At 43.8% G+C, this 72,089-nt stretch overlaps 1 protein-coding gene across 1 annotated transcript; it reads right to left on the bottom strand.

Annotated features, from left to right (window-relative positions):
• Positions 1 to 49,296: 49,296 nt before the first annotated feature.
• AP1S3 (adaptor related protein complex 1 subunit sigma 3) lies at positions 49,297 to 71,702 on the bottom strand. The gene is made up of 5 exons (XM_056850408.1): positions 71,628 to 71,702; positions 58,524 to 58,702; positions 56,916 to 57,024; positions 52,706 to 52,843; positions 49,297 to 49,472 (listed from the first exon to the last, which is right to left on the bottom strand). The coding sequence occupies exons 1-5, from the start codon at positions 71,700 to 71,702 to the stop codon at positions 49,437 to 49,439; spliced, it is 537 nt and encodes a 178-aa protein (XP_056706386.1). The 3' UTR covers positions 49,297 to 49,436.
• Positions 71,703 to 72,089: the final 387 nt, after the last annotated feature.

The following is a 72,089-nucleotide window of genomic DNA, read 5'->3' as shown; positions in this document are numbered from 1 at the left end:
TATTTCTTTGATATCCTTCTTTGAATTAAATAGGAGTTAAATGGGCAGAGCAATCCTAAGGGGATAGTTGAGGCATGCCCAGGGACAGCACTAGGGTTGCCAGGTCCCCCTCCTGATCGGCAGGAGGTTTTAGGGGGTGAGGCTGAAGCGGCCATGCGCGCCGATGACAGCACTTCCGGTTTTACTTCCGGAAGCGCCACATCACCAATGTGGCACACCCAGAAGTCAAACCGGAAGTGCCATCATTGTATGCGTGCGCCCGCAAGGGCACACAGCTGTGGCCCCGGAGCGGCTGGGTGGATTGGCGGGCAATTGCCCACCAATACCACCCACCTAGCAACCCTAGACAGCACAGCTGCGCCATCTCCTGAGAGGCTTGCTGGCCCGGTGCAGCAAGCCAGAAATGGAATTTCCCCCAAGGCCCAGCAAACTGTTCACAGAGTTTCATGTGGCCGCACCACCATTTTTGCTGACTTCTTGCAGGCAAAAGTGGGCATTCCTGGGGCCAAAGAGCTTAGGGAGCCGACCAAAGCCAGTCCCACCCTAGGAATGCCTCCTATGGCACCAGTGTGAACCCCTGACACCAAGGCAGTGCCCACCCTTGCTTCACACTTCTGCACCGCTCCCCAGCAACAGTGTAAGTGGCCCACCACCAGTGTACGTGCTCATGTGGATTGTGCCAGGGCAAGGGTCAAACTACCTCCAAAGGCCTTTGGGGCTCCCCCCTCCAGGATTGTACCGTAACTCTGATGCACCAAAACATCAGTATCTTCTTTACATAACTGCTCTGAGTGAGTGATACGTACCAGCTAGCAAAGATCAAGTGTCCTCTGGGAACTTGGCTGGATCAAGCTGTCATGGTTTCAGTGCAGCTTTGCGTCAGACATCTGAATTTAAAGCCAAAACCGGAGAGGGGGAGGAGGGAAAGACAATGAGAAATTCTGAGTCATGCTGTACAGAAGATGTAAGGAACAGAGAAATAGACAGCAAACATGAATGAGGGGAAATGGCTCAGTGCAGTCGTTTTCCAGATCAAAATAGCATTTATTTTTAGTTCTTCAGAGCGGGGAAAGAAAATTCCTAATGTTTTAATTGCTCATTTAATTGCTTTTTTGATCTTTTTGGGTGATAATCTGAGATACACTGTAGATGAGCCCTAGTTAGGAAGCTGATTCCCTTTTTGCCCGTGCCAGATCTTGCCACAGTGATTCACACTTCTGTGACCTCAAGGTTGGATTACTGTAACATCCCCTATATGGGGCTGTCCATGAAGACCATCTGGAAACCATAGCTAGTGCAAATCACTGTCTGCTTATACGTTTCCAGGTCCAATTCAATTATGCTAGTGCTTACCTTTAAAGATCCTTATGACCTGGAGCCCACCTACGTGAAGGATGGCCTGTAGTTTTGTTCTTCACAGCAGGGTCTATCATCACACACACACCCTTGTCCAAGGTATAGTAAGCAACAGTCCAGGCTCAGGCCTTTCAGTGACTTCCCATAGGCTTGCCAATCTCCGGGTAGAGCCTGGAGATCTTCCAGAACTACAACTAATCTCCAAATTACAGAGATCAACCCCTTGGTGAAAATGGCTGCTTTGGAGGGCAGACTCTATGGCATTATACCCCACTGTGGTCTCTCCCCTCCACAAACCCTTCCCTCTCTAAACTCGACCCCCAAATCTCCAGGAATCTCCCAACCCAGAGTTAACAACTCTATAGCCAATGCCTCTGAAACAGCCTTTTGGAAGAGGTCAGGGGGGGGGCTGCTAGCCTCCTGGCTTTCTGGCAAGGCTGCAAACAGCTATTTCAGAGAGTTTGGGGAGAAGTCTAAGCCTGAGCAGTGGGGGAATATCCAGAGACAAGGTTTTTAGACTGGTTTTAGTGTTTTTATATCTGTTGCTTTTAATGTTTGTTTAATCCTTTTTTTTTTCATTGTTGTTTCCCACCTGGTACTCCAAGATGCTCAGGAGAAAGGTGGGCATCAATTGTTTTTTAAAATAAATATTTTAAATAGATAAATGGGGTTCTTTCTGATCTTTTAAAATGGTTGAGTTTGTACTTTATCATTCTGATCCAACTGTGTACATTTGATAAAGCCTGTCGGAAGAGCAGCAACTGCAATGATCCTCTGTCAAAATGAAGCAAAAGACCAGCGGCACCTCAAAGACGTAATGTTTATTTCAATATGACCTCATATTGAAATGAACGGTGTTAGTCTTTAAGGTGCCATTGGACTTTTGTTTTATGTTGCTACAACAGACTAATAGGGTTACCTCTCTGCAGTTGTGGTAAGCCAGTTTGTAAAAATTGTAATGAATGAAGTCCAGAATGGCATTTTCTATGAAACATACAGATCAGAAAGGCAGAAGCTGTTTTTGCTCCTTAGCACAAAAACAAAACAGAAGGGGGGAGAAAAAAACTTCAACCCAGAAAAATCAGGTAACCAAGAAGGTTTGACACACACACACACACACACTATTAACAGAATGAACACCAATGGGTTACATAGGCTAAATTAACAAAACTTAAATCACAGATTTTAGAGTTGGAAGGTACCACCAGGGTCATCTAGTCCAACTCCCTGCACAATGCAGGAAATTCCCAACTACCTCCCCTACACACCCCCAGTGACCCCTACTCCATGCCCAGAAGATGGCCAAGATGCCCTCCCTCTCATGAACTGCCTAAGGTCATAATATCAGCATTGCTGAAAAATGGCCATCTAGCTTCTGCTTAGAAAGGAAGGACAGCTCACCACCTCCCGAGGAAGCCTCTTCCACTGAGGAACCATGCTAACTGTTAGAATGTTCTTCCTAATGTTTAGACAGAAACTTTTTTGATTTAATTTCAACCCGCTGGTTCTGGTCTGACCTTCTGGAACAACAGAAAGCAACTGTGCACCATCCTCTATATGACAGTCCTTCAAGTACTTGAAGATGGTTATCATATCACCTCTCAGTCTTCTCCTCTCCAGGCTAAACATACCCAGCTCCTTCAACCTTTCCTCATAGGACTTGGTCTCCAGACTCCTCACCATCTCTGTTGCCCTCCCCTGGACACATTCCAGCTTGTCTACATCCTTCTTAAACTGTGGTGCCCAAAACTGAACACAACACTCTAGGTGAGGTCTTACCAGAGCAGAGTAAAGTAATACCATCACTTCGTGTGATCTGGATACTATACTACTGTTGATACAGCCCAAGATCACATTTACCTTTTTAGCTACTGCATCACACTGCTGACTCATGTTCACTGTTTGGTCTACTAAGACCCCAAGATCCTTTTCGCACACACTACTGCTAAGACAAGACTCCCCCATCCTAACTGCATCACTTTTTCCCTTTCAACATTGTTCATGATAGCAACACACCAAAGACATCTAAAATTGTTCAGTAGCAAAGTCGTTGCCCACTTTATGCCATTTAAGTATCTTTCCAAACATGACCACTTTGTAGTTTACAACAATATGTTCCCTTTGGAAGACACCTCTGGATTTTGCACTGTTTGCTTTTATGCTGTTTCTGCTGATGTGGAGATGATTGGATGTAATATAACATCAGCAACTGACATACAATGTTTTATCATGCAATGTAGTTTTTAGCCTGTATATGTCACTTTTGAGACCCTACAGGGAGAAAAGTGGGAGAAAGGTTACTAAATCAACAAGAAAATAAATGTCAGAGAAACCAGTAGAATGCATTCAGCAATAAATTGGTGCAACTTTTTATCTACCACAATGTTATTCACTATGTCCTTAGTAGTGGAGGAGCGCACATATACAATGGGTATTCCCCCATTTCCTATTCTTGTAACAGCCCTTTGTACCCCCCACTCCCCAAAAGCTCCTACTGGAGGCCAGGTGGCCTTCTAGGATGGTGCAAGGTATGGAACAGAAGGGCTGCAGTAGCAAGCTCGACTTAGTAGAAATTGGGGACCCTCTGCCTTGAACAAGTAGAAGTGCCCTTCCACTTGCACTACAAGCTCTTTGAATCCAGGTTAGTGTATTGGCTATAAGTATCCAATGTGTCTTTGAAAACGATTCCTTGACCGATTTCTCAAATTAAAATAGTCGTAGTCACAAAGGGGGAAAATAATAGGCAGCTCATCTGCAAGATGAGCAGTAACTTCTCACGGATGTTCCTTCCAAAGGGGGGGGGGTGGTTGTGTCAGTGCTCAGCTGTGACATTGATTGGTTGAGATAACAGGATCTTCCTGTTGTTCTTCAAATAGTTCTGTGAAAATGGGTAATCATGATAATAGCAAGAATCCACAGTCCCAAAATATATCTATCAGACGCTAGATCCGGAATTGTAGGTACAGTGCATATAATTTTGGGGGGAAAGAATACTATCATTTTCTTATACATAACAATTGGAAACTCTCTGTAGTGGCTTCTCTCACTTGCAGCACAAATACTTTGTAGTGATACTGATAGGAGAAAAAATATCAATGTGTTATTTTAATGGGCGTCAGGTACAAGGAGCTCTAGGGTGACATGAAGCAAAAGTTGGCAGGAATTCTATAGCTCTGTGTGTGTGTGTGTGTGTGTGTGTGTGTGTGTGTGTGTGTGTGTGTGTGTGTGTGAGAGAGAGAGAGAGAGAGAGAGAGAGAAAGAAAGAAAGAAAGAAAGAAAGAAAGAAAGAAAGAAAGAAAGAAAGAAAGAAAGAAAGAAAGAAAGAAAGAAAGAAAGAAATGCTGTCAAGTCACAGCTGACTTATGGTAACCCCCTAAGGTTTTCAAGGCAAGAGACATTCAGAGCTGGTTTAACATTTTCCATGATAATCATGTTTGCTAAAGCTACTTCTGAGTTAATGTTTCCTTCAGAAAACATGCAAACTGTGAAAGGCAGACACATGGTTCTAAGTAATGTGAGAATACACACACCAGAGAGTCATGATTGTCTGTGGCTCTCTGGCACAGGTCCACAACATGTTTCAGCTGACATGTCTGCTCTTTACACATTTATTATGTGAAGCATTGGCAAAACATTAACATACATATAGCAGACACAATGACTGCATAATATGGGGAGTAGAGATTTGGACTCCGATCTTAGTCCAAAGTTATCCATCAAGTCAATATCTTGGGACCTTTTCTCTTGCCTTTATTTATTTCATTTATTTATTTAATTGGTTTTGCATTCCACCCTCACTCTTCAGCCAAGGCCGGGCTCAGGGTAGCTCACATCATGTAGAGATACAATAAAAAATACAATAAAATCTCAACAGACTAATAATAAATAAATAATAATTCAACAATTAAAATACAGTTAAAACCACAGATGGCTCTCATAGAAAAAAATATAGGTGTCACGGCAGAGCCTGCAAGCAACCAGAGCCCCCATGAATTTAATACTATAGGGGGAAGAGTAGGAGGCCAGCATAGATGACAAAACAGTAGCTGTCCTCAACCATAGGCCTGGTGGAATAATTCCATCTTACAGGCCTTGCAGAATTGTTTCAGAATTGTTTACACACACATCGCTCAACCATCCTTGACTCACTTATGCTCTCTTCCCCATCCCATTTACCACCTGCATTGGACAGTGTCTTTGGCTGCATCTGCACACCTAGGGTTGCCAACATACAGGTGGTGTCTGGGATTACAACTGATCTCAATGTGACAGAATTCACCTGGAGAAAATGGCCACTTTGGAAAGTGGACTCTCTGCATTATAACCCATTGAAGTCCCTCCACTCCCCAAACCCCACCCTCCTCAGCCTCCACCCCCAAAATCTCCTGGTATTTCCCAACATGAAGCTGGCAACCCTATGCACACCAGTGGATATTGCACTGTGGTTACAGTACAGCAATCATTCACAACTGGAATGACTGGTCCACACAAGATAATCCAGTTGTGAATGAATGCCATAGCCCTATGACAGCACACTAGCCAATGATGTATGAATACAGCCTTTGAATTCTACGTAGTTCCCAAGAAACCAGTAAGAACATGAGAACATAAGAAAGGTCATGCTGGATCAGATCAAGGTCCATCAAGTCCAGCAGTCTGTTCACACAGTGGTTAACCAGGTGTCTCTAGGAAGCCCACAAACAAGACAACTGCAGAAGCATTATGAACAATATGAACCCTGCTTCTGGGAAAGTGGTTGTAACATGAACTACGGTAAGTGTACCATCTTGATTCAAACTAAATAGATTTGGGTCTGGTAATTGTTTGGAACCCTAGATATTTCATCAGAAGAAAGGAAATGTATAAATGTAATAAATAATCAGTGACACCACTGGAAATATCTTTAGGACCTTCTTCGGTGTGGATGCAATTTTATATTTTGCTTCTTAAAAAGACTTAAGGTTAGATTCTGCAAACTGGAAGGCAGTTATAGAAGTGGGTCCCTCCCACCTTCTCTTTCCAGCACTTCACCCATGAACTTCAAAAAGCTGCTGATGAGGGTCAGGGAAGTCTTGAGACAAAATGCCATGTGGCATGAGGAGCTGAAGAAAGATAGGGAAGAGAGGCAAAATTGCTCCAAATTTCCTCTCCATCCAACAGAGAAAGTTCAAAAGTTGCCATTTTTAATTGAAATAAATTAATCAGAAAGTATTTCTTCAAATCAAGACTGCATTCTATACTTTGGAGTAATTTCTACCCTCTCTAGCTAATCAACAAGTCATACCTCTTCCCCCTTCATAAGTTTGCCTGCTGTGGAAGAATCATTCAGGGACACACACACCATGCTTGAAATAGCCGCTGCTGCTAGGGTTGCCAGGTCCCTTTTCACCACTAGCAGGAGGTTTTTGGGGTGGAGCCTGAGGAAGTCAGGGTTTGGGGAGGGGAGGGACTTCAATGTCATAGAGTCCAATTGCCAAAGCAGCCATTTTCTCCAGGTGAATTGTTCTCTGTTGGAGGGAGATCAGTTGTAATAGCAGATCTCCTGCCACCACCTGGAGGTTGGCAACCCTAGCTGCTGCCCAAAACAGCTACAGGCCACCCTCCTCCCCTTGTCCTTTGGAAAAGGTGCTGTTTGCACCTGCCTGGTTGGTTTGGTTGTTTGTTTTGCTAGAGGAGGCAAACAGCAACTACAAACACTTCAGCCCCCCAATCCCAGCTGGCTGTCAGCACAGAATAATCCCAGTTGTCTCTTCCGAAAAAGGTTTTGAGCAAACCTACTGAGGTTTCCCTCTCCCTCTGTGATTGGGACAACACCACACCTTCCAGGCCAATTTCAAGTAGCACCTCCTCCAAACAGGGTGAGCTGAACCCGCTGCATCCGATTGTCAGTTGATTTGCTGGCTGTGATCCTCCCCATTGGCAAGCAGGCTGCCTGATGCCCACGCCAGAAGGCAATCGTGGCACTTGCCATGACAACACAGCAGGCAGCAACAGTGTTCTTCATCAGCTTTTGCCTAAGCAACACAAACAGTGTTGCAGGCGGAGAGGGCCATCCATGTAGCTGCTGCCAGTGCTTGGCAGCGTGCAAAGTGGGAAAGCTCTTTGGCAGGAAGCAGCTTTCCCTGACACAGAACTCCAATCAACACATCTCCAGTCTCACTGGAAACGGACTTCGAGGTATGTTGTAATTATTGACACCCACTACCAAAATTTAGGGTTGCCAGGCTGCAAAGTGGATATCACATCTTGAACTACAATAAAGTATATATAACAGAAGAAGAGGAACATCTCGCATCCTGTTCCAACCTGGATCCTATCACTTACTTTTCTACCAGTCTGTTAGAAGGCAAAATTTAAGTTCTGATATGCATCAGCAAATGAAGGTGAACCAGGAGCAACGGGGACCTAGAATGAGCAGGGCAGGAAGCAGAACAGAAGTAACTTTTCCATCACCATATGATTTCTTAAGGGTGTAGACCTCCAAGGAATATCAGGTCATGATGCGGAGGCAAGCAATGGCAAACCACCTCTGTACATCTCTTGCCTTGAAAACCCTATGGGGTTGTCATAAGTCAGTGTGACTTGACGCCACTTTCCACCACCAGTGTCCTCCTATAATTCAAGGGGAAGATTCGGTCAGCCTCTCCTCCAGGAAGCACTACTTCCCTTCCCTTATTTTTCTCAGGGGATTCCTCAGGATCTTCCATGAATATTGGAAGGAAGTTTTCTGCCTTGTGCTTCCCCTTCCTCCTCCTCCTCCTTCTCCTCCATATAACACTGACAGCATAACAAAACAGTTCTAATATTCTAATTCATCTTTGAGAGCAATTTAGGTTGGAGATGCTCAGATGCCGAACTGGGTGACATGCCGTGACTCTCGCTAATTAAACAAAGCTGAAATGAAACCAGCCATTCAGTGAAGCTAATTTTGCATTGTGGGCACATCACTGTCACTGTCTAGAGCAGCATTCATACCTAAATATCAGGGGGGAGTGAAAAGCACGTCTGGCTTTATTTCGAACCAAAAAAATCCCCTCTCATTTGTGAAGTTTCTGCTCGCAGATGTGCTGGACACAAAAACTGGCACACAGAGCATATTCAAATATGCAGAGGAAATGTATGTGGATGGACAGATGGATATAAAGGAGCCTAATTTCCCTCCCCCATACAAAATATTTTAAGAAGTCCAATCACAGCAGAGAGGGAAATAGGTTAATACCTTTATTGCAGCAAAGCAAAGCAGTGAATTTCTTCATAGAATGCAGCACACCTACACGGAAATGTTTTCGCACTTCATGGTGAGACCCAGGTGAGCGCCTGAGCTGCCTCCTTAGATTTGGAGAGACTCACCTCAGTCCTTTGACACCAGATGAAAACATTCCAGCTCAAGAAGTCAGTTTTTTTTCTAAGGTAATTCAGAACTACGTGAGGTGAGGGGGGGGGCTGGAGAACTTTGGAGTTGGTAGGGCAATAGTGGGAATACATGCATGCCCCTCAGAGGTGCACATCTAGTGCACTGCTGTGCCTGTTTATTTTTATTTTTAATGTGCATGTACACGGGGTTGGACTAGATGACCCTGGTGGTCCCTTCCAACTCTATGATTCTGATTCTATGCTCTCGGACTGATTGATTTATCTGGGGGTTGGTATGTGTTGTTCTTTTCTTTGGTTGTACTTCTGGATCTCTCCCACTCTATTTTCTGAAAATTCAGTACAGCAACATACACAGTAAAGGAAATTACATGACCTTAAATTATAAAGCTGAACTATATTCAAACCTAAGATGATGAAATGGAAGCACAAGTTCTCTGTGGGGGGAAACATGGAACTGAATACTCTTAACTTTTCAGTGCGGGAACAACACCTGCTTCCATAAATTGTGTGGCAACTCACCAAAGAGAATCATGACGGAGTCAGGGTTGGCTCTACGAACGCATGGTGGGAAATCTCTCTTACCCTTTCCTCCAAGCTTTCCTCCAAGGACCTCAGAGTGATTTCTCCTCCATTTCATCCTCAAAACAACCCTGTGAGTAAGGTTAAACTAACACAAAGAGAGAGACAACTTGGTCCAAAGACACCTGGTGAGCTTCATGGTTGAATGGACATTTGAACCCAGGTCTCCCCAGTCTGACATTCTGACCCATTCCAGACCAATACATGCTGCTACCATATTTTTGGAGAGGTTGCCCTGTTAGTCTATTGCAGAAAAATAAGACCAAAGCCCCTGGGACTTTAAAGACTGGAATAAACTTTGTTCATCTTTACGGTACCACTGGACTTCCTGTTTTATTTTAACATAAGTTATGATTGGCCCTAGTCTTTCTCCTATGCAACCAGTTAAATGTATGTATGTGGTAATAGTGAATAATCATGACAAAATCATTCCTATAATTGCTATAGTTTTGTGGTTGTTTGATAGTCATGTGGACACTCTTGAGATGTGGCGGCTGAGCTCCCATTCATCAGGAAAGCAGCTGAGCAGGACCATCAAGACAGCTTCAAGCAAGTAGTTTACCACAAGCGAAGGCTGCTCTGACATGCTCTCCTGGGGTGCCTTGAGAAATGTCACATTTCATTACGTTAAAAAATGACACGGGCATTCGATGAAATGACACCTTATTATAATATTGGTTTAAATGCATATGTTTTTAAAAATACAGTGATATATGGAAGGTATTTAAACATTAGAAAATAACAAGCAGGGGGCTCCATCCTCCCCTCAGTGGCTCTGATTCCCACCTTTCCAGTTGACCTTCCCAGTTGTCCATTTCATCTCCCTTAGCTACTCCTCTTCCTCTAGCTGATCCTCCTCCTTCTCCCTCCTTTTTCATGTTTTTTGCTGACACCCAAATTGTCATCTTTTCCCCCCATGATATCTGCATATGCATAGACTTTACCGATCACTTGGGGGCAACCCTAAGGGTGATGCAGTTCTCAGACCAGAAATATTTCTGGTCTAAAGGTGTTTGTGTTATCATATTTCACATTTCCACTTTCCACATGGTCATAACATTCGTTATCAGCATCAGCCACATGGGATAGAAGAAGTTCCCATGCACCTTGGGGGGTCTGAGTAGAGTTTCCAACAACATAGAGGAAAAAATGTCCTGTCCCTTTAATACAGTTTTAGCATATGGAAATGGACAGGTGAAGTTTATCATGGCATCATCCCCTGAATCAGCATCCATAAACCTGTGCAGTGTTGCAGCAGCAAGCCTGTTGCCTTCATCTCTGCTTCCTGATGCACTTGTAAGGGCATTAGATTCCCCTCCACAGTCATAGTCACTCTCTAAAGGAACACTAGCTACTACAAGTGACAGATGAAAGGGTATCTCATTCCCTTACAAGTGCAGAAAACATCTAGTCATTTCTTGAGGCTACACACTAGTGTATGGTAGAAAGGGGGTGGGTGGGGAAGGTTAGTCAAATGGGTATGACCAATGGCTCATTACTAATCAGGTTCGTGAGATTCAGTGGTAGCACGATTGGCAAGCTCAAAGTAAGGCAACTTGTCATCCTGCTGTTGAAAAGTTTAATGAATTTCAGGAGAGGATGGCAGAAAAAAGAACACTCACAGAAAGGTCATGAATCAATGAAGTTTTCACTAAAGCAGCAGACATGAGAGATTATAAGCAGGAGAGACATGTTATTAATCTGAAGACTGTCGTAATATATGCACAATTAAAACCAACGAGCGTGTACATGTCCATCTTTACAGGTCCTGGTTGTTGGATTTCTGGTTTCCAAGCTGCTCACAGTCTGATAAGAAGACAGAAGAGGCACCACTATTATTCTACTATACCTCCCTCTTAGTTGTTCCTGCTACACTGCTTTTAACTGAGCTCTGCTGTTAAACTGCTTCCAAAATGTTTCAGGTTGGGGGTAGGTATTAACTGAGAGTCATGCAGGATTAGTAACTCTGCTTCTATCTCCGCAACTCTCTCTCTTACCCCCCCTCCCCAAATAGCTATCTACTTTTCTCCTTCCTGGCAGGTAGGAAAATGTTTTTTTTCTGGATCATGAATATTTGTCTCCATAGAGGAAACTTATCTCCAAGCCTACAATCTGAGAAGTTTTATTGCTTTGTTTCCCAGGAAAGAATGTTTTCTCTGAGATCAGGGCCTCCCTGAGTGTTAATCAAGGGATTCTGCATCTTTATATCACAACATATACCTCTGTGCCAAACTCACCTGAGATGGAGACTAGCATTCAACCTTCATAAACACACATACATCACTTTCTCACCCCTAGATTGCCATACCCTCCTTACTCTTTCGATAAGACTCCTCTTAAGCTGATGCCTTCAGGTGAAAGAGCACATGTAACTGCTTCAGCTTTACTTCTTCTAGTTCTCAAGGCTAAAAGTGACTCATTTATCTCCATGTGACTGAAGGTAAAAAAAGATGGAGAACTTCTTACTGCAAAATGGAGTTCATTGCCATGCCGTTTATGAAGCCCAGAGATGAGCTCTAACTCAATGACGAGCTGAAGGAAATGAGTCATTTAAAGTTTGAGTGCCTCGAAATCCTTTTAGCTGTTTCATAACATCATATATGGAGAGCTAATGAAATAACTCTGGAATATGGTAACTGTAAAGTTCATCTTTTTAAAAAGGATTGAAAGTAATTAGCTAAAAGACCATTGCTGCTTTTATTTTGGTTTTATGTTTTAATAGATAACACATTCCAATTTAATCTACTTCATATGCTCCAAACAATCCTTCTTACCAGAAATGGTTCCTGTTTTCCAGTACCTGGCCATAGTAAACCATTGCCCCTCCTTTTGGACCTATTTTTGCCTTTCAGGGTGCCTGTTGTAGTTCCTCAGCTTTCCACTCCAAAGCCTTTCCATTCCAAAGTCTATAGATGATGGGTGGGGTGGATGCATCTTGTTTACAGTGCAGATACATACATGTACATGTACAAACATTAAGTTATCATGGAAGAGTTTGCCAGTCCTTTTCCGCATAAGCAAAACATTTTTGAACTATAGATAACAGACTGAAGGACAATTAGGTTTTGTAGCATATCTGTAATTAACCAAATGACACAGCCTTTGGGGTTTATTTTTAAAAGTGCATGACACACTACTATAGAGTCAATGAAAACAGAAGAATGTTCAGCAAAGGGACCAGGCAGTGATCCTTAGTATGAGGAGATGGAAAAGCATGTACCTGCTTTCATCTGTGAAATGTTTTATGGATTTATTTGTATGTGCTATGATGCATGTCTGAAAACTGGTGAAATGTCAACTTTCCCATTCTTTGAATATTGTGAATTCCAGACAAAAGTGCGGAGAAACACTGCTGAATATTTACAGTAATCTAAATGAGGGCATTCACTAAATTGTGGACTTCATTGAGAAAGAAAGAAAGAAAGAAAGAAAGAAAGAAAGAAAGAAAGAAAGAAAGAAAGAAAGAAAGAAAGAAAGAAAGAAAGAAAGAAAGAAAGAAAGAAAGAAAACAAGTGAGACCCAAGCAAACAGATGGAAAGTTCTTTCTGATAAACTTAGAATAGAACAGTGTTTGTCTACATTTGTTGAACAGTTTCCCATGAGGAAAAATGTATCTGTTCAAAATAAATTCGAACTTTTAAAATCAGCTTGGCAATAACTCTCGCATGCACTGATATATATATATATATATATATATATATATATATATATATATATATATATATATATTTACTTGTTGTGTAGGACAGTTCTATTTCAGGTTGTGGTAATTGAAAGCACATTTCTTCCTTTTTGCACATTAAAGCAAACAAAGTCCTCAGAGAAGGGTATATCCAATGATGTCTGACTTCTTTAAACCAGTATCGTGCCAATCTAGAGAAGCAAATAGATTGCTTTAAAACAAATCAGAAAAAACTGGTATAGCCACCAAAAGTGAACATCAAAATATAGTATCTTGAGAAACTGGAAGTCCTGCAGATCCATTAGACATTTTTTATACTATACAAATGCTAGGTCACCCTCTGAAAACACAGATCAGTGTCACGGATGGATGTAGGAACTGCTTGCTGAATTCACAGAAAAAGGAGCACCGTTTGTGGTTGGCAGATCAGAGCAGAGCAGTCATTCATACTTCATGTGAATTATGGGCCGATACAATTGCATAGCAATAGCAAGACATAGCAAGATGTCAGCTGAATCTAATGGACAATAGATATTAACCTTTAATGTTCTAATAAAGTAGAAAGAAACCATAAGCATGCAGCAAGGAGTGGAGACATTAATCTAATAAATTAATCTGTTAATTTGTTTCAGTGTGTTGCTTTTACTTTCAATCATATTCTGTCAAGTCAAGCTGTGAAAGTTACCCCCCCCCCAGTACCCTAGGAAATGAGAAAAAACTCACACACTTGTCAATGTAGCCACACACCCCAGTATAAATGATAATTGTAATTTCCTATAATGGGGACCCTTTCGCCTCCTTTCCTGAAACTTGTCAGGGAGGATTCTTTGGGTGAGACATACAGTCCTTCCCTAAGGAGTTTATCCTAGTTGAAGGAGGGGAAAAACTAGAGTAAAAATGTATTGGCCTTTAATTTCCTCTAAAATGAAGAGTCATCCCCCGTCTGTCTGAATTGGCAGGGAGAATCACTTGGACAGGGACAGGAATGAGAGGTCACTACAGCACTAATATGAAAAGCAGAAGCTGCCCAGAGTGGTGAAGAATTACACAGGATGATACAGTTAAAACAAATTAAATGTTGGAGGAGACACCATCTTGTTCCTGGTAGTTTCTGGGAGGAAGAAACTGTATTAGCATTGCCAGACCGGCACTGGCAACCAGAGGGAGGTTCAGGGGGGCGGGGACATGCGAATGGATGTCATTCTAACATTGCAACATCCCTTCCAGTGAAACCCTGAAAAATTATTTATTTGTTTGCAAAATTTATATCCCACCTTTCTGTCCTCATGAGGGCCACCTAGGCAGCCAACAATTTAAAACATACATGGTAAAACCATGTTTTTAAACCATTAAAAACCCCTCCCCCCAAACCCACAAATATAAAAACATGTAAAACAGAGTTAAAATATGTACAAGACATAAAAACAGCAATTAAAACATTGGTTAGGAAGGAGGGTTAGGATGTCACTTGCAGTGCAACAATGAAAATGACATTATCACGTCATTATGACACTCTAGGACTCCCCTCTAGAGTGGATCCTAGAGTGCCACACTGATAAAATGACATCCAGAGTCATTTCCAGGGTTGTGTAGGAAGTAGGGTTGCCAGGTCCCTCTTCACCACTGGCAGGAGGTTTTTGGGGTGGAGCCTGAGGAGGGCGGGGTTTGGGGAGGGACTTCAATGCCATAGAGTCTAACTGCCAAAGTGGCCATTTTCTCCAGGTGCACTGATCTCTATCGGCTGGAGATCAGTTGTAATAGCAGGAGATCTCCAGCTACTACCTGGAGGCTGGCAACCCTAGCTGGAAGTGACACCACAGTGTCAGAATATTCCCCCCTTATCCCCCCCTTGCCACCTTACCAAGCAGCAGCTGTCACACCTGGCAGTCCTAAATGTGTTGTTGTTAAGAGAGCTGTTGGAGTTGTAATTAGGGCCTTTAGTCCCAAGTTGTGTTATATGTAAATAAACCTCTTCAGTTCCTGCACAAGCAGCTGGGATTAGTTTACTGTGAAACCTAGAGGGTCTTTCTAAAATCCCATTATAATACATGGGAACCAGGATCCTGGTCAGGTCCTCTTGTCCCTTCCTGATGAGCAAAATACCATGAATCAAGGACCAATGAGACCACAAAACATAAAGCAACAGATGAATGTATATGTTTGTGCTTCCTTCCCAGAGGTATGCCAGAGTTAAGAACGATGTGACACACAGAACCCCTCCACTGTGCCCCAATAAACCCCTGCTACTAATGGGAAACTCATGTTCCAACCTCCACTCTGTCATGAAGCTCATTGGATGACCTCTGGGCCAGTCGCTCTCTCAGTCAATCCCATTTTATAGGGTTGTTGCAAGGAAAAATGGAAGAAGAAAGAACCATGTATGCACCTGAGCTTTCTGGAGAAAGAATGAAATAAAAAGTATTAATAAATATAGAAATAGTAAATAAATGTTTACTGCTGTGAGCTCCTTGGATAAAGTAAGGGTGAGATAAAAATTCAAAAGACAGTGCCTGGTTTCATCTCATTCCACATTCAGTCACAGAACTGAAATTATATGGGATGGTTTTTGGCTAGGTAATGCCCTCCACAGGTTTCTAAAGTATCTGATGATGTACAGAAGACAGGAAATGCTCTAGTTTCTATATCTTAGAGCATTTTTTCTGTGTATTTTGCGAGGGGGGGTTGAGCTTCCTGCTGAGTGCACAGCGTGTGATCCTCTCAGTAGGCACTTCTGAGAATACCTTTCCGTACTCGCAGGTGGAAAGATTTTCTTTAGAAATGAATACATCACATGGAACATGGCATACACCTTGCAGTTTCTATACACATTTTACAGAACGGAAGATTGTTCTCAATCTCTTCCAGGCAGGAATTACATTTCTCTATATCGTTTAGTCATGACTGTACCTCTCATCATCCTAGCTATGTTTTATTCCCTTTCAGCTCCAAATTACACCATTAGGGTTGGTTGCCTGTATTCATGTATCGTTTCATCCTACAAGTTTCTATTCGAGACAAAGTAAACGTTTAGAATTCAGAAAGGACTCCTTTGGAAATGCTTAAAATTGCAGGGCCAGACTAAGCAAACCACCAGACAATTAGGTAAATTTACACTAATTGTCTTATTGCTGGAGGAAATACCTTATGAAAATGATTTCTGAAGACTGAAATAGCATCTGAATCTTAGGGGACAAGTGCTGAAGTTCTGCTGGAGTGTCTTAAATGACTGTTAATCCTCTGTGCCATGTATAAGAAGAAGAATAGTTGGTTTTTATATATCAGTTTTCTCTACCACTTAAGGAAGACTCAAACCGGCTTACAATCACCTTCCCTTTCCCTCCCCACTACAGACACCTTGTGATGTAGGTAAGGCTGAGAGAGCTCTAAGAGAGCTGTGACTAGCCCAAGGTCACCCAGCTGGCTTCGTGTATAGGAGTGGGGAAACAAATCCAGTTGACCAGATTAGCCTCCGCCACTCATGTGGAGGAGTGGGGAATCAAACCTGGTTCTCCAGATTAGAGTCCACCGTTCTAAACCACTGCTCTTAACCACTATACCACACTGATTCTCAGCGACATCAAAGATCATATAGACACCTGGGGTGGGTGTTCATAAATCCAAACACTAAAGGTTTTTTTTAAAGAAACCACTTCACCAGGGTCACTGGTACCACAACATCTTGGTTCCCCTTCTCAAACAATGTATGTATACATAGGTTCACAAAATCACACAAGGTTGGAAGACCACAAGGGCCATCTAGTCCAACCCCCTGCCATGCAGGGTCCCACTATCAAAGCACTCCCAACAGATGTCCATCCAACCGCTGTTTAAAGAGGGTTGCCAACCTCCAGGTAGCAGCTGGAGATCTCCTACTATTACAACTGATCTCCAGCTGATAGAGATGAGTTCTTTTGGAGAAAATGGCTTCTTTGGCAATTGGACTCTATGGCATTGAAGTCCTTCCCCAAATCTCACCCTCCTCAGGCTCCACCCCAAAAATCTCCAGGTATTTCCCAACCTGGAGCTGGCAACCCTATGTATACACAACACACATTCAGTTTATATGGCATGACAGAATCCTTTTGGTGCCACAGTGTTGCCTGCTGTCATGCTGTTGTGTTGCTCCCCTGCTCGACACATCCATTCTGTCCCATGCAGCTCCAAGTGTTTCTTCCAGTTCCCTGATCTCTCCTCCCTCTACTGTTTAACTTAGGGTACAGTTCGGATTCGGTCGAATTTGGCCCTTTGGGTTCAGTACGTGCCGAAGTCCGAACTCCCCCACTTCGGATCCGTTCAATTCGGCGGGAATTCAAAGTTCGGAAAAAAATTCGGCCGAATAAAGCCATTAAAAACAGAATCGCGCCTTTCCGCGGCTCTGGGGGTGGCATTTTTGGGGTTAGAGGTCCCAAACTTTTGGCAGAGCTTCAAAGGACGTTTATTGAAAGACTCCCCAAGTTTTGTAAAGATTGGGTTAGGGGGGGGCTGAGATATGGGCCCTGAAAGGGGTCCCCCCCCTTAATGTGCATCTCTCAGCAGAGCTTGCCGCCCACGCACAAAGCTCCCAGCCCCGACAACAGCGGAGAAATTAGCAAAACAACTGCAAACACAACCTTGTTAAACAACACCTTTGCAACACACAACTGAAACCTTCCCCCTCAAACCAGGGAGCGAGAGACTCGAGGGGGAACACACACCCCAGGCAGAACCGACGAAAGCCCCCTTTGGCTTCCCCCCCACCCACAGAAACTGCTCCCTCCCCACACACACACAGACTCTGCTTTCCCCCACACACACACACATACACAGGAGAAAAATTATAGATTAAAGCCCCCAAAGGGGTCTTACTGTGGCTGTCTTCTGTTCCATCAAGAGGGGCTGAAGAGAGGACTTGTAATCCAAGATGATTCCAATTAGGCACGGAACGTTTTGCTCTGGAGAAGATGCACAGGATCTGATCCATTCATCCCAATAGGGAAAAGGGGAAAGGGGAAAGCTCATATCTCGGGACCCCCTGACCCAATGTTCACAAAACGTGGGGGGTATCTTAAGAACACTGGTCTGAAACTCGGCTCAAAGTTTGGGATCTGCACCCCCAAAAATGCGCCCCCTGCAGCCATGGAAAGAGAAAAGGGGGGGAGGCGATATTTCTGCCCCCACTGAACCCATCTTTACAAAACTTGGGTAGTATCTTAAGAATAATTGACTGAAGCTATGCTAAAAGTTTGGGGGCTATATCCCCAAAAAAGCGCCCCCTGCAGCCACATAAATGGAAAAAGGGGGGAGGGAAAAGGGGGAGAGCCCATATCTCGAGACCCCCTGACCCAATGTTTACAAAACTTGGGGGGTATCTTAAAAACACTGGTCTGAAACTCCACTCAAAGTTTGGGATCTGTACCCCCAAAAATGCATCCCCTGCAGCCATGGAAAGAAAAAGGGGGGGAGCCCATATCTCGGGACCCCCTGACCCAATGTTTACAAAACTTGGGGGGTACCTTAAGAAGCTTCATCTGAAGCTCCAGTGAAAGTTTTGTGTCTGTACCCCAAAAAATACGCCCCCTGCAGCCACAGAAAGGAGCGAATGTGCACAAGCACCCCCACACACACACGAGGATTTCGCTCTCTCTCTCTCCCTCCCTGGCCGGGTAGCACATCAGCTGATTCCTCCAGTACTCAATCCTGACTGATTGGCCAGAAGAAGACCCAGCTTGGCCACCGATTGGCCGGGGGAGGAGAATGCTGCTTACTGACGGTTATGCTGCTTACTGACGGCCGAATTTGCCGAATTTATTCGTGAACTCCCGAACTCGCTGAATTCGGCCCCCCCGGTTGCCCGTCAGTTTTGAGTTCGGTTCCTCCCGAACAAAAAACCACCGAATCAGGGGAAATTCGGCTGATTTTCAGTTCGGGCTGAACCGAATTGACAGCCCTAGTTTAACTGTCACTCCCCTTGTCTGTCATTCAATGGTTTTCTCCCTACAACACTCCAAACCCAGTCGCAACAGTTGCCTGGAGCTGTGTGTGCTCCAATCCTGGAACACATCTGCCATGTCTTGGAGATGTGCCAATGTCATGCCAGTTATTGAAACACCCACTCCAGGGATCTCAAGAATCGGTAGTTATAGAATTCCTACCATGAACACCACAGTTCTGCCAGAGATGAAGGTACTGCCTTGATTTCTTCCTTTGTCCTGTTTTGAGGGTAAGGCTGGGCATGGTGTCATCACAGAAAAGAGCATCATTGTGTCCAGGTCAATTCTTTCCTTATGAGTCTAACACGGGGCATCTTTGCTGTGGCACTTCACGATTGGCGGTTCTTAGCAGTGTTGCTATGGATTTCAGTGTGTTGCCATGATCATTCTGCCTCCATTTTGTTGACCCCAGTCTCTTCCCTGTTTTTGTCCTGTATCTAGCCCACCTGTCCTGCCAGAATGGTCCGGCCTTGTTTATGAGTTGTTTATCAAAGAATCACGTGAGCCTCAGAAGAGTATGTTCAAGACAAAGTCTGCGAAATGGACTAGGAGAACAGGCAGGAACAGACCACTTTGCATTAAAGAATTTAATAATCACATACAATTGCCAGGTAGTTCAGCCACGGGAAGTTGTAGTCCTGGCACAAAATGAAGGACCAGAGAGAGATGACTCAGCTAGACACTCAGTTCTATAACTATTATTCTAAAATTTTCAATCCACTTGAGATACTTTAGGCCCTATTCCCTGTAGTCTGGTCTCGAGTTTGCCTAGCAGTAAGGACCTCTGGTGAACTCATATGAATAACAGAGGCTATGTGTAAAGATGTCCTAATTTTGCACATTCCAGCTTTCCTTATTTGGAAATACTTCCATCTTGAAAGCCCTTCCAGAATACATTTCCTCTCTCACGCAAACCTTCCTTCTTCCTCTCCTCTCCTCTTCTCCCTGCCAATCTGGAGGGTTTTTTTTAATACCTTGCTCTAATCTAATCCACTGCGGGGGTCAGTGGACCCTGACAAACAGCATAGTATGGGTCTGCAGGGAGGAGGAGGGAAAATGGAAGGAATCCCCTCCCCTTTTAAGAAAACTTGTCCTTAAATCATCATAATGTAGTTGAGGAGCATGCACTTTGTCTAGGGTTGCCAATAGGGTTGCCAATAGGGTTGCCAACTGCCGGTAGTGGCAGGAGATCTCCTGCTAATTCAACTGATCTCCAGCCAATAGAGATCAGATCACCTGGAGAAAAATGGCTGCTTTGGCAATTGAACTCTATGGCATTGAAGTCCCTCCCCTCCCCAAACGCGCAAGCAAGTTATTAACAGCAAGCGTTGGTCCCTGAGGAAGGCTTTTATAAGCCGAAACAGATGGTTACCGGACTTCTGTAGAACGAACCTGAAACATACCTCTTGGTCAAGTGATGTGCAACACATGCATTTCTGCATAGTAATTTTCCAGGAAAACGGAACATATTTCACATCCCTGAAAGGACTGTACTTTTAGATACTGTTTGTATCAGAGTGTTATGCACAGAAATTTTTGAATATGTTCTTATATGTAACAGTGGCTACGATATATTAATACCACTATTGTTACTTTCCTTGTATTGTGCAATTTGTTGCTGTTTTTGTTTGCTAAGTTCTTGTCAGCACGCTAACTTTAGTTTGCCAAACCTCCAGGTACTAGCTGGAGATCTCCTGCCATTACAACTGACCTCCAGCTGATAGAGATCATTCCCCTGGAGAAAATGGCCACTTTGGCAATTGGACTTTATGGCATTGAAGCCCCTCCCCTCCCCAAACCCTTCCCTCCTCAGACTCTGCTCCAAAAATCTCCCGCTGGTGGCGAAAAGGGACCTGGCAACCCTATTTCATTCCACTAAAACTAATACTTATGTCATTGGATCGGATGGGCTTATGCTAGGCTTACCAGGTCCCATAGCTCCATCTGCAGGAGCTTTTTAGGAGCGTTGCTGCAGCGAGTGACACGCATGCGTACCTAGCACAATGCGCACACGTGTCCTGTGTGACATGCCTACGTCACTTCCGGGTTTACCTGGAAGCAGTGCGGATGCTCTAGCAATCTCTGCCAAAACTCTATGGTTTCCATAGAGTTTCTGCGGAGGTTGCTAGAGTGCCTGTGTCGCTTCCGGGTAAACCCGAAAGTGACGTAGGCATGTTGTGCGGGTGCGCATGCACACATTGCACGCCGGCCCTCAGCTGGTCAGCGGGCAGCCCAGTGGATTGGCAGGATTTTACCCACCACCACCAGGCACTTGGCAACCCTAGCCTATGCTGATTTTACCCTGGCCTTGTTCAAACAAGGTTGAATCAAATGTATGGACCAATAGTTCTGGATGAAGCAATGTGTGTTTGTGTTAAGTGCCGTCAAGTCGCTTCCGACTCATGGCGACCCTATGAATGAAAGTCCTCCAAAATGTCCTATCTGACAGCCTTGCTCAGATCTTGCAAATTGAAGGCTGTGGCTTCCTTTATTGAGTCAATCCATCTCTTGTTGGGTCTTCCTCTTTTCCTGCTGCCCTCAACTTTTCCTAGTATGACTGTCTTTTCCAGTGACTCTTGTCGTCTCATGACGTGACCAAAATACGACAGCCTCAGTTTAGTCATTTTAGCTTCTAGAGTCAGTTCAGGCTTGATTTGATCTATAACCCACTGATTTGTTTTTTTGGCAGTCCACGGAATCCGTAACACTCTCCTCCAACACCACATTTCAAAGGAATCTATTTTCTTCCTATCAGCTTTCTTCACTGTCCAGCTTTCACACCCATACATAGTAATAGGGAATACGATGGCATTAATTAATCTAGTCTTGGTGGCCAGTGACACATCCTTACACTTCAAAATATTTTCTAGCTCCTTCATGGCTGCTCTTCCCAGTCTCAATCTCCTTCTGATTTCTTGGCTGCAGTCTCCCTTTTGGTTGATGGTGGAGCCAAGGAATAGAAAGTCTTGAACAATTTCAATTTCCTCATTGTCAACCTTAAAGTTGTGTAATTCTTCTGTAGTCATTACTTTTGTTTTCTTGATGTTCAGCTGTAGTCCTGCTTTGGCACTTTCTCTTTTAACTTTCAGCAGTTAAAAGATGAAGCAATAGCTTTCATTAAATCTAAGTTATGAAATCAGTTTACATGGAACCATCATTTGCGTCCAGCAGAAATTATTTATAAAGGTGTGGAGAGAGAGGGCTCTGTAAACTCCTTTTCTATATTCAGCCCTGCACCTAAACCAAATGAGCTATTACAATGAAAATAGAAATGTAATTACTTCTTCACACGAGCGTTTCCCTTGAGCTTCCTCCACGCTCTTTTGTGAATGACTAACAGAGCAGATGCTGCAAACAAAGCTGGCGGCTTCTGCTTGCTGCCCGTTAAGAGCAGTGACTCATCAGCACATGACGTCAAGCTTCTGAAAAGAAAGGCAGGGGACTTAAAACCAGCGTCACCACCTAAGAACTTCAACTTCCTCCTAAGCAAGCAAGTAGCCTTGGCCAGGTGCTGATGACTGTGTTGGCTTGGAAAAGGGGTCAGAGATAGAAAACTCCATCCTCAGAAAAGTTGAATCCGAAACGAACATAGCTTCAGATATTAGAAGAGAAAACAGCTGGATGCATGAATGACACAAACACCTGCTCTTTCATCCTTCCAATCTCTGAGGGGATGACGCTTAGAAGACTTCTTGATCCCCTGAAAGTCATAGCCAGGTGGCCACTGCCCACACACACCCAACACACAGTATATGATCACAGAAAAGTCCCAGGAATTTAGGCAAGCACATTTTTCTCAGGGCAAGCTGACAGCAAGATGCCTGCTGTGCAGAGCACAAAGTCATAGAATCATAGAGTTGGAAAGGATCACCAGGGTCATCTAGTCCAACCCCCTGCACAATGCAGGAAATTCACAACTACCCCCCACACTCCCAGTGACTCCAGTGAAGTCCATACTAGTCTTTCAGCTGGGTGGCCAAGGAAATGAGAACCAGTGTGGTGTAGCGCTTAAGAGCGCCACCCCAGTATCTGGAAAACCCAGATTGAATCCTTACTCTTGTTATGGTAGTTTACTGGGTGACCTTGGGCCAGTCACACTCTCTCAGCCTAATCTATCTCGCAGGGTTGTTGTAAGGATCATAGCAGGATTGCTGTGAGGATAACATGGAGGTGAACAGAATGATGTAAGCCCCTTTGGGCCCCATTGGTGAGAAAGGTGGGGTACAAAAGAAACAAATGAATGAATAAAATCAAGGAGATCAGCAAGAGGTCAGATGCCTTCTGAATATACTTCTTCCAGTTAAGCAGAATGTAGGCACTGGTTTGGGAACCTCTCCTTTTCCTCTTGCAGAAGGTGCTTACCACTGTGGCAAAGAGGAAGCAATTTTCAGCAGAATATTGTCGAAGGCTTTCAGGGCCAGAGTTCATAGGTTCTTGTAGGTTATCTGGGCTGTGTGACCATGGTCTTGGTATTTTCTTTCCTGACGTTTTGCCAGCAGCTGTGGCAGAGGTTACTCCTCTGAAGATGCCTGCCACAGCTGCTGGCGAAACTTCAGGAAAGAAAATACGAAGACCACGGTCACAGCCTGGATAACCTACAAGAACCTAATTTTCAGCAGGTTCCCTTTCCTCCTGCATACCACATCTTCACCGCCATCCCATGCTGTTTCCAAGGTCCACTGAATACCAGGGCCATAATTTCACCAGGCTGTGGCAGGGGAAGGCAGGGGAATCATGATCATGCTATGTAGGATCCACCCCATATGGTAAACGCCTAGGGTTGCCATTGAGAAATACCTGGAGATTTTTGGGGGCGGAGTCTGAGGAGCGTGGGGTTTGGGGAGGAACTTCAATGCCATAGATTCCAATTGCCAAAACAGCCATTTCCTCCAGGTGAACTCATCTCTATTGGCTGGAGATCCGTTGTAATAGCAGGAGATCTCCTGCTAGTACCTGGAGGTTGGCAACCCTATAAATGTCAGCCTTTCTTGCTTAGTGGAGTTGCCCTATACTCAGATGAGGTTTCAAAAGATTTAATGACAAAAGTCAGTGAACACCTAGATTCAAGTCCAGTGGCAACTTAGAGACCAACAAGATTTTCAGGGTAGGCATTTTCAGGAGTCAAAGTTCTCTTTGTCAGATATGAGTTGGAATGGAGATTTGTGAACCCTTATAACTCCATCAGAAGGTGGGAGGAGTTTGACAAAGGAGGACCTCAGAGGTAGCAGAAAATTAGCATCTGTAGTGAGATAAGAGCCCTATGTCCCTATTCAGCCCTAAGAGGTCCATTGTTCTGAATTTGGGAATGAATTCAAGCTCAGCAATCTCACAAGGTATGCCAGCCTCCAGGTGTGACCTGGAGCTCTCCTGGAATTACAACTGATCTCCAGACTACAGAGATCAGTTTCCCTGGAGATAGGGATGCCAGGTCCCCACTCGGCTCCAGTGGGAGGTTTTTGGTGTTGAGCTGAAGCAGGGATCGTGTGCTAGGAGGAGGAGAAGGAGAAGAAGCAGAAGGAGAAGCAGAAGCAGAAGAAGAGTTGATTTTTATATGCCGACTTTCTCTACCACTTAAAGAAGAATCAAACTGGATTACAATCACCTTCCCTTCCCCTCCCCACAACAGACACACTGTGAGGTAGGTGGGGCTGAGAGAGCTCTAAGAAAACAGTGACTAGAGCAAGGTCATCCAGCTGGCTTCATGTGGAAAAGTGGGGAAACAAATCCAGTTCACCAGATTAGCCTCCGCTGCTCATGTGGAGGACAGATTAGAGTCCACCTCTCCAAACCACCAGTCTTAACCACTACACCATGCTGGCTGCACTGATGCAATTGCGTCACTTCCAGTTTACACCCAGAACTGCCACATCACAACGGGCCTTTTACTCCCAGTTTACTCCCAGTTTGAATGGGAAAAGGCCTATTGCGATGCGGTGCTCCCGAGTGTAAACCGGAAGTGAAGCGATGGCATCCACATGGCCACGCTCACAAGTGATCCCCACTTCCAAGCTGGGCACTGGATTGGTGGGCAATTGCCCACCAATCTAAGCGACCTGGCAACCCTACCTGGAGAAAATGGATGCTTTGGAGGGTGGAGTCTATGGCATTGTACCCCACTGCAGTCCCTGCTCTCTCCAAGCTCCACCCCCAAATCTCTAGGAGTTTCTCAGCCTGGGTCTGGCAACCCTAAATCTCATGTTGAAATCTCCCCTTGAAGCTTCGCTGTTTGAGGCCTGCCGCTCTTAGGTCAGCAATGGGATGACCTGGAAGATTAAAATGTTTTCCTACTGATTTTTGAGTGTTGTGGTTTCTCCTCCTTTGTCACACCCCTCCCACCTTCTGACTGGGATATAAAGACTGAGAGATCTCCATTCCAACTTGTATCTGACAAGGGGAGCTTTGTCTCTCAAAAGCTCATAGCCTGAAAATCTTGTTGGTCTCTAAGGTGCTACTAGATTCGAATTTAGCTGTTCTACTGCAGACCAACATGGCTACCCCTCTGAAACTAAAAATCATCAATTCCTTCATAAATAACAGGAATTTCTGTCATCTTGTTTCCCAGCTTAAGTATGTCGCAGCATTTATATGTTAGCATCAAACCCATATAATGTAAATATGAACCATTATTTTCAAAGATAGTTTGCGTGTGTGTAAACTGCCGTCAAGTCACAGCCAACTTATGGCAACCCAGTAGAGTTTTCAAGGCAAGAGATTAACAAAGGCAGGTTACCATTGCCTTCCTCTGCATAGTGACCTGGGCCGTGTCCGCACTTACCATTTGCGGCGCTGGCTTCCGCGGGCTTTCCTTGCATGTCCGCACTTACTCTGTTCGAAAGATCTCTGAAGCGTCATCAGAGCGCACTTTCTCCGCAGTAAGAGGATCCGCTTATTAGGCGAAGTAAAAAAATAAAGCGACTTCCTTACGGGGAGCCTTACAGTGGGATCATGCAATCAGTGCTGAATCCACTTCCTGCTGCCAGCCCACTTCCTGCTGCCAGCCAACCACCCCATTCCTCCCGCCTCCCTAAGGGAAGCTGGACCAATCGCCGTCCTCTTGCTTCCAGAGCCGACTGGGCATGTGTGGGAGCCCGTTGCTCCCAGCTTATCACATGCAGCGAAAAAAGGCAGAGCAGTGCGAGCAGAAATTTAAAAGCGAGTTGGATTCTTGTGTACTGGACACGTTGCAATTACGAAGTAAGTTGCTAGTGCGTAAACGGGCCTGGATGGTCTCCCATCTCAGTACTAGCCAGGAGTGACCCTTCTTAGCTTCTGAGATCTGACAGGATCAGGCTAGCTTGGGCCATCCAAGTCAGGGCTCAAAGACAGTTAGGAGTTATTATTCTGTTACCCCCCCCCTTTAAAGTCCCTGCCCCACTCACACTTATAGTAGCTGAAAGGAGATTATCAGCGACCAAACTAGACCAAACTACACAACGCATAGTTAAATTGTGGAACTCCCTCCCCCCAAATGTGGTGATGGCTGCCAACTTGGAAGGCTTTAAGAGGGGATTGGACATATTCATGGAGGAGAGGGTATTCATGGCTATTAGTTAAAATGGATACTAGTCATGCTGCATACCTATTCTCTCTAGAATCAGAGGAGCATGCCTATTATATTAGGTGCTGTGGAACACAGGCAGGATGCTGCTGCAGTCATCTTGTTTGGGGGCTTCCTAGAGGCACCTGGTTGGCCACTGTGTGAACAGACTGCTGGACTTGATGGGCCTTGGTCTAATTCAGCAGGGCCTTTCTTATGTTCTTAGATGTTACAGCAGCCACAGGCCCAAACCATGGCCTAACACCATTTTAGAGAAGAATTTGGCCATTTAAAAATTTTCACTTATTTTTATCAGTAAAAATATACAAATTTTAAAACCTAGATTTTAAAATATTATTAAGTGGAACAAATCTGTGTTCCTGTTAGGTCAGCATGCCCACTGATCCTGGCGTGGCTAAAGCCCTGCACAAATATATGTGTTAAGTTCTAGAGCAGACAGCCAGTTATAAACAAACGTTTTATCAGAACAGAGTTAGAGATTCCTTTCCTTACACTGTTTTCTGTTGCCCCAGAAGGTCAGACCAGAACCAACGGGTTGAAATTAAATCAAAAGAGTTTCCGTCTAGACCAGGGGTCTCAAAACTGCGGCTCCAGAGCCGCATGCGGCTCTTTGGCCCGTTGAGTGCGGCTCTTGCGCCTGCTCGAGCCGGCAGCCGGGCTGCGGAGCTGGCGCGCCTGAGAGAGAGCGGACGCGCTGTCTTTCCCACACACACACACCGTGAAGAATGGCCGGGTCCCCCTTTCCCTTGCCCTCAATGGTTGGGAGGCTAAAGCCTCCCCTCCCCTCTAGCCGCGTGATTGCTGGGCAGGCGGCTCGGCAGTTCCTGCCCCCCCCGCCCGCCTATCATCTGTTGGGCGGGGCGGGCTTCCTTTGGTAGACCTGGCCTCCAGCTGAGTCCCATTGGGAGGCCATGTTTACCCACTGGCTTTCTTGGCGGTAGACCTGGACTCCAAGGAGGGGGAAAAGTCCCCCTTCAGAGGCCAGGTCTACCAATTGGCTTCTATGGGCCTCTGGAGGCCGGGTCTACTGCCAAGAAAGCCAATGGGTAGACCTGGCCTCCCAATGGGACTCAGCCGGAGGCCAGGTCTACCAATAGGCTTTTATGGCAGTAGACCAGGCCTCCAGACGGGGACGGGGAAATGGCAGGGACTTACAATTTAATTTTTATCAATAAATAAGATCACTATTAAGTATGATATCATGTTTTATTCAGTGTACCTATAGTTTAATTAAGACTTAAAACTTTAATTAAAGTTTATTAAGTTAATAAACAGTGTGCCTACCTATGTAGTTTAAGTTTAAGAAATTTGGCTCTCAAAAGAAATCTCAATCGTTGTACTGTTGATATTTGGTTCTTTTGACTAATGAGTTTGCCGACCCCTGGTCTAGACATTAAGAAGAATTTTCTAACAGACTGGTTCCTCAGTGGAACAGGCTTCCTCGGGAGGTGGTAAGATCTCCTTCCCTGGAGGTTTTTAAGCAGAGGCTAAATGGCTATCTGTCAGCAATGCTGATTCTATGACCTTAGGCAGATCATGAGAGGGAGGGCATCTTGGCCATCTTCTGGGTATGGAGTACGGGTCACTGAGAGTGTGAAGGGGAGGTTGTTGTGAATTTCCTGCATTGTGCAGGGGGTTGGACTAGATGACCCTGGTGGTCCCTTCCAACTCTATGATTCCATGATTCTACACTGTTTGAAATAACTATTCACTCTTCCTGAAAATATTCTCTTGCTCCCTCGTTGGTTGTTGGGGAGAGGTTTGGGTGTTAATTTCCCTTCCCCTCCCAAAACAATTAAAGAGTTAATGATTTTTTTAAAAAAACATGGGAAGGAAAAAGATAGTGGTGAAGTTAGAAAGCTGCTATTCAGTGTGTGAGTTTAATTTATTCGGTTTGTAAATAAAAATTACCAGATAAATAAAGGTCATGGTAGTGTGGGGGATTTGATCCTAGGTCTCTCAAACACAGATCTGACATGGTAACCGCTAGATCATACTCACTTTCCCAAGTTGAAGCAAATATTTTGTCCCTTTGTAGTTCTGGTTCAGTAAAACCATAATTGCAAGCATTAATACTTACAAACTTCTTACCTCCCCCAGTATCATTGTTAAATTAGGCTTAAATCACTGTTTATCAGATCCAGTTTCTATTAAAACTGTATACATGATCCCTATGAAAGGTTTAAGTTTTTTGTAAAGATTTGCTATTCAGATTTCTCTGGTAATTTTCTTGGACTTTCTATAATGTCTCAACCCTCCCAAAAATAGAAAGAGGGGAAATCTATTCCCTTTGGTGTCCAAAGATAATTCATTACTGTTGTTTTTTAAAATCTAGCTTTTTATTACTGATCAATTTATTCATGTGAGCTTAAGCAACTATAATGCCATTCTGGTTAATACGTCTCAAATAAGGTAACAAAACCAGTGATAAAACAGAGTAAATGCTGATTTAAATTTGTTTCAGCTTCTTAATATATTTATCGTTATCAAGCTTGTTCTATTCTGAAGATGATAATATGACATTCAAAGGAGATTTCAAATATCCTTGTTCAAATTATGTCCATTAAACGTCCCCTTCAGAAACCTATTGTGACAATAAATATAACTGACAGGCATAATAATACAGTGCAAAAGAAGTGAGAGCTTTAAACCATTTTCTCTAAAAGGTTTTTGAAGTTTATGTCTTACATTCCCAGGTGCTTATTTTCCCCAACAAAAGCTAATACCATACGCGATAAAATGACTTCTCACCCTGCAGGTAACCTTTGTAAAATTCACAGCTTTGGTGGAAAACGTCTAATCCGCCTTCTGTTTATGTTCAAAGGTTAGCTGAAACCTGCCTCTCCAGGTAGGACTGGCTGTTGTGAAACTAGATTTTCCACAGAAGCAGAGCAATTGATATGTAGATTTGGGTGTCTCTGAGAGACAGCTGAATGTCACATACACAGTGGAAGATTCCAGATGCTCCGAGCAAAGGAAACTACTAGAATCTTCAGGAAAGCTCCAACCTGTGCTGTGAAAGATTTGACTAGAAAATGAGAATGAGCAGAAACGTTTGGGATGAGAAAATGGAAATTCCATTATGGGCTGCTAGATGGAAGAAAGCCAGAGACTGTGGTAGTTTATGCATGGTTGGCTTGTCTCACGATTCTCCCTCTCGATTGTCTCGCTTCTCCGTTGGGGTTATGCATGATGTTCTCCTTCCTGGGGGCTCAGCTCACTTCTGCCCCATGACTTCCGCTGCCTCTCTCTGCAACTTTGATTAGTATTTTGGAAGATTTGATGATATATTGATATTCTCTCAGACAGCGGGTGTTCCTGAGCCTCCCAGGACTTTCTTCACAACAAGCCACACCATGCATACGGTTTTCCAATCTCGGGATATACAAGTGTGAGACAAGAGAGGGATGAACCAGGGACATACTAACCATGCATTAAAGACCTGTGAGGAAACCCTTGTTCTACCATATAGCCATGAGGTATACAGCTACAAATGTATGCAATTTCAACTGCAGCAATGCACCTTATTTCCATTTGTACCATAAAATTTAATGCCAGGTACCAGAGTTACAAACTTTGTAGAGAACACAGGCAAAGCCTATTAACGATATTATTTTTTACTTTATTTTTTACTTAAAATACAAACATGCTTAACACAATAACACTTTTACAGTGTTTTCTTTTATTTAACAGTCTTTGATCATTGAAACCTTTGGATGGGGGGGTGGCTGCCTCAGCTGGGGAGCCTGCAGCGGGCTTGCCAGCCCAGATCAGGAGCCGGGGGGAGCTTCCTCTGCTGGCTCACAGGCTGGATAAGAGCTTTGAAGGGGCCGGACCCTGGGCCATATGTTTGACAGTCCTGGCCTAAGGAGCCATAGTGGATAAAGGACATTTGAAAGAAAGAATACATTATAGATGTCAGGAAGTTTCCATTCGATGTTCCATAAATGTTTGGATTGTTTCATAGTTGTGCCTGTTTTCAACAGAGTTTAGTAGAGTGGTATGCCTTGATCGGTATGGTCCAGGCAGGTCCTATCTCGCCAGATCTCCAAAGCTAATCAGGGTCAATCCTGGTTGGTATTTGGATGGGAAACCACCAAGGAAGTTCTGCAACTTGATGCCACCACCAACAGAAAGGGATCCGTGTCCTGTCCCTGCTTATTACTAACCTTAGAAGTCTACAGCATGGGACTCAGAGGAATGAGGGGGTCCTCCAGTATCTGCACAATTGTACTCTAACAAAGGGAAGGGGCAAGACACATCTTAGTTCACAATTCCCCTAATTGCTGATGGTGTGTCCTAAACTATATAGGCTACAATACATGGAGAAATGCTGAAAGACCAGAATTTCTGGGGTGAATAACAGCAGGCAGTGGTAATGAATCTCATTAATGTAGTGGAAGGGTGGCTACTTAGGAAAATGCTAAGCAAAACGATTAACAGCTTAATCCTAAACATGGTTTTAGCCCATGGGTTTAGAAGGGTGTAACTATGGTGAGACCACACTTGGAATACTGTGTACAGTTCTGGTCACCGCACCTAAAAAAGGATATTACAGAGCTTGAGAAGGTGCAGAAAAGAGCAACCAAAATGATTAGGGGACTAGAGCAACTGTCCTATGGGGAGCGGTTAAGATACTTAGGGCTGTTTAGCTTGGAAAGAAGGCGGCTAAGGGGTGACATGATAGACGTCTACAAAATTATGCATGGTTTGTAGAGAGTGGACAGGGAGAAGTTTCTCTCCCTCTCCCATAATACTAGAACACGAGGTCATCTGTTGAAGCTGGAGGGTGACAGATTCAAAACAGATAAAAGTAAGTATTTTTTCACACAACGCATCGTTAAATTGTGGAACTCCCTGCCCCAGGATGTGGTGATGGCTGCCAACTTGGAAGGCTTTAAGAGGGGATTGGACATATTCATGGAGGAGGGGGGTATTCATGGCTATTAGTTAAAATGGATACTAGTCATGCTGCATAACTATTCTCTCTAGTATTAGAGGAGCATGCCTATTATATTAGGTGCTGTAGAACACAGGCAGGATGGTGCTGCTGCAGTCATCTTGTTTGTGGCTTCCTAGAGGCACCTGGTTGGCCACTGTGTGAACAGACTGCTGGACTTGATGGGCCTTGGTCTGATCCAGTACGGCCTTTCTTATGTTCTTATGTAACTCTGTTTAGGGTTGCTCTTTAAAGTTGATTTGGAACAACCAACACCATTCTCATTCTTAATAAAACATTCCTAGTTTCAAAATGGAATACGGAATAAATACAGAAAATACCATAACATAGTTCCTGAGCCTAAGAGTGGATTGAAATTTCTCCTTATCCACAAGACTCCTGTTTATTGTTATTTTCAAAGACAGTTTTAGTACCAAAAAATCTTCAACCATCTTTCCAGTTCTTCATAAACCACCTCTTGAAAGATAACCAAAAACAAATCTTTTGGTAACTAGCTTGAATTCTTACCCCTAGATTATTTTATGATCATGTCTTAAATCACAGATTTTATACTCTGTTCATCGAAATTTTCCACTCATCTGTAAAGCCTGTTTCTCGTAGCTTGGTTCTGGTGTCATGTGTAATGTACAGAAGAGGATATCAGGAGCCAGCCAAGACAACCACATGGGTTAGTTTGTTGGAAACCAACTGAAGGAAGACCATGTACCCTATATGGCCTGGAGAAAATGACCAAGAATGGAAGGTGGGCTCTATGGCATTATACCTCATTGAAGCCCCTCCCCTCCCCAAACCCCGCCCTCCTCAATCTCCCCTCCTCAATCTCCAGGTATTTCCCAACCCAGAGCTGGCAACCCTAAGACTAAGTCTATGGTACACTTCACTAATATCTGTAGGAAATACAGCCCACATTTGCACCAACCAGTTACAAGAGAAGGCATAGTCAATACACATGTACCAGCATGTGAATGTATTGTGCTATGACTTCATTCTTATTAATGTCAGTATTAAAGCTCAGAGAAAGGAAGGAAGGAAGGAAGGAAGGAAGGAAGGAAGGAAGGAAGGAAGGAAGGAAGGAAGGAAGGAAGGAAGGAAGGAAGGAAGGAAGGAAGGAAGGAAGGAAGGAAACAAAATGAGGCTTGCCCTTTGCCAGAAATTCTTTTGCCTGACATCTGTGATATTTTATCCCCAGTCTTCATTGATACAAAACCAAAAGTATATATGCTCTGTTCGGGCCTCATTCTTGCTCTCTGTGAAGCAATAAAACCTAGGCTTCAGTTCCCTCTGGCAATGATTCTCAAGTAGAAAGCTTTTTCCTTATCCCAGAGATATAACACAGTGTAGTACTGAAAAAGAGAAAGGAAGCTAGTATAAATGCAACCTTGTTTTTTCAGCTTCATGAAAACTGCAGTGCAAGAAACAAGATTTATCAGCTCCCTTCTCTTTGCAGGGATACTCCAAATATCTTTGGATCAATATGAAAAAGGGAGGACTATGCCAAAATTGAGCAGGTTGTCAGTCTATGGGGAAAACCTTAAATGTCTGGGGCTTTTCAGTTAAGAAAAAAGTTAGCTAGGAGTGGACATGAAAGAATTATAAAATGATACATGGAGCAGAAAAAAGCAGAAAGAAAATAAATTTCTTATAATATTAGTACTCAGTGGCACCCAATATCTGTGATACCTAGTAGATAAAAGATAGGCAAAATAAAGTACTTCACACAATGCAATATTATCTTGTGGAACTCACTGCCACGTGATGCTGTGATGGCCACTAGTTTAGATGACTTTAAAAGTAAATTAGACAATAGGTCTTTCACTGGCTATTTGCTGTAACGACAAAATGGAACCTCTGTGTTCAGAAGCAGTGAACCTCAGCCTATCAAGTGCTGTGGGGGGGGGGGGCAACAACAGGCACATGGCTTTGGCTTCCATGCCCCTCATCTGAAGGCACAGAGAGCAGGGCTTGAGAGGCAGATCTTAAATGCTGGGCTGGATAGTATGAGAGGAGATAGTTGCTCAGGTACCACAGCCCCAAGCCAGTAAGGGCCTTAAAGATAAGAACCAGCCCTTTGAACTGTGACCAGAAGTAGATGAGTAACTACTAAGTACAGATCTTTGAGCACAGGGGTGATACAATCCCTGTAATCAACCTCTGATAATAACCACATTTTGGACCAATTGAAATGTCCAAACAGTTTTGTTCTAATTTAGGGTTGCCAGCTCTGGATTGGAAATGCCGGGAGATTTTTTTTTGGGGGGGGGGGCTGAGGAGGGCAGAGTTTGGGCATGGGAGGAACTTCAGTGGGATATAATGTCATTATATCCACCTTCCAAAGGGACCATTTTCTCCAGGTGAACTGATCTCTGTTGCTCGGAGATCAGTTGTAATAGCAGGAGTTCTCCAGCTACCACCTGGAGGTTGGCAACCCCATTCTAAGTGTATGCTTCAGATGACATAGTATAATGCCACTGATCATATTAATGCTCTAAAAATAGGGCTGCCAGAGATCCAGCCTGGGAAATTCTGGAGATTTGGGGGTGATGCCTGTAGAGGGAGGAACTTGGGGAAGGTTTTTACCTAGAATACCCTTTAAAGTTGCCATTTTCTCCAGGGGAATTGAACTTTGGAGGCTAGAAATCAGTTGGAATTCCAGAATGGCAGGCCCTTCCAGAAGGTTTGCAACCCATCTATAAATAGCATTGACATATTGTTAAACAGTTCAAGAAATGTCCATTAAAATTCTTTACTCAGCAAGTAATTAAATTGTGAAATAATAAAATGCCAGTGGGTGTAGTGATGGCCACTAGCATGATGTTTAAAGGGGGTTAGACAGGTTCATGGAGGAGGCGTCCATTGATGGAGCCATGGTGACTGAAGGGAATCTCTTTGTTCAAAGTGAGTAAACCTCGAAACGCCAGTGCTAGGAGGCAGCATCAGAAGAAGGCCTTGGCCTCTGTGCCCTGTTTGTTGGCCCTCCAAGGAAACCGGTTGGCCAACTGAAACAAGATGGTGGACAAGATGGACCACTAGTCTTACCCAGCAGAACACTTCTCATGTTCTTCTTATGGAGGATGACAAGCGAGACAGAATGAAAGAAAGCTGGACATTGAAAACAACAGACATCTTGCCAATTTTTGCCTCAGGTAGTTCATGGAATTTTGCTGTGGAGGTTGGTTAGGAAATAAAAACTGTATTAGGTATCAGTTAGGTAAAGGTCCCCTGTGCAAGCACTGGGTCATTCCTGACCCATGGGGTGACGTCACATCCCGACGTTTCCAAGGCAGACTTTGTTTGCGGGGTGGTTTGCCAGTGTCTTCCCCAGTCATCTTCCCTTTACCCCCAGCAAGCTGGGTACTCATTTTACCAACCTCGGAAGGATGGAAGGCTGAGTCAACCTTGAGCCGGCTACCTGAAACCTACTTCTGCCGGGATCGAACTCAGGTCGTGAGCAGAGCTTTTGACTGCAGTACTGCAGCTTACCACTCTGCGCCATGGGGCTCCTAGGTATCAGTTACTCGATGTTAAATATTAGTTGTGAATAATGTTTAGAGGATGGGCAAGAAAACAGAGGGGGAGTTTTAGGGTTATTGGAAAATGGGCCTGTGGCTGAAAACAGCAGTCTGGTGTCAAGTTTTCCTCTATATAACCTTACTTCATATCATGGTGTCCCTCAATACAGTGAGCATTTCTTTCCCACCTGGCTGCTCTTGGCAGGGGCAGGAAATGTTTATCAGGACTCAAAGTAAGTCAATTTCGTATTATAGAGGGGAAACGTTCTGGAGAGGTAGAGGACAACATGACACAGAGCTGCCACTTGAAACCACAGCTCTGTATTTCTAACAACATGTATTCAGGGTTTCAGTCACCAGTGTCCTTAACTACTCTCATAACATACTAACCAACCATAAAGGGGCTGGTATTGATGTAATTCTGAGCTTGGTCAATTCATCGAGAAGAGGGCAAGGTCACTGTGGTATGGCTCTGGTCAGCAAAGCCCTTCAGCAAGCCTTCCTTAAGCTTTGCAAATGCCTGGAAAACTTGCTATACTGACCCAAAGTTCTCAGTCATAAAATCATTTCTGCAGTGGTCTGTTTGATGTGCAATCCCACTGGCTGAAAAGCTTATTATATGGCAGCACGTAGCTGTGCTCACCTGAATCTCAACCCCCTCCCCCATATTTTATGGTTGGAACCCAGAGGCACCCACCATGGCAACTTAGGATCTTGTTCACCTGTACAGGTTAGAATGTAAGGCAAGCCGCCAGGAGCCAAAAGATCCTGTGGAACAGCCCCATACAAAAACTAGTGAGTTTTCACCATTCATATTTAACTGCAAAGCGATACCTGCATTTAAAGTGTGAATTCAGGAAATCGAGGAGTGATAAAAGAAAAGAAAAAACCACTCTAGCAAATGGTAACAGTTCTGCAGACAAAAGCATACATGGTAGCTACACACAGCCTCCCTAATTTCTTGAAAGTTACGGGATTGGTACAATAGTCCAAGGACACTTACACAGAGGAGGATGCTCCATTAGGGAGAATGAAACACTGCTACACCCAGCTCAGCTACCCTCCCCCAGCCTTCTCCATCCTTACCACCAGTCCAGAGCATGGCAGTCTCCGCCACTCTTTCAAAAGATCAACAAGCCTGGAAATGGATTCTTGTGTTAAGAGTTGCCAGTTCCAGGTTGGGAAATTCCTGGAAATTTTGGGGTGGATCCTGGGGAGGGACCTCAGCAGAGTATAATTCCATAGAGTCCGCCTTTGAAAGCAACCATTTTCTCCAGGGGAACTCCTCTTTGTTATCTGGAGATCAGTGCTAATTTCTTGAGGTCTCCAGGCCCCACCTGGAGTAACTCTCCTTAAGATTAAGTTATGTACTGAGAGTAAATTAAATTCCAATTCTTTGGCATGTAGAAACAAATATAAACAAAGGTTGTCTTCTCTGAAGTTTCTTTTTCTTTGCAGAGCTGATTTCTTCTGCCATAAGGGTTCATGTTGGCTCAAGCATTCTATTAGGCTAAACACATTAATATCTGATTGCCCATTTAAGAACTGATGGCACTGGCATTCAGAAGACCTGGGGTAAGAATTTGACATTTACTTCATCAATTTCAAGCTAAGCAATGGATCCTGGTAGGAGGGAGGGATGCTGTTCCAGCAAGCATCAGGCAAGACAGAATCAAACTGAAAAATATCTTCCTGATCCAAATAAATTATACATCCCCTCATTAGAAGAAAATTCTGTCTAGATGAAAAGGAGCAGAAAACATGACCCCAGACATTTCAGCTGCTGCAGTGAGAGGTAGTTTCTTGAAGGGGAACGGTTTTCCCACCCACATGGGGACTACTGGTAATTGATCCCCTTTCCAGCTGTGCACTCTTGAAGGGCTGGATCAGAGGGCTGGTTGCAACTGACAAGACCTCAAAGCTGCTGTTTCAGTAGAATGCTGCAAAACAGGAAAGGGTTCTTTCTGCCTGCTTCAACCTCAGCTGAGACCTCAAAGAGTTTGATGAGGAGTCTGTGTCTTAAACTTGAAGAAAGGCCATAATTCAGTGGTAGGGCACTTCTTCTGCCTGAAAAAAGGTCGCAGGTTCAATTCTCTGACATCTCCTATTAAGAAGACCTGGCAGTAGGCTCTAGCAAAGATCTCCGACCACAGGAGAGCTGCGGTCAGTCAGAGAGGACAATGCTGGGCTACTTAGGCCGATGGTCTGACTCAGTTAAAGACAAACCTTTATCTTTAAGCTTGAGCCAAAGCTGGCAAGGAACATTAACTAACCTGCTTAGCACTACAGGCAATTAGTAGACATTCAGTGCAATGCTGTGCAGAATTACTCCAGCCTAAGCCCCCTGAAATAATGTTGTATAGGATTATGTTGTTGGTCACTCATGAGACAAATGTGGAGTATGCAAGAGGGTGTTTTTGACTATGTAGTCTTTCAAAATACTGGACACCAGCTTTCAAATTACAAAAACAATTTCACTACCTGCAGTAGGGTTGCCAGCCTCCAGGTACTAGCTGGAGATCTCCTGCTATTACAACTGATCAGCCCATACAGATCAGTTCACCTGGAGAAAATGGCAGCTTTGGCCATTGGACTCTATGTCATTGAAGTCCCTCCCCTCCCCAAACCCTGCCCTCCTCAGGCTTCACCCCAAAAACTTTCCACCGGTGGCAAAGAGGAACCTGGCAACCCTAACCTGCAAGGGGGGGGGGTGGCCCAATCTGGATGGTTCACCCTCGGAGATTAATGGATCCTGCAAGTTTCCAGATGGCTCTGGGGGATTTTGAGAGTCTCCCCTGTGACTCTGTGGAGGCTCTTGTCGCTGCATGGAATGAGGGACTGATTGGGGCCATAAACAGAGTTGCTCCTTGGTGTCCTCTTCCACAATCTGTGAGGCCCCCTTGGTTTACCAGGGAGGTGGGCAACATGAAGCGGATGAGAAGATGACCAGAGCAACATTGGTGGAGGACTCAGGATGAATCATACAGAGCAGATCATAAAGCCCATTTGCAGGCCTATGAGGTGGTAGTGAAGGCAGCGAAGACTTTCTTTTCTGACCCTTTGTGTCAGCAGAATCTCGTCCAGCTCAATTGTTCAAAGTAGTTTGTGACTTGATAACACCTAAGCCCGACCGTGTTGTCAATGAAAATTTGGCCCCACAGCTGTGATGTTTTCGCAAGGTTCTTTGCCGACAAAATCTCTCTCATCCACTCCAACTTGGAGGCCAAGTTGAGAGCAGAACCAGTACCTGAGGTGTCAAAAGCACCTGGTTGTCCTTTTGTTATGGGTAGTTTCAGATCGATCCTGCCTATGGTTGCTGACAGGGCCCTTGGAAGAGTGAGGGCCACCGCTTGTGTTCTGGACCCATGCCCACCATGGCTTTTAAAATCTTGCTGGGAAAAACGTTTTGGAGCTGTTTGTGAAAATCATCAACATTTCCCTGACTAGGGTTGCCAACTGCCAGGTAGTAGCAGGAGATCTCCTGCTAATTCAACTGATCTCCAGCTGATAGAGGTCAGATCACCTGGAGAAAAATGGCCGCTTTGGCAATTGAACTCTATGGTATTGAAATCCCTCCCCTCCCAAACCCCACCCTCCTCAGGCTCCACCCCCAAAATCTCCCACCAGTGGCGAAGAGGGACCTGGCAACCCTATCCCTGACTGAGGGGGCTCCCCCCCTCGGGCCTTTGAAAAAGGCAGTTATTAGATCTCTGCTCAAAAACCTTCATTGGTTAAGGATAAGGTGGCCAATTACAGGCCCGGCTCCAATTTACCTTTCCTAGGGAAGGTGTTAAGAGTGTGTGGTGGCAGAACAACTCAAGGGATTCCTGAATGACACATCTGCCTTTCACCCATTTCAATCTGGTTTCAGGCCTGGGTTTCTCGTCAATGATTCTGATCACTGGGGAACCAGGTAGATCAGGAATAGTAGGAAGAAATGCATGCCTGGCATGAATGCTAAAGGGATGGGGCATTTTTTCCTCCAGGCAGTTGGCAACCATATCCACAGATGCTGGCACTGGTTAAAAGCAACTGATTCACATATGAAGCTGGCTCATATTGAGTCAGACCTCTAGTCTATCTAGCTTAGCCTTGTCTACTCTGACTGGCAGCAGCTTTTTTCCTTGATAGGCACAGAGAGGCCTTTCTGAGCACCTCTAACCTTACTTGAGTCTCCGTGGATCAAACCAGGGACCTCCTTCATACAAAGTTAGTAGTCTTCCATTGAGCCGCCACTCCTGTTTTTCACTTTCTGTGTGTGTGAGGGAAAAGGTTAAATCCATCCACCCCCACCAGCCAGCTAGACCTCAAAATTTCATTTCTTTTACAAAGGAATTGAAATGCCCTCATCCATTTGGGTGAAGCAAAAAACAATTGGTGGATTCACATGGACAGCTTTTAAGGGACGGCACGCTGCTGTTTTCTATATAGTAGCTGCTGTCGGTTGATTGTTTGAATGTGTGAAGTTTAGCAGCAGCTCTGCTATTTCAGATTGTTTTCTCTTACGGCATCTCAGTTTGTCTGCTCTTGTTAAGTAGCCAGGCCAACATGATAGTACAAAGTGGTCCATGGCAGCAATTTCACCTATTCAAGTATCAAAAAGAGAACTGCAATATGCCATCATTTAAAGTGACTGTGCAGGTCTTCTCTCATACATCTCTCAATTCAGAGGAGAAAGGCAGGTCCAGATAGCAATAAAGAAGTCACTTACTAATGGTGCTAACTATTTGCATTACACAAAGTGGATTCTAAGTCCAGAAAATGCATGCTGCAAGAAATGTGTGTGAGAAGAATCCAACCTAAGTTTAACTTATTTATCCTTTTCAATGTATATCTCAGAGTAGGAACACTAAGTAACAGTCCCATGATTTCAAAGGCCAGCTCCAAAATGTCTATTTGTTTCCTGATGACTATGTTTAAAAACTGGCATATTGTTTCCTTCTCTCCCTTACTCCAATGTGTTCAGGAGCAAATAACCACCAGCTGTCAGAAGACTTTCAGCAAGTATTTTTAAACCATGAAGATAATAATAAAAAAAGTTATCTCTCAGCTTGACACAACCCAATAGTATTCCCTGATCCCTTTCTGAATAGAAGCAACTGCACAATATTGTCAGCGAAAATGAAACTTATCAACTGACTGCCCTTACCTAGACTTCCATACACACACACAGTTCATTTCTTCTGGGCATGGAGTAGGGGTCACTGTGGGTGGTGAGGGGAGGTAGTTGTGAATTTCCTGCATTGTGCAGGGGGTTGGACTAGATGACCCTGGTGGTCCCTTCCAACTCTATGATTCTATGAGTCTATGATTTATACCCTACATGTCCCTCTTTTGGAAACCCAAAGCAATTTACATTGTTCTCCTATCCTCCTTTTTATCTAAAGAACAACCCTGTGAGGTAGGTTAGGCTGAGAGTGTGTTACTGGCCCAAAGTCACCCAGCATGCTCCAATTGCAGTGGGAATTTGACCCTGGAAGGTGATCGTAAGCCGGTTGGATTCCTCCTTAAGTGGTAGAGAAAGCTGGCATATAAAAACCAACTTTTTTTCTTCTTCAAAAGGCCCAAAGTGAGGCCAGAAGATCCAGAAATCCATAATGTAGGATTGTTCTATTACTGTGCAGAGAAAACAAGATCCATATAGACTAGATGCATTTGAAAGAACAATTCAACCCAAAGTGCAGTAGACCAAGTCCAACATTGGATGAACTGGCAAAGCAAAATGAATACCGTATAGACAAGCCAAAGCATGTCAAATCCGCACACACATTTAAAATCAGCCACATAACTGTGTGGAATCTTCATTTGAAACTTTTTGGCTGAAACATGGCCAACTTTTAAGCATGGGGATATTGAAATCCCCCCCTCCTCCAAAAGTGTTCTATTTTAAAAAATGTTTGATTTGAACACGTGAAGCTGCTTTACACTGAGTCAGTCCACTCTGCTCTATCAATGTTGCTGTTGTCTACTGTGACTGGCAGCAACTCTCCAGGGTCTCATTTGAAGATCTTTCACATCCTCTTATGATCTGATCCTTTTAAAAGGAGATTTCAGGGATTGAAGCTGGGACCCCCTACATGCACAGCAGATGCCCTACCACTGAGCCGTGGCTATGGGAAACCAAGATAAGATTTGCCTTGTACAGAGGCAATCCAGTTTAGACAGTGTAGATTGCATAAGGGCACTGCTGGCATATTTATTTATTTTTCTATTTCTATCCTGCCCGTCCCTGGCAATCCCTGGCTCAGGGCAGCCCTCAGCATATTATAAGAATTAAAACATCACAGTTATAGCTAAAAATCTCAACATTTAAAAGTTCTGGTGGCACCCCTTAATCATTTCATCACAGTGGTGGATGTCAGGCAAACATTAATAAACTAAAAAGCCAGGATAAGAAGAAAAGGAGGGTGGGGAGTAGGGTTGTCAGATCCCTCTTCGCCACCGGCGAGAGGTTTTTGAAGATCAGTTGTAATAGCAGGAAATCTCTAGCTACTACTGGGAGGTTGGCAACCCTAGTGGGGAGGGAGGCCAGCCAAGTTGGAAACCATCACTGTCCTCAATCATAGTCCTGGCAGAACATCTCAGTCTTGAAGTCCCTGTGAAATTGCATCGAGTCTTGCAGGGCCTTGGTCTCACTAGAGAGAGAATTCCACCAGGCCAGTGCCAGTGCCGAGAAGGCTCTGGCCCTGATCAAGAACAGGGACCACCAGCAAATTGTTCCCTGTTGAACGTAACATTCTCTGAGGGGTGTATCGGGAGAGAAGATCCCACAGATATGATGGCCCCAGACCATTTAGGGCTTTGAAAGTCAACAACATGATGGGCATCACAGCCGAGATGAGCAGGTGAATGAGCCCTTGATGGTGTGACTTGCCTTCGTGCTCCTTGAATAGATATGGGGACAGAATTGGTCATGGTGGGGCTTGTCTTTAGGTTTTGTCTCTCTGTTGGGTGATCCACTGTTGCTGATGAATAGTTAATCTGGGTTGAGGAAATGTCTGTAAGCAAGGGCAGGCCTTATTTATTATTATTTGGGGGCAGGAGTCAGCACAAAATGGAAACCCTCAGCTCTAGATGCATTCCGGCATAGGGCATCTTATTCTTTGGAGCTGTTCTGCATCATTTAATTTAATCAGCGGACCCCCTAAAATAACTATATGTCTCTGTCATCTATACCTTGCCAGGCCTGTTCAGCAACAGGCACGTTTTCCTCTTAGCCTCTGCCTCATTAGTCATTCTGCATGCCCACAGGTTTCCATGACAGCAAGCCAAAGGAACAAAGTAGAATCGAGTTGTTCTTCTGTTAGGAAACGACACCCTTTTTCGTTGACTCGGAACTTGATTCTTTCATCGATATTTTCAATGAAATCTTCTAGGCTGTCCAAAAATAAGAACTGTATTATTTGTTCACAGTTTATTGAACAGATGAATGGTTGAATGGATGGACGAACAGGATGGTATTTTTACTTCACCCTTGCCAAGCTGCATGCACTCTATTGAGAGCAAAAAAATATGCTGGAGTTCTCCATTGCCTGTGTCTCTGGAGGCAGCTTTTCTCCTCTGGGAAGAAGTTGGGGTTCTTTTTAATGAAAGACTACAAGGCCTGGCTGCTTCAAAGGATGAAGAGCTTACTGTGGAGACCTTGTGAAACACCAATGACAATGAAATCTGCCGCATTATAAAACAAATCCCACGGCATGGAGCATACAACACTATGGAAGGTGGAGGAATTTTGATCTCACCTGCAGCTCATGGCAGCCAATATTAGCTCAAGGCTGTTACTGTGCTAAGAACAGGTGCCTCCTCTAAATGTATGAGTTTACTTCAATGGTAGTTGGGTTCCCAAACTCTTAGGTGTTGCAAAATCTTGCCCAGGCTGTCAGTTTGTTGTGTCCTATCCTCATGTCCCTTCCTTTTAAGGAAATCTTTGGGACTTTGGGTAAAGATAATCCCCTGTGCAAGCACCGGGTCATTCCTGACCCATAGGGTGATGTCACATCCTGACGTTTACTAGGCCGACTATGTTTATGGGGTGGTTTGCCATTGCCTTCCCCAGTCATCTACACTTTACCCCCAGCAAGCTGGGTACTTTACAGCAGTATTTTTAAAAAGTTATGAAACCAAACGTATGCTATTAAAAATTTTTAACCAGTTGTTACAACTTATAACTGTGGCTCAGATCCCACTGTACATCTCCTCTGACTGAAGGGATTTCTGTCAGTGGAGTGGGACTCCCTCCCCTCCTCCCACGCAATTGAAGACCAAAATGTCACCCCAAATGCTGCTCCTGTATGAACAGGGACAGTCGGGAACACCGTGAGGGAGGAGTCCTGAGCTCTGCAACAAGAGAGGAGGAAGTCAGCAAAAATCACCTCTCTTTCCTTGAGTATGTAGAAGCTCCTACCATGCGTGTGCATGAGCCCACTGTGCTGCTGTTGAGATTGGCATGAAGGTTCCCCTCGTTTCTATGAGATATACTAACAGATAAAGGGCCCACTAAAAATTGTGAACTTAGGCAGATCACGAGAGGGAAGGCAGGAAGGGTTGTGTCAGTGTTTGGCTCTCGTGGCCCTTTCTTACATGCCCATGGTAATGCTGATTGCCACTTTGGGGTCAGGAAGTAATTTCCCTCCAGGCCAGATTGGCCACGGATCCTGGAGGGGTTTTTTGTGTGTTTTTTTGCCATCTACTGGGCATGGAGAAGGGATGACTGGGTTGGGGGGGGGTAGTTGTGAATTTCCTGCATTGTGCAGGGGGTTGGACTAGATGACCCTGGTGGTCCCCTTCCAACTCTATGATTCTACTATTCTAATTGGGGAGGGGAAACAGTTTGGAAAGTCCATCCCACTGGCTGAAGATCTCCCACTTCAGGATTCTTTCTAAGGGTCTTGATTTCTCATCTTCCCCCTCTCACCAGCTTTCAACTTTCTGACCCTGCTGCAATATCTTCAGTATCCACGAGGCCAGGTTGTCATTTCGGCGAATTTGCCATGTCGTGTTTTCCTGCATGCCTCAGGGAGTCCCCAGAGCATGTAAAGACACCTTCTTGCCTGTAGGTAGCCTGATTTTGCGGCTTCCTTTCTAGTTATATAGATGTACACATATAGATATATGCAGGACAGTCGATTTATTACTAATGTGATACTTCTAAAAAAAAAAGGTTCTTAGTGCTTACAGTGTTCAGAGTGCTTCATGCCTATTATCTTGTTGTAATCCTTATAGTCGCCCTGAAAGTATATCAGCATTATCTGCATTTGGCTGATGAGGAAGATGATGCTAAGAAAGAGTGGTTTGTGTAAAGCCACTTAGTTCACAGCAGAGGTGGGACTTAGAACTGTCTGATCTGTAGGAGAGCCAGCGTGGTGTGGAGGTTAAGAGCGGTGGACTCTAAATCTGGAGAACCGGGTTTGATTCCCCACTCCTCCACATGAAGCCAGCTGGGTGACCTTGGGCTAGTCACAGTTCTCTTCGAGCTCTTTCAGCCTCACCTACCTCACAAAAAGTCTGCTGTGGGGAGAGGAAGGGAAGGCGATTGTAAGCAGGTTTGATTCTCCTTTAAAAAGGTAGGGGAAATCGGCATATAAAAGCCAACTCTTCTCCCAGGAGCGGGGTGGGGAGAGGTATTTTTAGGGTGCAGCAAGGGGGATGAGATGAGAAAGTCACATTCTGTTGGTGGTCACATTCTTCTGCCCACAGAAATGCTCCACTGGATTCAAGCCAAAACTTTGAGTTTGTTTATGTTCACTCTTGTTAATGTTTGTTTATAACACGTAAACCACACTTGATTAGTTTTCTTTTCCCCTCATCAAATATTTCAGTTAAAGCATTTATTGCTTTTGGGACGTGAAATAACATGAAGTGCTTTAAATGTTTGTTTACTAACTATGCCAAAACAAAATGCTGTGTCAGGGCATTATATGCTATTTAGTGCACCAAAAAAATGTTCTTCCTTTTCCAAAAAGACCATTTCCTTGGTAATAAAGGCACTTGCCTTTGCTGATGGACGAAATCTGAGTGTTCTTTAGAGTATATCACACACAATATCGCCAATTAGACTTAACTTGAGGGGTCTATTTTAATTGGCTCCATCCATTAATAGCAAAATGGTGATTTGATTCCAAAGGAAGATGTTTGGGTTCAGCTCTGGATTTGTAAGCCAGATGAGATCTGAAACGTATGAAGAGTTTAATGTTTCTTCTAGTCACTTCTGACTTAACGGTGACCCTTTAAATTAATGACCTCCAAACTGTCCTATCATTAACAGCCTTGCTCAGGTCTGGTAGACTGAGGGCCATGGCTTCCTTTATTGAGTCAATCCATCTCATGTTAGGTATTCCTTTTTTCCTACTGCCTTCAACTTCTCCTAGCATTATTGTCTTTTCCAGTGAGTCTTGTCTTCTCATGACGTGACTAACTCTGGATCTGTAAGCCAGATGAGATCTGGAAAAGTATGAAGAATTAATGCCATCATCATCACTAATATCTAATTCTCAACATGTCAAAATCTGGGAATGCAGAGACTGGAGCCATGTCAAAACAGATCTTTCTACAAATTTGAAAAACACCCCAGGTTTACAGAAAGATCTGATTTTTTAAAAAAGCAGCATGGGGGGCGGGTTTAAAACAGCCCAATGATAAAAGGAGCACCTGTAGCTTTAAGAAACAGATGCCTTCAGTGGCTGTTGCAAGGCAACCATAACATTATTGCTAGCCTTCCAGGCTTGGTTTCTGTCAGTAAAAACCACTGGAAGGGGGCAGGGCACAGGGCCTTTCCAGGGTAGTTTTGACTGTTAAGAGAGAGGACTCATTGGTGCCATTGTCTCAGCCCTGCTCGTAGAAGTTACATGATGCTTCTATGAGCAGGGCTGAAACAATGTGAAGGAAAGACCTGGAAAGAGGGGCCAAGGCCATTACCAAGAGAACAAAGATATGCTAAATAGTTAAGACATTTCAAACCCTGTCTTTTATTAACCCACACAGAGAACCTTTGTTGCAGAACAATACCTAGATTATCTGAAAGTATGGGGAAGTTGTCCAGAAAGTACAAAATTTCCCCACCCCAAAGATCCAGAAAGCCTCAATGCAGAGATAGCATGTAGATTTCCTGGGTGGAGAGAGACAAAGGCAATGGGGCAGAACCAACCATCCTCCAAGTAGCCTTCCCCAAGCTTAAGGAGTTCTCACTTAAATTGCTTCCTCCAATGGAAGAGCCACTTAAGTAGACATGAAGGCTCCTTGGATTGGAGGTAGGCTTCACACTTGAGTCAAAAGGAAAAGTTTAATAAATATATAAGTAAACTTTGCTCACTGGAGTGGTAGAATCCACCCTGATATATCCACAACATGCAACTGTGCAGGAAACTGTGTCCCCGATTCCACATGACAAGCAGTTCTTAGGAGGAGCATTATACATGCATAGTGCTGTCAAGTCACAACTGTTTTATGGTGACCCCAGCAGGGGGTTGTCAAGACAAGGGAGAAGCAGAGATAGTTTGCTATTATCTTCTGCAAAGCCTTCCTTGGTGGTCTTCCATCCAAGTACTGACCCTGCTTAGCTTCAGAGACCCAGCAATACCATGTCACATTTCCTCCAAGGAGCATTATGGAGGTTTATAAAGTTATGAACAGGCTAGATAGATGAATAAAGTCTAAACACAACCCAGGTTATCCAATGAAACAGTAGGTTGAGCAAAAAGAGGGTTGTTGTTTCTTTAGTCAAAGCATCATTAATTGAATTAATTAGGGTGGCTCTTGGAATTGATTAGCCAACTTCATAGGACTCTCAATAGCTACTGGCTATGAAAGCTGGAGAGGGGAACTTCTGTAAGACTTCTTTCTCTGGACTGTATGCTAAGGACAAGCCATCATGGATGTCTGTCATGCTCCACTTGTGAGCTTACCTGAAGATACCGTTTTTGGCTGCTGTTGCAAACAGAATGTTGTAATAGATCATATGAGTCTTATGTTCTGTTGCTTTATTTGTGCGCAAAGCATTTTGCAAAGCTTATCTAATAAACTGATTAAAAGCAACCAAGGAGGTCACTTACTGTGATTCCTACTTTAAAGTAAGAACAGAAGCTGAAAGCAATAAGCCCAAGGCCACCTAGTGAGTCAAATATTTGAATTTGCTTTCTTTGGTCTCCATTCACTGTATCAAATTGGCTTTCACACCTGTTCTCTGCAATATTTCTCTTATCTGAGATTTTTAGACTATAGTTTTTGATTGCATGTCACCTGGCTTGTCAACACTATGGAACACAAACTGCCTGTTTTGCAGCTACATTTATTTTAGGGTATTGCATGATGGAGAATTGTACTGCAATCCTACACATATTTACGGAGAAGCAAGTCCCACTTTATTCAATGAGGTTTATTCTCAGGTAAGTAGGCATAAGATTGCAACCTTAGTCTTTTGCTAAATTCATTCCTAAAAGTAAACTTTTTTTTGCATCTGGTAAAAGAACATTATGTAAAAACTGGGGAAAGGAGAGGAACTAGACACCAGATTCTTAACTACCTGTGTGAACTATCTTGGTTCAAAAGATGATGAGAGGGAGGGCATCTTGGCCATCTTCTGGTCACTAGGGGTGTGGAGCGGGGAGGTAGTTGTGAATTTCCTGCATTGTGCAGGGGGTTGGACTTGATGGCCCTGGTGGTCCCTTCCAACTCTATGATTCTATGAAAAGTATTGTGTTTGAGCTGGTCTCAATATGAAAGTTCCACATCTAGTAGATGACCTACAGGGGTCACTTACACAAACAAGTCAGTATGCTGTAGTGCTTAGTTCTGGGTTAGGCCTGGAGAGATATAGGTTCAATTTTCTGTTCACTCGGAAACCCAGTGGGTGACCTTGGGCCAGTTACTCAGACTAATTGCTCTTGTATGGATAAAATGTAGGAAGGGAGAACAGCGTACACTGCCCTGAGCTCCTTGGAGAATGGCAGGAATAAAATGTTGCACATAACATTCATCTTGATTTTACAGTCAGTAAGTGAACCTGTGCCCTGACCTGGATGGCCCAGGCTAGCCTGATCTTGTCAGATCTCAGAAGCTAAGCAGGGTCAGCCCTGGTTAATATTTGGATGGGAGACCACCAAGGAATACTAGGGTTGCTGTGCAGAGGAAGGCACTGGCAAACCACCTCTGTTAGTCTCTTGCCATGAAAAACCCCAAAAGGGGTCGCCAAAAGTCGGCTGCGACTTGACGGCACTTTACACATACACAAGTGAACCTGCACGTGTGAATTAGCCCAAAAATCCAACTGGTAGTTTGTTGATTAACCGCCAATTGGAAAAACTTGACACCACATTTGCAGATCCCCCCCAATACATTTTTTAAGAGTAGCAGCTGGTTTGACCCCAAAAGGCAGTATGTCTCTTGATGCTACTGGAATTATCATCCCCTTATCTCATTATCAGTATTAGATAATGACACAATGGAAAATTGAGTAGAGAAGGGTTTAGGGAAAGAACCTCCAAACCAAAGTGTACTTCAGCACAGCACACGATGCTTAAAGAGAAGGAGAAATTCTTTAAGTATAACGAAGTATAAAAAAGACCACTCTGGAATAAAACTACTCAAAGCCTTCATTGACTTGGAGCTCACCTGTTCTACTCACTTGTTGTACTGTGCTTGTGCCCAGCAAAATGAAAGCCCATTTAGGAAAGGAACATGAAATGTTTTGACAGACTAGCTGAAGCGCATAAGACACAAGCAATTGTCTGGGAAGCCACAATAAAAACAGCCATTCATTTGGTTGCAAAAGTAATAAGTGACTAGGTGATACTCAGCAGGGGTAACTTCTCTCATCACTGTAGAAAATCAAAGGCAAAACTCTTTGGAACAGAACTCAATTTTCTACCATGTGTGTTAAAATACTCGGTTAGACGGATTTAGCAGAATACATAGTGCAAAACTCAGTTCAACCTTACTTAATGCTTGTGTGTGTGTGTTTTAGGACTATAGTGTATTACTGCTCTTGTTGTAAACATATCAGTTAAGTGCATGAAATACCAACCTACCCTCAAAGCCAACTTAAAATCAGAAATCACCAACAACACAAGTTTTTTGCAAAATCATTATTATTAGTCCAGAAAAATGATCACATTGAAAATGGCTTTTTTACAAAATTATACTGAATTTGTCAGAAACTTACACAAAAGTCATATAAATATATCCTTCATTTTTTTTTTCGAATGAAAAAGCAGGTAGCTAAGAAATGCCCTAATGGCAAATGTTCAGTCTAGATAGCCAAAAAGATTAATTATAAGAAACCTGTATAAAGTATAATACATGCATGCCGTTGTTAGATGTGCTACTGCGGCTGACCTTCATCTTCTCTTGCAAGGGTATGAGGTTTTTGCATTGCTCAAATAATCTGGTGCCAAGAAACAGCAGCTTTTACATGTACATTCTATGCAGCATCTTTTTCTATCCAAGGGGGTTCTAGTTAAAAGGCAGGTTTGCTCATATATTCTTCCATTGTCTGCAACAAAGAACAAATCATGCTATTAGTTTACAGACTTCATAACTTATTTTGATACTTCTACCATGTTTTTTCTCCACAACATGGACCCCAAGTGGCTTACAACATCTTTCTCCTCTCCTCCATTTTACCCTCACGAACAGATCTTGTGAGTTAGGTTAGGCTAACAGTGTGTTCCTGGTAGGGTTGCCAAGTCCCTCTTTGCCACCAGCGGGACGTTTTGGGAGTGGAGCCTGAGGAGGGCGGGGTTTGGGGAGGGACTTCAATGCCTTAGAGTCTAATGGCCGAAGTGGCCATTTTCTCCAGGTGAACTGATCTCTATCAGCTGGAGATCAGTTGTAACAGCAGGATACCTCCACAGAGATTCCAGCCATTCCTATAGAGGCATGGCGTCACTTCTGGGGTTTCCCAGGTGATGTCATATTATTGCTGATGGCTGCTCCCCCGGTCTCCCACTAGCTAGGCCTGGTAATCCTACTAAAGGGTAAGCCCATAGTTTTGACTTACAAATTGCAAGAATAACCTGGCTTTCAATTTTTCAGATACTTATACTAAAACTACTATGAAACTATACTAAATCTTTGGCTCCCCCCAATGTCGCAGTCCAAAATTCCAGCAATCTTATAGCATCCAAACTCCACTAACCTGAAGGTTACTGTGGTATGTGTTCAATTCACACTGACTTCCCATAAGGCTTAAGGCTAGTTTCCAAAATGTGCTTCACGCCATCATGAGTCGTTCCAGCTTTCTCTGGATACATGCTCACGAACATTCCTAGTATTTATTTATGCAGGTCATTTTTGGTTTATGACCAAGGTAATTTAAGGGGCAAATCAAATATGATCTTGCAGGCCTCCGTGTAAAGGACTTGTCCTTTCCCAGACAGGAGTTATTGAAAGAACTGTGAGTGGACAAAGTCTGCCAGAACACTTTTCTAATGTTAAAGCTTTCAGGCAAGAAATTTATACTTGCACTTTGCTGCGCAAAACAAGTCAGCAAAAGTAGTTGAGGACTTTTTAGGCACTAAAAGACAGAGCTCAACACTCTATCAAATGGTGCAAGAAACCAATGAGCACCCTTGTTTGCCAGCTAGGTTATTTATTTTTTCTAAATAGTTCAAGCTTAGTTCTCAAAATGCTAAGTCCTGATTGGAAAGGGAACCATGAAGTAGGATATCTATGGATGTATTCAGATACCACGACAAACTCTAATTATAGAACGGTTTGGCAGTGCCATGCACAAATGCTGTCTGTGGCTGTCCTTGGGCACTCCCTTGGCTCCTCCCACCTCCTCCTTCCTTCTTCAACACAGAGCTTGATTAGACACGTGATAGGATCAAGTTATAATTAGCTGTGATGTCTGAATATGGGCACCTTGACAAATTAAGAGTTTGGGCGAAAACGCATGGTCGCTTTATCCTCCTTTAATCCCTGTTTCAGCCAGGATTCAGCCAGGACTGAACGCATGCGTTTTGCCTAATGTGCGTTCGATCCTGGCTAAAACAGGGATTAAAGGAGGATAAACAACAATGCGTTTTCGCTCTTTGTTTCCCCACACAAGCTGGAATTCTAAACCTCAATTCCAGACTGTTTCCACACACAGTATTTTCTGAAAGTCTGGCCCTTTAAATCTTCGCGCTTTATTTGGGTATCCAGATTTTTCCTGCCTGTTTTTGCTGTGAGTTCAGGGAAAGTGGAGGGATTCCCCACTTTTTCTGGATGTGCTTTTTGCGCAAGGCTTTTGCACTTGATTTTTAGTGTGGAGTTTCTTAATCTGCTGTTACTTTGTTCTGCCCATTTCTGAGCATCACTGCTATGTCATGCTGACACTCCACCCCACTCCCTTCCCACAAATGCCGTTGTTCGACAAGACCCTGCGTCCCCATCCCTTGCATCCACATTCCACCATCCCCTCCCTTCTTCCAAATTGCTCGGCGGTGATAAACTAAAAATTCCTGGCTTAGTTTTTTTTAAAAACCATTGTGTGTGTGTAAAGTGCCGTCAAGTCACAGGCGACTTATGGCGACCCCTTTTTGGGGTTTTCATGGCAAGAGACTAACAGAGGTGGTTTGCCAGTGCCTTCCTCTGCATAGCAACCCTGGACTTCCTAATAGTGTTATTTCACTGATGTCTTTTAACATCAAACCTCTCATAATTGAAGAGTACATTTGCACTTTCCATTTAAAAAAAAAAAGAGTCTTTGGGTGGTCCTGTTTGGTCTCCTTCAAAAGGTTGGGTAAATGTTTTGGCTGTCTCTCCCTCATGTCTCTGCTGAAAGGTTACTTTTTTCCTATCTCCATAGGTGCTGTTGGTGTTTGTAAATGTTTTTGCAAGAGTCAACCCTCCCCCTTGCAGATCAGACTGCCATTTTTTAAGCAAGCAAGCAAGAAAGAAAAGGGTGGTGGTAACGCCTCCCCCCCAAAAAGCTGTCAATTTGGAGAGGTGGTGGATGAATTGAAGTCTACAATTTGGAGCCAAGGCTGTAAGTTTTGCAGGAAACCCTTCCAATGAGGAGCGAAAGCAACCAACTCAGATCTGTGACTTATGATCTCGCCAAGGGGAAAACTAGCCAAAAGATGTAAGCGTGGAAAAGGTCCCAATGTAGAACCTTCGCTTAAGAAGGGAGACAAACTCTCCTTTGCCAAGGCTTCTACCTTCAAATAGCAAATAGCAAAGCAAACTGGAGCTTGAAGAAACTAAAAGCATTTAACTGAGCTCTGTGAGCAAGACTGGAAGAATAATAGGAGCACACCAACACAACAAACAAGCTGTGGTTGTGCACGCTGCCAACAACCACAGCTTGTTTATTTGGAATGGAGCTAGAGTTGTCTTTTTGCCCACCAGCCAGCTATTTATACTTTGCAATATTTAAATTTTCTTGCAATCTGGCACACACTTAATTTTGATGTAAATATACAGTGGACCAGTCTACAAGGTAGCAAGAATATCAGTCTCTCTTAGAGCAGGGGTTTCTTTGGAAAACAAAAAAAGTAGCTTAATTGGCATCAAAAGCTAAAAAATCAAGACATAACATGAATATTCATACTGGGAGATTAAAAATTGAATATCCTTAAAACTTCTTTTTGTAACATTGTGTTGTCCCTTAGTTCTGCCGCCTTGATTTTCCTAATTATTTTAATGACAAGATCAAAACTGTAAATTTTGAACAGAACAGCATACCAGCAGTAAAAAAACAAAAACAAAACCCAACCCTTATATTATCTTTCTCCTTACCTCTTGTAACATGTCTGCATCTTCTATGGCTTTCACTGCAGATTTTTTAGAAGTTTCTTGAATTTCCCCTCCCATTAGAAACTCATCAAGAATAAAGTATGCCTTTTCAAAATTGAAGATAATATCCAGTTCGCACACCTGGTGAGGATTAAAGAAAAGTGCATTCAGGCATGCCTTTATGGCACCGAGCACAAGCAATTTGGATAGCCTGTCAAGACAAAACCCTGTTCTTTGTGTGCACCCTTGTGGCAGACCACGAATAAAGGAAATGCAAAAAAGATTTCAGTCTGAAAATATGTTAAGATTCTAAGAACATTCCAAGATCCTTTTATTTTCTTAATACCCAGTGAGTTAATTTTGCAGCTGTACACACATATTGGTTTATCTCCATCCCTGTTAATAAAAGAATATTTTAAAAAAGCAACACATATGCATGATGCAGCATACTGAATTACCAAACAACAGGAGAGATAAACAAGCATTCACTGAACAAGAGAGGGATATTCCTTGAAGAAGATAATTCTAAAGATGCCCAACGCTTCTGCCTTATCCCTTCAAAATGTATCGTATGAGTCACAGACAACAGCCACTCTCCTACTGGTTAGAATACTCACATGGGAGGGAATGTGGGTGGGGGATTTGTATGTCTCTGATTTTATCCCACCCTTCTCCGAAGAAACCAGGAGACCATACAGAGCTTCTCTCCTCACAACTTTCTTGTCAGAATAGCCCTGTGATATAGGTTAGACTGACTGGCTAGGTAAGTTGACTGGCCCAAGGTCACTCAGAAAGGTTTGAGGCTAAGTGGTAATGAGAACGGAGGTCTCTTACCATTAAGTCCAGTACTCTGACCTCTCCAGCCCAGCAGCTCTTGGTATGAATGCCAACCCATGAAGAAACATGGTTGAGACAAAACAGTGGTTTACTATGACACTGTGTGATGGATAAAAGGGGTACACAAGTGGGAACCCACAAGAAACTCAAGAGGTAGAGGAAAGCCTCCTCCTTTCTACTGCTGGCCCACTTCCTCCCTCGATGGTAGAGGAAGAAAGGGAAAAGCAGTAGCAGCAACACTTTCCCCAGCTTCTGTCACTGCCACTTGCCTGCCTTTTCTCCAGTGCAGAACAGCTTCCTGGCTGCTGCTGCTTTCTCTCCCTAGAGGGAGTGGTGACTAGGAAAGGAAAGAAAGAGCAGTGCTGCCACTTCCTCTGTCTGGATGAAACCACTCTGTTGCCTGACAGCTTTTTTTCTGGCTTGTGGTGGCTCAGAACCACCATCTACCATCTCCCTCTCAGTTTGGCTGTGCCTACCCATCCTTCTGCTTGCCCATCTGGATTCTTCTCTGCTCGTACTTCACATTTGCCAGTGCCCACAACCATCAAAGTCCTTTATGTTGCCGGTGCAAATGCAAACAGTGCTTTCACCAGTTTGGGGGTTCTTGTAACCCCCCAGCCCTTCTTTAAACATTTTAAAACAAACCTGTTTCCCCCAGGTTTGCAGAAAAATAACCATTGCCTGTTCCTGGCCCCAATGTGTGGGCTTTTTGATCCACACTTTTGTGATCCAGGCTCAGAATTAAACATATGCTATGTGGGGGTCCTGTGGGGGAGGAATCCCATTTTCCTTCCACTGCCTTCTCTCACATCTCTCCCCTTCAGGTACTTTTACCCCCTTTTGCCTTCATTGTTTCTTTCCCCTCCCCCCACCTCCTCTTCCTGATTCTGGGCTCACCTAGCTATGTTACCTCTCCACTGTCTTGCCCACTCGCAAACCAGCCTACTCATTGTCTTCTCATGCCCTTCTCTATACATGGCCCTGATCTATGGATTTAAGGATCCGCATATGACAAGATCAAAACTGTTCAGAAATATAATATTGACTTGTTCAGCTCCAAATAACATACATGGGCCAATCTCTAAAGAACCGATAATGCCAGAGCACTGAAAAGCAATGATAGTTAGAAACAACACTTAGCAACAGTTGAGAATGGGCAGTTAGAATTTAGACTGAGGGTCAGGCTACATAATACGATTTCCAGCGAGTTAGGTCTAGGTTTCCAAGAGCCAACTAAGTTTCCCCGCAACCACACAGCAGCTGTGGGAAACTGCATTTTCCCACAGGGATCCTTTTCTGCTTGGAACCACTGTAGGGTAGGAGGAGCCCCTGTGTCACAGTTCCAAGCAGAATCAGGCCCCTGGGGCTTTTAAAATGCAGTTCCCTGCAGCTGCTGTGTGGCAAGTGAGTTGGGTCAAAAGCATCCAGACACAACCTGCTAGAAATCGTATTGTGTTGCTTAACCCAAAGGAGTGGGACAATCCCCAGTTCAGGGAGTAAAAATTATTCATTAACTCTCCCTATGCTGGCCAGGAACAGTGAAAAGTAGTAAACTTGTTACTATGTTATAGCAAGGTTTGCTGGGCTGGTTTTGAAACTATGCAGACTGTGAAACAAAGTTGTGTTCAGTTTGCCAGGAAAGAGGTTTCTGGAATGTAGTTTATAAATGTCATAATTACTTCAGTTATTCTGCTGTACCAAATAAACTGTGCTCTTGCGGTTTAAAAAAAACTTCTTGTCTCACTCTGTTGAGTTTACTTCACGTACCTTTGGCCGCAAGCTCCGAAATTTTAAATACATAATTCCATCCCAAAACAAATTCCTGCTGGTATCTATGATGTTTTGGTGAGGAGAATGTTCAGAGCTAAATGTCATATAGGGAAACAGTGAGGATACAAAATCTCTCTGAGTTCCGAGATGAATGTCAGGATGTAGGATCCAGTTCCTCCATAAAAAAGTGGAAATTACTTCTGCCCAAACATGGTAACACTCTGCAGGAACCCCAGACATTTTGGAGGAGGTAAAAGCACTGGGAATTGCCACAGGAGCTGTATTTTAGGAAAACAGTTGGAAGGCAAAGGGCTATCTTCAGAAAGCAGAAGGATGTATGTAAATGTTCTCCACAAGAAGGTAGGGAATCAATGGATTTTTCCTCAGAATGATGAGGGTCTTGCCCTCAGCCCTTTTGGGGTTGTATGCAGAAACAGAGGGTGGGCTACAGAGGTCTTCTGGGCAGTGTGAACTAGAAGTTTTAAACTGGGGGGGGGATTTCCGAGATGGGCCATTAAGTATGGATGGTCTCACCATTGCGTACTACAGCCATCTAAAGTCTCACACCTTAAGGATGTGTGTTTTGCCCTGCCTAGTGAAACAGACCACTCTTACAGCTAAAAAGCAAAGGGGGGGAGGCTTGGGTCAGCCATTAAAGAAACCCTCTGATGCTCCAAAATACTTTTAAACTGCTGTCCCCACTCAAGGTTAAGAGATTCTGCTGCTTAAGTACAACCATACTGAGAACTGCTTAAATACAAAGATATCTCATGTACACCAGGAAGTAAATTCCCTCTCCTTACACCATATATTTCCATTTCCCCCCCTAAAAAGTCAGAATATTGGGTACTACCCCAAATGGCATGCATATTCCTAACCTCCTTTTTTCCAGCTCTGAATAGTGATTTGCTCCCACAACAAACAGCAACAAATTGTATTTTATTGATTATTAAACTTAGAAACATTGGGGTAGATCCTACCCCTACCCTTCCACTTCATTGAAGGAAGGCTCCTTAAGCCTGACCTGAACAGCACTGGACATGACATGGAGGTCTGCAGTGTGAGAGGGAATCTGTAAAAGTCACATACACATACCTCAGAAAAAATGCCTTTCTTTCAATTTAACATGACAGCTGGGTATAACAAAATACCTTCTCAAATGGCATTTTTAAACAGATAAATCATGTCCTCTTAGTCTTACATGCTGACAATGTATATAAAGTATATAGATATTGGCCAGGGAACCAATATCAGAGGTGACAAGGAAATACGGGGCCTACTGATAGTGAGGGTTCCCCAAATCTTTCCAGGCCATAGAAAAGGCTTGGCATAATGACAGCAGCACAGGTGATATCAGACCACCAGCCTGGCTACTATCCCCTCAGCTCCACACAAATTATTTTTCCCCATTAACTTGTCAAAGTTCAGTCAAAGAGGTTTTTCGTTTTAAAGCTGAAACAGAATGTCATGCAGAAAACAGCCAACAAATTATCCTTGGCTCTAACTTGCCTTTTTTTTAAAAAAAATTCTCATAACGTACCTCAAGTCAGTTCTGTAGATAGGAACAACAACAATTTGGTAAAAATAATAATAATACTCTACTCACATTGCCAAAATATCTGTCCAACAACTCTACATAACGATGGACAACTTCTAGGGTCAGAAGCTCATTATCCTGGTCTTCAGTTCCACAGCAGAAATATAAACTAGCATACCTACATTTTTTAGAACATGAAAAAATATTGTTATCAAGATTACATTAAGGCTGTAGTTCAAGTTTTTAACTGTATGACCAGTTATCTCAAAATGAGTTTGTTTCAGTGGGTTGATATATGATGAGATACTTAATCTTAAAGTGTCTAGAAGAGTCCCTCATTAGTACCCCTGACTTTTATAGACGTGCGCTACTGTACGGTCATCTCAGATACACAAAAGTCGATGGAGAATTCAGTGCAATAATCAGAAATAATGAGCATGGCAAAAATAAAAGCTAACTTGATCTCTGCATAAATCTTTCTTGCAGATGTTTTTTCTCCTCTCATTATGAGTTTTTTTTACAAAAGGTGATTTTTTTCTAAATCTATGTAACTTTAAGAGGAGATACAGACAATAGCTTTTCAGAAACTTGATGAAGCCACAACATAACTACACTGAGAAGGAATGTGGCATACTAGGGATAAAGAAATCTGGATTCAAATTCCCTTGTAAATTCACAGGGTGACCTCAGGTCAGTCACTCTCAACCAAACCTGCCTTGAGTTTCTATAAAGTGGTCTTGAGTTCCTATAAGGTTGAAAGTAGGCCAATGAATGTTTTAAATAATAAGTACTTCACAATGTTGTTTTGAGGCTAAAACGGAAAAAAAGAGAACTGTGTATGCTAGTCTGAGTTACTTGGAGGCGGTGGGGAGATAAAAATGTAATAAGACAGATTATTTCAATAAACATGGTCCCACCATAGGCTCTAATAAAAAAGGTTTTGGGAGCGGCACAAGAAAAATGAATTAATGAACAATTATTGTTTCATCACACAACTTTCAAGCCTTCAAAAAACTATTGTCTGTACCTGATCTTTGTTGGATATCTTCTCACTATTCCTTCAGCCATATTCATCAGAAAGCTGGCTTCAGAATGTTTAACATTTCAGTGCTTTCATTCCAACTAACAAAAATTGTGAAAGCATCCAGGCTACTAAAAGAAGAAATCCACTAGGTGCAAACCAGAGAACCACTATAGCAATCAAAGGAACCGAAGTACTTAATGGCATTTTTAATTTAAATTTTGAGTTTAATTTTCTTTTTAAAAGAGACTCCAGTACACTTCACTTTCTTTGGATGGTACTCTAAATACTTCAAAACAGTTGATGTGTGCCCAGCTAATTTTTGAACAACTAGCTAATATTTGATTCTCATCACAAGCTGCCTTTAAATAAGCAAGATTTAGCAGGCACAGACTTCATTCAATACAATGGCTGTAACTCCTGACACCATTTTGTAATTGCTGAATGGAGCTGATTTCATCTTGATTAGCAGTTCAGCCAGCCAAAGCTGACAAATCTAGTCTAATTTATAATCAAGCTGATTTGTATTTACAGGGTTTAACACAGAGACACTCTTTTACAAGTGTATAATCTTTTTCACTTCATACCACTCCTCAGAAACCTCACTGGAATGGATACAATTTGTGGGAAAAGCTGACTTATAAAACTACTCACACCTTTTGTAAACAAGCTTGAGGTCTTTCCAGTCCACAAAACTGCTCATTTTGGGATTGCGAGCCAGAATAATCTGCACAATTTCTCGGGTGATCTTTTTCTTTTCTTTCTCAGGCAGTGTAATAAACCACTTCTGAAGTCTTAATTTCCCTTGCCTGCTGAAGAGGAGTACAAAGTGTATCTAGAGTAAACAGAACAAATTTTGTAATATAGAGACAAAAACCATAGACAGCTACCTTCTGATAAAACTGCATTTCAGCAAAATTTTGCAAGTTATCAAAGAAAACAGGAAGAGACAATAGCATTTTGTTTTTGAATAGGATAGGAGCATAATGTTCTTGGGTAAGATTTCCAGGAGAAGGTACGTTTTTTTTCCAGTGAATATACTGTTATTTGCTCCCCATTTTTATGAGCTGTGTGACCTTGAATGGTTGATTCCCTTTGGATGAGAATGCACCACAGCCTTATGATCTTTTGTAATATTTGTTTTATTTTCAGATATACAAATAGAGCACATCTGTCACTTTACATCAGATTCCCATAGAGAGAAGCTGAAGCATCAGGGGGTGTTGGATCAGCTCATAGCAGTCTTTGTCTGGTCCTCTATTTCTTCCACACTCAAAAAACTAGTTATCCCTTCACCAACATGCATTTCTGCCCCTCCCCTGAGCTAGGAGGGTCGCCTTCTCCAACTTTCATAGTACTTGAGAAGAGTTATTAGGGGACTTTCTTCTAACAATTAGCATGGAAACATCAGACTACCACTCTGGCCCATTAACCTAACAGACGATTAATGAGCCAGCAGCCACAACAGAAAATTAACTACAGTTAATTTACTGTTAAATTCTCTCACACAATAAAACTGCATTGAATCCCACCTGCTTTGAAACAAATATTGTTTCCTTTATACACTTAAGAGTTTCTACTGCCCTTCTCCCACATATTATTTTTATTTATTTACAAAATTTATGCCCTGCCTTTCTGCCCTCATCAGGGCCACCAAGGCAGCTAACGGATTAAAAAACATGATCTCAGTAATATTTATAATACCTGGGAATACCTGGGAAGCCAGCAGCATTATCATCAACACATTATGTACACAGTGGGGTCATGATAAGTTTTGCTTAGGGCCACTTCGCGAGTTGGCAGCTGAGTACAGGGTCACGGTTTTAATTCACTTTGCACAGGTTGCAAACCGCAAATGTGATAAGATCAAATACATAAACTTCTGCGCTGACATTCTCTTTTAACCCACGTGTCTGTCAAAAGCAGCAAGAAGGTCCTGTGATAACCTCTCTACCTCAAGGCCCTCAATTTGACCAACATTCTCATTCTCAACCCCTTTCTGACTATATCTTCCTACACACTTGACACTGTCCTTCAGTGTTACTACTCTGAAGATGCCTGTCACAGTTGCTGGAGAAACGTCAGGAAAGAAAATTCCAAGACCACGGTTACACAGCCCGGATAACCTACAAGAACCAATGAACTCTGACCGTGAAAGCCTTCGACAATATTCTCATTCTACATAGCAAAACGATCATTCTGACCCTGCTAAAATTCTAAAATAAGATGATAATAAATCAAGAAATTATTATTGTGGAAACTGCTCGTAAATGGGCAGATGTACATAATTTTGCAGACTAGAAGACCAGAAGGAAGAGGACAAAAACATTTTAAATTGTTTGGCTGGTATAATGATTACATTGCATTGCTGGTAAAACTACAGAAAGCGTTATTCATGCATACATTCTGAGAAAGAGCTGAACTGCTCAACAAGAAAGGTGATAGAATGAACAACGACACACCTTCTGATGTTGTGACAATACACAAAGTGCAAGTGGATAGTAAAAACAAAGCAGCTGTGGTTGAACTAAACAAAAAAGTCTAACATGCAAAGCTTAATTAGGTACAAAATACATTTATCCATGTTTGGCTTGTCAACTAAATTAGGTAGTCATGAACTTTAGCCAACTTCAACCAACTCCATGAACATTTGCTCAATAGTTCCTAAAGTCAGTGTACGTTTTGATACATTTGTTTGCTTCTAGATTGAGCCACACAGAAACCCTTCAAATGACCTCCATTGTGTCATCTGTATATATATCCCACATTGTTTGACGCAGGCAACAAGGGCCTTCTTATGAGATGCATGAATGAAGGCATCAAACAGCACCTGGACACTGATGTGGGAGAACCCCAGCCCAACTTACGTTTAACCTGTGACCTAGCGCTCACCTTAAAAATAGTGTGGGGAGGGCACAGTAGCAGGAGGGGCTTTAGTATTCCCACCATTCCACCCCTTTCACTTTTGCTAGAAAAAAAATGGCCATGGGGCAGACTTTTTCCCCCACTGCCAGTTCCATGTCTCCTAGACAGACACATGGAACCAGCCATAAGACAAACAGCCTGCCTGCAGCCTTCCACAGACATTTTTTTCCTCACAAATGCATGTGGGGTGGAAGGGAGGGAATGCTGAAGCCCTTCCACCACTATGCCACACTCGAGAGCTTAGTTGGCCTACACTAGGGTTGCAAGGTGCCGGCTGGTGGCGGGCAAACCCCCGGTAAATTGCCCCTCTGCCTGCCGACCAGCTGAGGGTTGGCGGGTGATCATGCCCGCGCAGGCCTGTGCGCACCAGCGGGAACCTCCCCTCGCCCTCCCTGGGGCGAGCGGGCCGCCTGTTTGCAGCCGCATGCGGCAGGTGGCAACCGGAAGTGGCGCGTTGGCGCGCGCACCCCCTCCCCCCCACAACAGAAACCTCCTGCCAAAGCTAAGTGGGGACCTGGCAACCCTAGGCTACACACACTGTTTTTAAAGTGAGCGCTTTAATACGTTAAACATGAGTTAGGCTGGATTACCCAAACCCAACTCGCATTTCATGTACTGTCTACTCAGACTCAGTCACAAAAAATATCTCCAAATGTACTTATACTGTTTAGTATGGGAGTATCCCTGCTATTAAGAAGGGTGAGACAAACCACCTGAAGTCACAGATTTAGGGATATAATTAAAAGGTAGCAAATTGTAAGCTACTTATTTTATTATATAAGTCCAGGAAGGCTATTGTTGCTATCTCGGGCACCAAAATGTCGAGTCACCTCCAATTTGGAAAACACACTGTGATGAATATTTGTTGAAATGAGAAATGTCAAATAAAGTATCATAAACATCTCTTACTCTCCTTGCAAGATCAGTGTAAAGCAGGGATGGGGAACCTCCGGCCCAGGGGCCGTATGTGGCCCCCGAGGACATTTTTTGTGGCCCTTGGGAGCTCCGGGGCCCTGCCGCGGAGGCTCGGCACAGGGCAACCCTCCCCGAGGGTGTTCCTGGGGCCGCGGCTTGCACTGTGGCGCCCATTGGACCTCCTCTTGCTGACTGACGGCTGTTGGTCGGCGAGAGGAGGAACGCTTACCCCAAGGCTGCCCCCTATAGCCTCGGCGTGCAGGAACACCAGGGCACACTGTAAGCCCCTCTCGCTGCTTGTCTGTTTAGCTGCTTGTCTGTTTAGCAGCGAGAGGGATGGGGGGAAAGAGGCCTATGGCTCCCGGCAGCAGAGCACGCGCGCAGGAGCCGATCGGGCTTCGGGGGGGCTTTTGTGGACTCTGGGGGGGAGGAGGGCATTGAACCTGGGGCCGGTCGTGCAGGGCTGGCTGGCTGGCTGGCTGGCTGGCTGGCTGGCTGGCGGGTGTGTGTGTGGGGGGAAGGCTTTTCTCTCTCCCTCTCTTTCTGTCTCCCTCCATCCTTTTCTTTCTCCCCCTCTTTCAATTTCTTTCTCCCTCTCTCCCTTTTCCTCTTTCTGTTTTCCTTCCTTCCTCCCTTGCCGATCGACTGCGGGCTGCGCCCCCCTGGCACCTCATTTGCTCAGGCCCACCACTGGCTGCCCTCCTGCCGGGGGGGGGAGCGGGGGCGCCCTCCAGGCCTTCTCTGCGTGGTCTCCCCTGGGGTTGCCAACCTCCAGGTGGTGGCCAGAGACCTGGCAACCCTAGCCTCCCCCCCCCGGGAGATCTACACCTGGTATGGCCCCCGAATGATGTTATAAATGTGCAAATGGCCCTTGGCAGGAAAAAGGTTCCCCACCCCTGGTGTAAAGATTGCCCCATATTTACCCTCACAAGAACCGTGTGAGAAGGTTCGTCAATGAGCTTAATGGTTAAGTGAGCATTTGAACTGAGATCTCCTCAATCCAAATTAAACACTCAAGCAACTACACCACTTGCTTTGATGTATTCAATTTGCTTTCAACCTTTTAACTGATAATACAATAAAAATAAACAGCATTATCCAGCTTTTTGGTCATACTGGGACACTTATGCTTAATTATTTCTCTGTTACTGAAATTCAGGGCTTTAAAATACAAAGCTTTGAGTGGCTCATGCCAACTACAATTTAGTTGTGATAGCCATACAGACAGTTTTGTGAGCCTACTATTGGGAATTATGACTCTGCTTTCAATATTACACTAAAACGTGGACATCACTTATATTTCATTGGCAGCTCCAGCTTACAGAATACATTTCCTCACTTACTTACATTCCAATCAACAGGAAAATTAGATAGATAACCTTCCCAGCAGAAACCTGAGCATCTGAACAAACAATTACCAGGTAAGTGAGGAAATGACAAAGGGTGGTGTTTACTGGAGGTGAAACTCCTACCGCCATATGAAGACTAAAGCAGTGTATGTGATTCCTAATAAATCATAGTGATATAGGAACTGAGTCAGTGTGGGTGTTTCCCACTGTGCTCTAGTAATCACTGTGGTGAATGACAATGCTTCTTCCCACAACATTGTTAGGATGTACTGGCATGTGTAAAAACTAAGGCAACCAAGATTCATCTACCTTTTCAGGAAGATAGCTAAAATGTTAGGTTGATACATAATATATGAAGCAGAAATTCCGTATTTGTATTTATCTAGAGAAAGGGTCTATCAACACTGAAGGGGAAGGAACTGAGCAGTAGCTCTTTCCTCTCCCCCTCCCCCTGCCTCCCCTGCTTCTACTCCTGTGGGACACTGTATCCCTGTTCACAAGTTACCGGGAACACACATAAAATCTGTGTACATTGTGCACTTGACATTTCTTTATATGTGCATTGTTATAGTCAATACTGATACAGTTAAACATGTGGCTGAAACTGCCCATTTGTCCACATACTGGTCGCAAGTTTCATATGTAAAGTGAAAGCATGTGGGCTCTTTCTTAAAAACAGATGTACACACGTACACGCGAGATATATGTGCATTCACTGTAACATGTGGACAGGGCTTGTGCCAACCAGAGTGGCACATGAGGATAGCACCACACACCATTCCCTAGGCTGTCCTGTCAGTTCCCCTGCAGGTTTCCATGTCAGAAGTTCATCATAACCAACAGCGAAGCCTGATACAGATCAACACTAATGGTAAATCAACAGGCGCAGATGGAAGTCACTCCGCACAGGCTTGCACTGCAAGATATACAAACAGCATAAATCAAAGCAATTCCATCAAACACATGCCATATAACAATCAATTTGTGGGCACTAAGTCATACGTGATAAGAGGTATGTAAGTAAAAGAACACAGGCTAGGTTAGGGGCAAGCGACTCAGAAAGGTACAAGTTGGAATCAATAGCCTAAATCCCCAAGAGTGTCCTGTTCCTAAACTACAAATGTTATGGCCCTCTGCTTGTTAACTTGAGCAAGAACTTAAGAAACTCAGCAGAATTTAACCCAATTTTCCACACACGATGCTTCCTCTCTCTGTTCCAGTCCATTTAGCACATACTATGCTATCGTCCGATATAATTAAAAGACAGAAATAGCTGCAGCCTAACAGTGAAGCCTTGCTGATTATCCTTTCCTTGCCTCATGCTCCAGGGCTGAGCTTTCTGGGCCTCAAACAAAGGTGTCTGTGGACTTAAGACATGGTTCACTTCAATGCTCTCCTATTTCAGTGACACCTCACCCAGCTGATCGCACATCTCCACCTGGGGCAATCAATACACGGTTCAAAAGGAAAGTCCGAAGCTGTGAACAAAAGAGCAGACTGTGCTTTTCTGTTCTCTGTCTATTCATGTATCACGGTGACATAATTTAAGAGAGATGCAAGCGGATTCATTAAGAAACGATCTACTCAATTCATTTGGGCTCTTGTACCTCAGCCTAATTGCATGCCCATCTATGGGAGCTTTTTGATTCAGGGATCTGAGGCCGCCTGTCTGCTCACAGTAGGTTGTATATGAGGGAGAGTGACACGCCAGTGTGAGGTCAAGGCTTTCTTCAGCCTAATGAGTGGCCAAAAACTTGGGCAGGAGGCTGATTCGCTGATGGGACATCTGCACGCCTACTATTGCCACAGGGGCTTGCAAAGCCAGTCACCCACCTTGGTCTATTATGGTAATTTCATCAGCAAATGCCAGTCTTCCTGAATGCAAAATCTAATTACTATCAAGCAGCCCAGTGAGCTGATTACTTTTTGCTGACCTTCCCTGAATGTCTCCTAGCCAGCCAGCCTGCTCCAGGCAGAGGGGAAGCTTCCACCCTGCCAGCCCTTTGGTCCATCCTGCCTGGATGCAATCTGCTTTTCTGTCGCCATTCTGGGAAGCCCATTCTCCCCCCCCCCCCCCGCAACTCAGTAAGAGCCAGGAAATCCACAGGTTCTCATCCTGGAATCACCCTCAATTCCTGGACCTGTCAGGACTGCTTTCCACTGCTCTCAGCAGCCTGTCAGACTGTGAATGTTTTAGTTTCGATTCCTCCAGGTGCCTCTCAAGGTCGGACTTGCTAACTGCTGAATTCCTGTTCCAGCGCTATCTCCCGTGGGAACGGCTCCTCGGTAGAGGGGGGGCCGCCATGACCCGTTATGACTAGTACTTTCCCATATAGGCCCTGCACTGTGCTCCCAATTCCCATTCGTGCCAATGTACCTGTAAGCTCTGCATACCTGTATGTTTTCCAATAAATCAGCTCTCTTTTGGACTCCTTGTCTGTGGATGCTGTTTGTGGGATTACCACGGGGACAAGTGCTCACAGGACCTTATGTCTTTGAATTTTTTTTGTGTTGCTTCCTGTAACTATTGCCGCTCCACCAGCCAAAACTGTGCTGTCTCATCCTCTCCACTTGCACAAAGGCTGCCAACTCCACTTCTCTTTCTTCTGGGCATGTGGGACATTTATTTGCCGCACAGGAGCATCCCTCCACTGTCTTACTTTATTTTTTTCCTCTTACTTTATTTTTTCCTAGGGAACTTTGGAATTTCTGCCTAAAGCCCCTATTCTCAACCTGTGCATCACTGAAACAGACAACATACTAGAAGTTAAGGTGATGTTAGTACCCTGGGATTTGCAACTGTAGTGGAAATGAAACTAGGAGATGGGAGTATTTCTGTCTTTTGCCATGTGTGTTTGGGGTGGGGGGGGCAGGAGGCATGTAGCTCAAATGCTGAATGTTAAGGTGATTTCGGTATCCTGGGACTTGAAACTTTAGAGAAAAAGAAATGGAAGAGATGGGAATATTTTTCTCTTCAGCCTTTGTGTGTGTGGGGGGGGGGGAAGAGAAGATAAAGCTTCTCTCTGTGCGTCTGTATGTGGGGGAGAGAAGATAAAGCTGGTTCCTCGAACATGGAAAGTGAGGTGATTCTGCTGTCCTGCACCCTACTTCAGCCAAACAAATGCTCCCATATTTTCAGTTCAGGGTATCTGAGAAGCCAGTATTTACTGTGAATTCTGAAATGCATTTGGAAATTCATACTGAGTGTCCAGTATGCAAGTGATGTAGTTGTCAGAGTGTTGGTCTAAGACTGGGGAGACCAGAGTTCAAATCCCCACTTAGCCGTGAAACACACTATGTTACCTCGGGCCAGTAACACACTCAGCCTAAGTTGTGAGGAAAAGAGAGAGGGAGAAGAAGTATTTCCTTTCATACACGAAATATTTACCCAAATTGTCTCAGTGAAGGAATTCATGACATCTTTCCTCTCCTCTTACAGAGTCCTCTTTCTTTGACTGAGATTCAGACTACAATGAGTGAATACTATTATACTTTTAAAGCAACATAATGAATTGTTGATGGCATGTGGTTTTTGGAAATATAAATAATATATTGAAATAATTTAATACTGATTACTAAATATGGGCCTGGATTAGGTTCAGCCCCGCCCCCAACTGAAAAGTCTAAACTCCTGGTGAGGAGCGAAGATAATGGAGATGACAGCAGGAAACAAAGGGAAAACACAATAAGCTATAATGGAAGGCAGGAGAGGAGGAAAAGCCAGCGCAGGTATCAGGACCAATTGAATGAGAAATGGCATTTTCAGTCCTCCACTTTTTACTCTATTACAGCTTACTTGTATATGCTTCCAGTCCCAGTGTACTTATTCTGCTAGGGATTATAATGTGTTGAGATATTGCACAGTGGCAGTGATGACCAAAAAATAAATTAAAAATGGACAGATTGGCTAAACTGATGTAATACCCTAGAATTCACAAACATTCTATCATCTGTAGGAAGTTCTAAGCCTTAGAGTGTTCAGGACATTCTAGCTTTGTGAAATGAAAAATCAGTTCTCAGAAAAATCCTCAGGCAATTTAGAATCAAGAAAGCTGTGATGGCAAACCGAACAGATGGAGGACTGGAAGCTCCAGGAGAAACGGAAGTTGGGGGCAGCGTGCCTAAAGGCAGGACACGTCAGGCAGTTTACAAGAGCAAGTCATAAGAAATTGATAAAGTAGAATGTGAGGCAGAGATCTGAAGAGTGGGAGAACAGTTGCAGAGAAAACCACAGAGAGAACATTGGCACAGCATCGTTTGAGAGAAAGGAGTGTTGTGTAGATTGGCTGGCTGGTTTGAGATTCAGGATAGGTAAAGTAAGGAGACGCCTGGCTTCAGGAAAAAGTGGTCGATAAAGGCAGGAAGATGAATACATCTCACAAAGAGCCTAGGTACAGGAGGGGTTATGAGATGGTGGAGAGGAGATTCAACTCTGGATCTACCAAATCCTAGATGGAGACTCTAACCACTAAACCACACTGGGAGCCAGCGTGGTGTAGTGGTTAAGAGCAGTGGTTTGGAACGGTGGAGCCTGATCTGGAGAACCGGGTTTGATTCTCCACTCCTACACATGAAGCCAGCTGGGTGACCTTGGGCAAGTTACAGCTCTGTTAGAGCTCTCTCAGCCCCACCTACTTCACAGGGTGTCTGTTGTGGGGAAGGGAAGGTGATTGTGTGCAGGTTTGAGTCTCCCTTAAGTGGTAGAGATAGTTGGCATATAAAAACCAACTCTTCTTCTTCTTTATAATTTAGGGAATATGCACAACAGAAACATTAAGCTTCTAAATTTTTGATGGAATGTATACTTGGATCCATAGTCTCATATGCTATGACTCTTGGAATGCTTACTCTGTCTCAGTAGGAAAGGTAAAACAATGTTCAATTAGATTCTAAGCACTATGAGTTCAGGGCTGCATTCATACCAAGGATTTCCCACATTTCAGATTCCTGACTGGTGCAGTTTTTTTCATGTTTCCATATGATGTTGTATTCTACTTGTGCACAGACCATTAACAGCCTGTTCCCTACACACACACATCTGCTTTATTTTAAACCTGTTAAAAACGGTGTTTCCTGAGAAGGATGCTATTGGCACAAGCAGTTTCTTGTGCTTGAATGAGAAACCACATAATTGCAAGGAACTAGCCCCTTGCAGGAATTAGTATAACAGAAAAGAATTTCCTGCCTTTTAGACAGCAAGAGGGGATAGACAGAGGCTCTGCGAATATAAGATTTTTTAAAAGGGTTGTTAAAGGTATTGTGTTATTCCTATCCAATGTTACTCATGCTTGTTGAGCTTTCTTTAAAAAAACAGAAGAGAATTACCCACAGCTCAGCCTGCCATTTAGATGGGGGAGGGAAGGAGTTCATTTGCGATATTTCTGCAAATATGTTTGTGTGGGGTTACGTTTTAAAAAACGGTTACTTCTCTGCAGTGTTATCCATGCTCCTCAAAATGGAAAAAAATTTTTAAACGGGGTGGGTGTAGAATCCTGAGAGCCATATTAGAACACAGTTGGCGAAAACGCATGGTCGCTTTAGCCTCCTTTATTCCCTGTTTCAGCCAGGATTGAACGCATGTGTTTTGCCTAATGTGCGTTCGATCCTGGCTGAAACAGGGAATAAAGGAGGCTAAAGCGACCATACATTTTTGCCCAGTGAGGGAGGGGATTAAATACACATCAGGTATGAAAGAGAAACCCCAGATGTACATAAGGCAGGTTACCTGGGCTATTTGGAACCTCTATTGCAAGGGTTATTTCACACACAGCTGCATCTGCAACCAGACGATTAAAACCACCCTGGTATTGAAATAGCCCAGGCCAATACTTCTCTGTCTCCCCCTTCCTACCACAGCTTACTATGCTTCCTGAAATGCAGCTCTGGGGGGGGGGGAGTAGATTCAGTATGGGCAAGAAAAAAATCAGTAGAAATCCAGAAGTGCCCTTCACATTTACAGACGGTATTTCAGGATCCAATGAAGTGTCTTGTTGATCAGGAAAAAGGAGGAACTGGAGTGAATTTGCTGGCTCAATGTTTTTCCACCAGATTACCAACGAAGAAGTCAAGAAGGAAGATGGAGAATTCAGAGAGAGAAAGAGAGATCAGCTGGGAAGGGCATCCTCAGAACACAGCAGGGCTCTTTGTTTATTGTGTTCAGGAAACGGTATGCTACTTAGTACTGGCAGCCATGGGGAAGTTACCTATAATCCAAGTATAAGAAGACCATGATGGTGCTGAAGCAGTGCTGCTATCTTCAGTACCCAGTCTGGACATTTCAGTTACCCAATGAAAAAGCAGGAAACTTGGCTTTGGAGGTTATTGCTGCCTTGTCCTGCTGCTATCTCACTTGGCTAGCATAGCTGCTGCCATGGGTGCCTCTTTATACACACACCAATTATATATGCTAAATTGCAGCTCTTGCCTCTCTCCAAGCCCCCTCTGATCCCACCCCTTCTCTTCCTTTCATTGGCTCAGCGGCTGAAAAGGATATCACTGAAAGGTGAGTAATAAAATATTCAGCACTTCTACCTCTGCAAGTAAGATTGTTCCAGTTTCACTGGAAGACAGCCCACACGCTCAGGGCCAATGGCTGGAAGAGACTGTATGCTGCTGGCAGGGAGGGGAAGACAGGGTCAGAGATTGGGAAAAGTGAAAAATAAGAGATTAGTCATATGTTTGGATAGATGTGAGATCTTGGCATACTGTTCATGTGGACACACAGTGAGAAAGGGGATGCAAGCAATTAATTGTTTCAGATAAACGGAGGCTGAGAAATATATTTATACACATCTAGGAGGGCTATTGCCTTATCACACCACCTGCCAAACAACACTGCCTCCTGTTTGTTTTCTACTTTTCCTCCTTTTCTCCCTATTATGAGATGCTGCTGTTATCTTTTCTATTGAAATTGCCTGTTCCCCGGAGCCAGGAACTTGTAGATCTGCGCTTAGTTTGATAATCAAAGAGCAAGTTCGTCATGTGTAAACGAGCTAAAAACTCATGAAATTGCCTAACATATAGTTGCAACTCACAAAGCAGCTCAGTCAGATTTTCTCTCTCACTCTCCCCACCACCCAAGCCTTCTGCTAATTTGGTTAAAATCAGGGACTGCACGAACAACGCAGTTTCCCTGTTCAGAGGCAATCTGCTTCTGGTTCCCAGATGCTACGGCAGAAACAAGATGCAAGGCCCTGCTCCTGTGATCCTTCAGAGACAGGTGGCTGAATATTGTCAAGAGAGACTATTTGTCTGGATGACGTTTTAGCCTGGTCCAACCAGGCAATTCTTATGTTATGGACTTGGGAAAAACCATTACCGGTATATTGCTGAATGAGGAAAACTGTATTTAACCACTACTCTACTCTATGCATGCTTACTTGGAAATACATCCCACTGAATTCTATGGCTCTTACTCTCAAGTATGTGTGCAAATAATTTCTGCTCAAACTAATTTTGAAAATTATGCTCAGGGCCATTTAGAAAATAAGAATAAAAAAGATCTGTTAAACCTCCCACTCTCTCGTTGGCTTAGGCTGACCACTGAAACTAGACTGACCAGAAAGAGGCAGGAAGCTCTGGTCTGGAAGATGCCTTCTGATACCTTCCAGTAACAGCTTCATGAACCATTTACAAATTGTGTCTGAATTACTCAGCAGTTTTCAATCTGAGTCATCCAAATTTCAACTGAAAAATGAAAAAGGGGTTTCCACTAAAGATCTGTATAACCACATTAGTCTAATTCTTAATAATCTAACTTAAATTCATGCTGCTGCAAATGCCGCAGCTAATATAAGCATGCAGTTGGACTATATGATTCACATTTGTTGGGGGTGAAATTGGAAGGCCTGGGGTTAATTCTCAACTGAGGTACAGACTTGCTTAGGGAAATCATCGTACCTCAGAGCAGAATGCACATCCCGCCCCCCCCCCCGGAGTGTTTTCTGTTTTCCCTCCCATAGTAGTATGTTGTATCCTGTGTGCTTGTGTCTTCACATTATACCATTTCCCAGTCTCTGCCAGCAGCAGCAAATGGTGTCCAGTTGGAGTGGAAAAACATTTAGAATGACATAAAAACAAGAGGATGGATCAAAATTACCACAAAAGCTTATGGAATGACACTTCCCTAGCTTCCCTTCACAGTGCAGCCCACTGAATTCCTCAAATTATGGGCACCAAGAGATCCTTATTAATGGTATGGGGGCTGAAGCGCAGGAGTGCAGCAGGAATAGGAACTTGGCAACAAGTCTCCCTCCTCTCCTCAATCACAAAAGTGCCATTCCCCTAGTGAAATTGCCAATGGAACAGCTCCAAGCTCAGGGTTATGCTTTATTTCCTGTTACAGAGGAGGAGGAGGAAAGTCAGGCTTGCCATCATGTGTAACTCCTCCCTCGTTCTCACTTTCCAACTTATCTCACACACATAAAAGACAGTTTACCCCTTCTCTTTCTCAGACCTGCTTAACTTTCAATGTATCAAGGGATGGAAAAGTTGAAAGGCTGCCACATGCTTGACAATACAGATGTGGCTTAGTGGGGGAAGTGGAGGAGCAAGTCTGTCACTGGCTCTTACCACCAAGAATCTTTTTTGCCACCAATCCACCACTCCTTCATCTGCAACATAACCCATGCTGAAAGCAACAGCCATGGCCAGGCTATAGGGATCACAGCAGTTAAAGGGGAAACTTATTGTTTCTATTGCACCATCAATGCACAAGGAGAAAAGGAGGTCTGCCCCAAGCAGCAAACAATCTCAAATTTGCCTCATGGGAAACAGAAGGAGGCAGAGATAAAAAGGAAGAAAATGCATGCATTACATATTTAAGGTTGTCAACCTCCAGGTAGTAGCTGGGGATCTCCCGCTATTACAACTGATCTCCAGCGATAGAGATCAGTTCACCTGGAGAAAATGGTCGCTTTGGCAACTGGACTCTATGGCATTGAAGTCCCTCCCCAAACCACACCCTCCTCGGACTCCGCCTCCAAAATCTCCAGGTATTTCCCAACTTGGAGCTGGCAACCTATACATATTCCT

Source organism: Euleptes europaea, chromosome 5 (genome assembly GCF_029931775.1).
Source record: "Euleptes europaea isolate rEulEur1 chromosome 5, rEulEur1.hap1, whole genome shotgun sequence".
NCBI classification, from domain to species: Eukaryota; Metazoa; Chordata; class Lepidosauria; order Squamata; family Sphaerodactylidae; genus Euleptes; species Euleptes europaea.
This window is presented reverse-complemented; position numbering and strand designations above follow the sequence as displayed.

Bases quoted from the DNA above. Each gene is read 5' to 3' on its own strand.
- AP1S3 (XM_056850408.1), bottom strand. From the start codon at position 71,702: ATGGCTGTTGCTTTCAGCATGGGTTATGTTGCAGATGAAGGAGTGGTG. The intron at 58,703-71,627 runs GTAAGAGCCAGT...TGTTTACTCTAG, and splicing joins GGCAAAAAAGATTCTTGGTG to ATACACTTTGTACTCCTCTT. The intron at 57,025-58,523 runs GTGTGAGTAGTT...TAAAAAATGTAG, and splicing joins CTCAAGCTTGTTTACAAAAG to GTATGCTAGTTTATATTTCT.